Source organism: Glycine soja, chromosome 19 (assembly GCF_004193775.1).
Source record: "Glycine soja cultivar W05 chromosome 19, ASM419377v2, whole genome shotgun sequence".
NCBI classification, from domain to species: domain Eukaryota; kingdom Viridiplantae; phylum Streptophyta; class Magnoliopsida; order Fabales; family Fabaceae; genus Glycine; species Glycine soja.
In genome coordinates, this window is record NC_041020.1 from 38013082 (window position 1) to 38065314 (window position 52233).

General features: G+C 31.8%; 4 protein-coding genes across 7 annotated transcripts; 2 read left to right on the forward strand and 2 right to left on the reverse strand.

Moving 5' to 3' along the window:
- Positions 1-419: 419 nt before the first annotated feature.
- LOC114400216 (UBP1-associated protein 2A-like) lies at positions 420-6648 on the reverse strand. 3 transcript variants are annotated; one of them, XM_028362552.1, is made up of 2 exons: positions 5095-6647; positions 420-3441 (listed from the first exon to the last, which is right to left on the reverse strand). In XM_028362552.1, exon 1 carries the CDS (start codon positions 6532-6534, stop codon positions 5095-5097), a length of 1440 nt encoding a protein of 479 aa, XP_028218353.1. In that variant the 5' UTR covers positions 6535-6647; the 3' UTR covers positions 420-3441. The 3 variants fall into 3 exon arrangements, with proteins under 3 accessions (XP_028218353.1, XP_028218356.1, XP_028218355.1); XM_028362555.1 differs by lacking the exon at positions 420-3441 and adding an exon at positions 3543-3997 and having other exon boundaries at positions 5095-6648; XM_028362554.1 differs by lacking the exon at positions 420-3441 and adding an exon at positions 3543-4002 and having other exon boundaries at positions 5095-6648.
- A 7759-nt stretch (positions 6649-14407) lies between these two features.
- On the forward strand, positions 14408-18831 carry LOC114399115 (adenylylsulfatase HINT1-like). 2 transcript variants are annotated; one of them, XM_028361227.1, is made up of 5 exons: positions 14408-14548; positions 15164-15221; positions 15883-15972; positions 18132-18249; positions 18368-18831. In XM_028361227.1, the coding sequence occupies exons 1-5, from the start codon at positions 14493-14495 to the stop codon at positions 18433-18435; spliced, it is 390 nt and encodes a 129-aa protein (XP_028217028.1). In that variant the 5' UTR covers positions 14408-14492; the 3' UTR covers positions 18436-18831. The 2 variants fall into 2 exon arrangements, with proteins under 2 accessions (XP_028217028.1, XP_028217027.1); XM_028361226.1 differs by lacking the exon at positions 14408-14548 and adding an exon at positions 14666-14878.
- A 10776-nt stretch (positions 18832-29607) lies between these two features.
- Positions 29608-31597, reverse strand: LOC114399464 (protein PHYTOCHROME KINASE SUBSTRATE 4). The gene has a single exon (XM_028361661.1). It carries the CDS (start codon positions 31196-31198, stop codon positions 29738-29740), a length of 1461 nt encoding a protein of 486 aa, XP_028217462.1. The 5' UTR covers positions 31199-31597; the 3' UTR covers positions 29608-29737.
- A 7158-nt stretch (positions 31598-38755) lies between these two features.
- LOC114399112 lies at positions 38756-40726 on the forward strand. The gene is made up of 3 exons (XM_028361221.1): positions 38756-39214; positions 39867-40014; positions 40117-40726. Exons 1-3 carry the CDS (start codon positions 38840-38842, stop codon positions 40341-40343), a joined length of 750 nt encoding a protein of 249 aa, XP_028217022.1. The 5' UTR covers positions 38756-38839; the 3' UTR covers positions 40344-40726.
- Positions 40727-52233: the final 11507 nt, after the last annotated feature.

Sequence of the window (52233 nt, forward strand, 5' to 3'; positions counted from 1 at the left end):
GTTTGTCACACTAACAATCATGAATGTTTAAAAATATTACAATAATCTGTATATATTACACTAATACCCCTATAAGAAAGGTTGAATAGTAATTAAAAGTATAGAATAATTGTGTAATTTGGTGGGCGGGACTGGCAACGTACATTTAAGTCTAAAGAGAACTTTGATGTGAAACATTTTTAAGAAAATGCACAGGATCTTAAACAAGAACCCGACAGGTAACAAATACTAGTAAAATAACTTCGTTTTTTATTTTCCAATCTTCTACTATATGGAGGATCAGTCCCATCCATTTGTCTCCTCTCTGATAATCTTGACAAGGAAATACCAACAATTTGTCGTGCTTCTTTTTGTTTTTTACAAACTGAATAGAAGAATTGTAAAAAAAAAAAAAAAAGAAGGAAAATCAAGACATGTTATGTGATGTCCCGAACAAATATGACTACAACAAAGAAACAGATATATGGCTATAGAGGTCAATCTATGCATGTGTAAAAATACAAAAGATGGCTATTACATTTGAACCCCTCAACAGGGACAACGGCGTACACCAAAACAAACTTAGATTATTCGGTGATTCCATTCTTGAAGATCAGCCTCACGATCACCATTCCTCAAGCCAACAACAATATCGTTTCTTTATGGATTCTGAATTCTATTTCCAAGGAAACGTCTGCAAGTTTAATCTACTCATTCACTATTACCCACATGGACGGGCATTAAATATTATAAATTAAATTTATTTTTACATAACAGATAAAATACTTTATTACTACAAAATTAATTTTGATAACCAATACAGAAATTTGTTTTCCATTTCTGTTATGCCCACTCAGGTGGCGTATGACTAGTACCGCCATTAAATGCTTTTACATAGTTTTGATTCAGTGATTCTATAAAATAATTTGAATATATAGAATATAAAAGTCATTAAAATTTTATTTATAACTCTAAATAGCTCAGGAAGCAAATGACTATAAATTTAAATACCAATTTTATGCTTTAAATATTTAGAATGTAAAAAATTACCAATTTAGAATATAAAATAATAATTAAAAAAACCTACAATATTGTACCCATGCAAGACTCGTGCATATATCCCCTTATTATAATAATTATATTTTTTAAAATATAATAAATATAGATAAAATAATACTTGCAAAATGATGAAATAGATTATAAATAACAAAAAAACTATTCTGCCATTATTTTAATAATTTTATTTCCTTCGGCGGAGGACATCATAATCTTATAACATATAATAAAATATAATAAGGTAGGGCGGGGACACTTTCCCTCTTACCAGATTTTATAGGTCATCATAAATAGATTCGAAGATTATTCATGAAAGACTAAAACAAGGAGCATCATCTAACTTGAACTGGCAAAAGCCCAGAACGATCAAAAAGCAGCAATGCAATATTTCATGTTACTAATAAATATCACGGATTCACAATGAATAAAATCATAGAAACATCTCAGAAAAACCACAGGCCATGTATAACAAACCTAGTTCTATTCAACACATTGAATGCAACATGAAAAGTAAAACAGTTGTTTCAAGCAATCGAAGTATCGATATATTCAGATTGAAATTATGTTTTCTATGCCTTTGTTTCAGAAAAGGCAAGCATGCATAATTTATTAGTTTTTCAGAGGGAGGGAAGACGCAAGAACTGATGACTATCTACCAAAGAAGCAAAAGATTGAGAAACCGAGCAACAGCCCTCTTTAAATCCCAAGTTAAATACACAAGGTTTAAGGCTGCAAATTTCTCTAGTAAAAAGCCAGAGAGAGACAACACACTTGCCATTCAACTAAAACAAAGAATAAGCAATTAGACATAATGCACTGCAGCATACCTTCCAGTCCATCAAAGCCACCTATTCATTAGACGATAAGCAGAGCTACAGACAAACCCATTATCACTATCACTGAGTCAACTTCATCTCTAACTTCAGAAGCAGGATTTTATGTTGAAAATTAAACATCCATAAAACACAATTTCAATGACAAAATTTGGTTTCTTCTATAATATAAACATGCAACATTTTGCAAGTTTGAAAGAAAGTTTGAAAGAATTCAGACCAACCAACATGAAGCCTATCTTGCCAGAAACAATACTCTGCTTCGGCAATAACAAAAATGAAAAAGTTTGAGTGATGATGATCAAAAGCATGATACAACCATTCAAGGTGGAATTCAGTACATGCAAAACTTCTAATATTTGGTAGAAGAAGAAAAATTATTTTCTGAACATAAGAAATTTTTGGGAATAATTTGAATAGGTAGAAATAAAAATCTTCCACCTTGAAGATAAGAAAATTGACAATAAAATTTCACTGTAGGTATATTTTTCTGAACATAACTGAATACATTTTATATTCCTGGGAATATCATCATCCCCAAACATGAATCGATTCTGTGTATCAAATGCCACATAAGGATAAAGATTGTTTCAAATCAGTCCTTTGAGAAAAGAAAAACTAGAGAAACAAAAGAAAGAAAAAAGAAATTGCACAACTTTGACATACTTCAAAAAGACAATTTTAAATAAGCATTATGACAAAAGATTCAAAATTTTATGTTAAAAGAGAAGATTGAGCCCCAAAAAAACAAGTGCACTCTTTGTGGTTTTCTGTTGGAAGGAGGTAAAAATCTACATCACATACCTAGTTAAGGAACTCTACTACATAAAAAGATTTCTCAAAATGTGCGAACTTTACAAGCAGATCAAAATCAAACTTAAATGAAAAGCATTTGTTTTATTTCCTTTTTAATTTAAACTGGTTATATTATTGGTGTGTGACTATATATAAGTATGGACGTCAAACCTGCAAAATAACTGCAAAGATTAAGTACACAAACTATTTTAACAAAAGAAAAATGATAAGTTAGCTTCATTCCATTTTATCTTTTCAAGGGGAAGATGGTATTGATAACCAAAAGCACTTGGCATATTATGCAATTTCATTTCAATGATTACATGTCAAAGAAGAATGAAAAAGTAAGAAATAAATAAAGCAATAAAAAACATAGGGAAACTGTATCAAACTACTATATAAAAACTATCGAGAATACAAGAATACCAAGTTGCAGCACATTTGTCCACACAAACATAAATATTTAAAAATATAATTTGTACAGCATCCCAAACTCCTCATAAATGCTGATAAAACTTCAATTTGCAGTACAAAAACAGTTCCACAGGAATTTTTTTGAAGATAAACTAAAAATCAAAATACTACAATATTTTGAAATGGAAGAAAATAAGAAAAAGTAGGTCGCGAAAACAGAACTCCATTTGGTAATTAAAATATTCTGATCATTGTAGTAAGTAACATTTCATTATAAACACGCCAATTGCATCAGCTCCTTAAACTTCAGAACTCAGAAGAATCACCGGGCCAGTAATAAAATACTGATGCACTTATGTGGAATCTGCAAAATGAATAAAAAAACATGAAAACAATTTAATTGGGAAAAAAAGGGCCCAAAAACCAAGCTTTAGCAAAATTGGCTGAGAACTATTGAAACTCAAATAACAAGCTCAAAATAATTTGATTTTTCAAGGTGCTTGGAATATCACATTTGGAAAGGTTTAAAAAACTGTTGCAAACATTCAACATTATTAGAAAACCACGAGCCAACAAAAAACCAAGAAAAATTGTTTTCCACAAGTATAAACACAACCAAGTAGTCTGTACAAAAGACTAGGAATTTCATGCTGCCTTTGGATTTTATCCTCATAGAAGAACATTTTCCGGTGAGATAGCTGGGGATACTTGAAACTGGTATCATTAATATTCCACAAATGGGCACCCGTGACAATAACATTTGATCCGAGTGACTCAACTTCAATCCAATACCAAGGTGTGTGGCCTAAAATGAATGAGCTCACCACCCTATCTTAACTGAATCCTCTCTTGGTAGTTGGTCGATTATCTTGTCAATCTCTTTTCTTCTTTGTTGTCTGTCACACTGGCAGTCCAAGCCTCTGTTCTTCAGTGAGCAATGTTGCAAAACTCAAGCATTGTTCAAGAATGAAAGAGGATTAAAAGATCATAACTTGAGGATGTAACATGGATTGTAAGATCCTTTCTATAATGCAAATGAGCCCAAACATTAAGGGCCCATTTGTTAGAGCCCTTTTCAAATAAAAGTGCCTTTAAAACTAAAAGGTCTGCTTAAAAATTTTTATAATAATAATGTGAGTTTCCAGAAGCTAAAGTAGCTTCTGAAAAGGAAAAAAAAAAAACTCTATTAGGTATGTTTTGGTTTAAAAACTCCAAATATTTTTGTCCAACATACTAATTATGAAATCTACTGATTAACTAGAGCTGCCCAACCATGAAGGGGTACATTCTTAATCCAACAGAGAAATCAAAGAAAAGAACTACTGCTTGTCCTATTGAAAAGATAAAATCAAAAAAGCAACACATAAAACAAGAATGTTTGTGAATGAAAACCTATATAAATTATCTCTGTCCAACAATGCACGTCTGACATATTCCAGGCCACTATCATTCTTTATTCTCGGTTAGTTACTTCCAAAATTCCTTATGTACCTTATCTATTTAGCTTTCTAAAACATTTGCATAGAATACCGAGAATAAAGAATGAGTTGTTTTGGACCAGGATATCACACATTCCTCATCCAAACTCTCAAGACCTCCATTTTCATTGTCTAACATAAATCGTTTCATCCTCATGTCCAGTGACATAGATGGAAACACCAATACTCCTATCAACGAATATGAATGAACATATATAATTATGTTCCAGACAAACAAATATATAAAGCACAACAAGAAGAGGCAACCAGGCATGGCAAAAGCCAAAAAGAATGACCAATTTGGGATCATGCTAAGCAATAAATATATCCTATTTGACACCTTTGGCACTAAAAACCCTAAGAATGTACCCAAACAAGAAAAACCACTACTTTGCTTTAGCTCCCCGCAAAATCTATCCTATTCCCTGCTACAGTTAAAAAAAAGTTCCCAGCAGATAAAAAATAAAGCCAAACAGGAAAAGACACCAAATTATCAAACACACAAAAATGATCACACATATACACCACCAACATCATACCTAGTGCCCCATGTAGGGCGCAGATCCACCACCATATTGCCCTCTTCCGGACCCACCCTGCCCTATCTGCTGATTCTGATTCTGATTCGGATACGCCACCTGCAACCCCACCTGATTCCCATATCCTCCAACAACACCGGGACTTATATTCGGTTGAGCACTGTAACCACCCTGCACCGCAGCCCCTGCAGAAGGCACACCAGGGTTAACTGCAGCACTCGTTCCAATACTCCCCAACAAATTCGTCAGCCCCAACGTCCCCTGCGATGCCAGCAGCGCGGTCAACGCCTGCGCCATTGCCGGATTCAGTGCGGCCTGCGCAGCAGCAGCAGACTGATTAAACCCAATCCCCGGCCCAGCCGGGGCCATCAAGTGCCCGGGCTGCAACGCCGCACCACCACCATACCCAGCAGCAGCATTAGTACCAACACTACCATTCCTCTGAAACTGGGCCCGCTGCGCCTGGGCATTCACATTCCCGTGCTGCTGCAACTTCCCGGCCTTGGGCCCATCAATCGCCTTCTGGCAATGCAAAATGTGCCCTTCAAAATCCTTATGAGGCTCCTCCAATGCTCTCCTTGCACTCTCTGGACTCCTGTAAACAAACAAACAAAACCCCTTAGGTTTTCCGGTAGCCTTGTCAAGCCCCAACGGCCCTTCCTCAATCTCCCCGAACCGCGAGAAAAACGCGAGAAGCTTCTGCGGATCCAGATCCGCACCGACGTTGCTCACGTAGATCTTCTTCTGTGTGTACTCCGAAACCGACGACGACGGAGCCGCCACCGCCGGCGGTGCCGTCTGCGGCGGGTTGCTAACCGGACCGATGGATGCCAGCTGGCACGCCGTCATGCGGTTGCCGATCTTCTTTTGCGGCTCCTTGAGGGCGTTGCGCGCGCCGCGGCGGGTCTTGAAGAGAATGAAGCCGTAGCCCTTGGACTTGCCGGAGACCTTGTCGGTGACGGCCTTGCAGTCCTCGATCTCGCCGTACTGGCGGAACGAGCTGATTAGGGTTCCGGCGGTTGTGTCCCAGCCCAATCCGTGGACAAATATCTTCCGGTGCACCGGATCCTCGTCGGCCGCCCTTCGGATCCTCTCAGCCACGTCTTGGTGCTTGGCCGCCGCCTCGCAGAGAAGGATGAGGAGCTGGTCCTTGCTCAACGGTTCCAGAAGCTTGGAGATCGGGTCGTCGTCTTCGTCTTGCTGTTGTTGTTGGTGCTGGTATTGGTCTTTTTGGTCTTCTTCTTCTTCTTCCTCGTCCTCTTCGTCCTCCTCTTCTTCTTCTTCCTCTTCGACCTCTTCCTCTACCTCTTCTTCCTCAACTTCCTCTTCGACCTCTTCTTCGTATTCCTGAGCGGCATTTTCGGGTTTTGGTTGGTGTTGCTTCAGCGGGGGCTCGGCGGATACAGAAGATTTCGGTGCTACCTTTCGCTTCCTCCCCATCGCTAGTATCTGATTGATTGGAGTGGAGTGGAGTGCGGCGCCTCCAACTACGATTTTTTTTCTGATTAGGTTTTCGGCATCCACCACACTCACTATAATACTTTATACTAGCAGAAACCCTCGCCCTGTGTGTCTGCATAAATTTATACCATTTATTGAATTATAGTATAAAAATCTAAATATTAGATCAATTATTTTTTTATTCCTTAATTTAATTTTTTTATTTTTAATAGATTTGATTGGATTTCTTATTATTTAAGATAAATTAAATTTGATTTCTTTATTTTTAAAAGTTTGAATAGGAGACCAAATTAAAAAATTTAAAAATAAACAAACAAAATCTAATTTATCTAAGAAATCTAATTAAATTTATCAAAAATAAAAGATCAGATTAACTATAGTAAACAGATCTTTTGTTTCCTTCTTGAAGATTTATTCACAGCCTATTTTATGTTAAATTACTTGATATTTTTTAATTATTTTCACGGAATATATAAAAAAAAGTTTTATTTTTTAAATTTTTAAGGATGAATGATATAACCAATTATTATTTAAAAACTGTCCTATTTTTAATTTAAAAATTCAAATTAACTCGTTATTTTATTCTTGTTTTTTTAAATTAATTATTATTATTTAAAAAAATGGTTGTTTAATTTTATTTTTAAAACTCCAAATGCTATTATAAAAAAAGAAAACTGGTAGATCAATGCGAATAAAAAGTGTAGATCAAATGGGTAGTGTATATTATATACTATTTTTATAATCTGTCTTTACAACTATATTATTAAGAAATTATTTAATGATGGGTTTGTACACTGTTATATACACATAGTGTATAATTGTTGCATGATTGATTGCATATTTTATGCAAACACCTACTTTCTTGCTTGCCTAGAATTGACGATCTGATTTTATTTTAATCTCTTTTTAGGATAATTTATTTTTACCCTTTTTTATGTATGTTTACAATTTTCCAGTCAATAGTTACCTTATGTTATAGAGGCAAACAAAGTTAAAAAAAATGCATATGTATAAACATGTATTTAGAAAAAAATATATTAAACCAAAATGTGAATGCATAATAAAAGAAAATGTTACAGTATATCAAATATCACAAAAAAAGAATTAACGTAATAGAAATGTAGGTATACATATGCTTCTTCTGTAAGTATATCATAATGTTCAAACCACCACCATTAAAGAAAAATTATAATTATAATAAATTGTACTCGTACTCAATTACATGACACTTATAATTAAAAATATCATTTGACTTATTTTCTATCTTTGCACCTCACAACTTGAGCCATGAAACTGCAAAAAGCAAAAAAAATTAAGCATGTGATATAAAAAATATAAGAGTCTCATGTGATATAAGAAACACATTACTATTCATATCTCAAATCACACAGGCGAAAAAGATCAAAATAAAAAAAAAGATGGTAAAAAGAAAAAAAAAATAGCATTCATTCTTATTTTAAAAAACCGAAAAATTCCAATAACCACATTATCATATTTCTAAACACACAGGAACATTTTTTTAAATAGTAAAAAATAAAAAAATAAATAAGAATAGTTGAGAACTTAATTATAAATTGGTAAATTTTATAGTTAAATAAATGGAATGTTTAATTAAAAAATTAATAGATTATATAATTTAAATTAAAAAAAAATAGACAATTTTCAAATTAAATGAAAATTGGTTACTTGTTAAAAAAGAACTGAAAAAAAGATTTAACATCAATAAGAGATTAGGACGCTTTCAAAATTGAAATTAGTTATTTTTGTTGCTCTTCATTATTTGTTTATTTTTTGTAAAGGGAGACAATATAATTAAAGAAATTTCTTTAAAAAACCGAAAAGTTTCGGTCATTATAAGAGTGTTTCACTGAAAAACAAACTAAAAAAAAACATAGCAGTTGAAAAATTGATTATTTTTGAAGAGATAAAAAGAAAATTTAAAATTAGTATGATAGTTTAGAAATTTAAAATTAAAAAAAATAGGAGTTTTAAATAACAGCAATTTTAGACCTTGATAATTAAAAAAAAAACTGCCTATTTTTAAATAATAGTGGGGTTAGATTATTGATCCTTAATGGCTGAAAATAACAAATTAATTTACTATTCTAACATTTTTTTTTCTAATATTTTTTATCGCCAATAAGTGTGAGATTTTAAAATTTAAAAAACTGAGTAGTTTAAAAAATGCCAGGAAGAAAGCAATGGTTTGGTTTTTAATTTAAAAATTTAAAAATGGAAATTATGTATCAATTTTTGTGGTAATTTTTAAATTACAAATGGTTCTAAAAAAATTTATGGCAACTTAAGCTCAAACTGTATAAAGGAAAGAAAAATTAAACATTCTGATATAAGAAATATAGGAGTCTCACATTTAAGAGCCTAAATTAAATAAAAGTTTACTTAGAAAAGTAGATTTTTGTCTCTATTACATGATACTTAATTCAATGACATTGTTTCGTGAAAATATGAAAACAAAGACCGTGATGGTACATGATCGGAATGTATCCAACATTGAAGAAGAAAAACACATGGCTAGAGCAAGCTTAAGCCGTTTGACACCCAATCCCAATCATGATCCGCCATGGTCCATTCTGCCTTGCAAAATCTAAATTTGATCTTATGTGACAAAATCTAAACTTGGTTAACCAAACATGTCGAATGTGGTGATCACTGAGATAAACTTTATCATGTCACAATAAATTATGTTAGGGCTTTTAATTTGAAACACAAAATTGATTGTTTCATTCTAGAAATATCATTCTTCAATAACAAAAATGGATATATGCAATGTGTGTTATTAAACCATTAAAAAAATCAAACTTTACTAAAGGTCACTACAGTCAAATGATATTCCAAAATTCTATGGATTACACATATTATTCAATTGATGCGACATTTTTGTGTTCATTAAATTGTTAAAAAATACCAACATCAGTGTATTAGCTCATGATTTTTGTGAATGTGAAACAAAAAACTGATACTTTCAACCTATAAATTTTAATTTTTTGTCTAAAAATAATAGGTGGATGTAGTGTCTTTATCTGGAAGCAATGTGAAAAATATCTTGCAATGACAAACATAAAATTTTATGTGTGTATCCTGTTATTATGCTTTGGTGTCATAACAGTTTGACATGAGATCATATTTTGTGTGCATAACAGGTTCACACTTTATATTACACATGGCTTCAACATTTTCATCTTTATGTATGCTTGACCATTCTACGTGTATATCCTTTATTTATGCTGGAATTTAGGAATGATGGATGAGGATCAGAAGTGTTGGAAAGACATGGCTAAACTAATGATGAAAATTAGCAAAAAAGAAACTCATATGTTCAACACAGTACACATTGAGGATTAGGTTACAATTTAAACACTATCCTCAAATATTCAAGACTTACATAACTTTTCAGTATTGTTTAAATTAGTATATTTTATATGTAGTCTTATGGTGAGATTAGTACGAGTTTTGTTGTCAAATGGAAAGATGAATTAGATGATACTTGGCATCTTCTAGGCAAAGATGACAACGTATACTCTGTTAAATACAACAAAAATCTTCAGAGCCCAACTATAGTGGCTGGTTAGACTTAGCTCAGAGATTTTTATGGATCAACAAACAATAATCAATTAAGTATGACCTATTATGGATCATTAGTTTTCCTGCTGACTGTCTTCAAAAGCAACTCTCAACCACGAGCTTTTCCAAAATGACATTCGTTCTATAAGCAAAATCCTAACCTAATCACGTTCAAAGTCCTATTAAATCAGTATAAAGCAACGTGCAACAGTTTGGTAAGTGATTCGAGACTTTTTGAAATTTAGAAACAATCCTGGATTGAATACTGTATATTTAATATATCTCACATCAACTTAATCTTAATTTCAGGACGTGCCAAGTTCCATGCATTCATTCATGAAAAATGCAAATTTCACGCATGTCAATTTGGAAGGGATTGTAGAATGCAACATTGTCTAGAATCATTGGAGGAAGACTCCAAAAATAGGCTTTGGATGGAGGTATTTTGTAGTTGAAAAAAATTTGGAAGCTAGACAAGAAGTTATTTTTGAGTTTCCAAATCCAAAAGACAACTTTGCTCTATTCTGGATTAATATTTTAAAAAAATTTGTACGAATTTATGTTAGCTATTATATATAACTCTTGGTGGTTTACGATACCACAAATAATGCTTTAGATTATAATTCTATAATTTTGTAAAGTTATTAGCTATCTAAACATCTTTATTATAACAAACATGTATATATTTCCAATTTTATTACATTTGACTTTCATGTACTTCTTTCCATATTATTCCTTGGAAATTGCATGCTTGGGATACTTTCAATTTATGTGGTTGTGTTAGAGGTAATTAATTTTTGGTATCATTTGCATGTTGTTATTGGTACATTTGTTTTATTTAAATTCAAAAATTGAGACTTCCATGATGTATATAAGTGCGGATACCAAAATGACTTCTAATTACAATATCTACTCCTAATTCTACAAATTTATAAATAATGGATACAAAACATAATGATTTGCAGAAAACATAGAATACAACTAAAAAATTGAAAGCTTAATCAGTTTGCCCGTGTATTGCACGGGCTCTTATACTCATACAAATTTAAGATAGAATTACATAAGGTTATTCAAAAAATTGGAGAAAAATTCAATAAATAGAAACCAACAATATAAAAGAAAGTAAAAAAAAAATTGCACTGATTGAGTTAGGAAAATAGTCATAACTCCATAATCATATAACAATTTGACAATGAAGGGACTATAAAGTTGTGAGGATTTTACCTTGGGAGAAGTTGTTATTAGATCAAGGTTGAGGAAGTTACAAGAGGACAATAATATGAAAATGATCTCGTTTATGGAGAAGGTGAGTTAAAGATCATAAATTTGAGCCAACCTTTAGATTAGGATTGCTTGTTGTTTTTGAATCTTTATCATTGGACTTTTTGTGGACTTAAGTGTTTCCTTTTATTAAAAAATTTCTAATGTGAATCAAATTTCTGCATCATCAATTTGAGATTTTCTTTTACAATAAGAAAAAAAGGATGGATTTAGATAATAAAAAAAATGAGAGAGTAACTTGCCACAATTTGGATGAAATGACGAGTCAAGGTTGATTTACCACAAGAAATGAAATTCATTGATAAGAACCCAAGGGTTTCAAGGAAGAATCAAAGAGAAACACTCCCACTGACAAGCTAAAAAAAATTTCATTGATAAAAAAATGTCTCTACATGTGTCATAAGAACCTATTATATTAACACTAATGAGAAGACCTATGTAACTAAAAAAGGCCCAACATAACATAATAAGCCTTAATAAAAGAAAACATTTAAGTTCACAAAAAACCCAACAAGTCTAATTACAAATATCCAAAAATAATAAGCAATCTCAATCTAGAAGTTGACTCAAAATTATGATCTTCAACTCACTTCCATCATCCTTTTCCACAAATAAAATCATCTTCCTATTAATGTCTCCTTGTAACTCCCTCAATTTTGATCTAGTAACAACTCCCAAGTTATGATCTTCACCCTTTTGTAGTCTTTCATCACTAAATCCCTTATACATCTATTAAAAAAAGTCACCTATAGTTGATTATTACAAAGAATACACACAAATTTAAAATATTTATTTAACCCCTTTTATTTACATAATTATGGAAATGATGGTTTAATATTTTTTTGTTGGGAGTAAGAAAATATCTTTGAGAAGTTTATTTGTTTGTTTTTACCTAAAAATGAGAAAATTTTTGAAAATTTATCCCAACTTCAACATTGATAATTCCTACTTATTAGGGTTTGTTTGGAAGTAGTGAAAATGGAAGAAAAGAAATTTAAGAGAAAAGAAAACACATATAATGACGTTTTTTCTTTTGTTTGGTTAAAGAGAAAATGAAAGGAAAATAAGAAGAAGAGTTGACTACAAGAACCAAAATTTTAAGAGGGATGTATTGGACTAGGATTTTGACGGATTTTAAAATATTTTTTTTATAAAAATAAGTCTTAAGATATTCAATTAAGATTTTTTAAATAACATAAATAAATATTGTGATATTCAATTAATATTTTTTATAACTTAAAAAGTCCCCTCCTTTGGTATTAAAAAATATAAAGATTCCAGGGGATTCTTTTCTAGTATGAATATTGATGGATTTTATGTGACTTTTCAATAGAAAATATATATCAAACAATCCGAGAAAAAATCTTCAAATTTTCCTAGGTTCTTTCTTCTCATTTTCTCATTACTCATAATTCATTCTTTCGTGAAGACAATATAAATATTCATGTATAACACTTCATAACCTTCAATACCTTGATAATTTTCAATGATTGCATGTTCATTTATCAGTATCATGTACAAACTACTTCTCTTTTCTTTTGCTTTTCCGTAACAACTTTACATTATTAAGATATAAATACAATCATTTATTATGTAGTATGGACACGTTGATATTTTGGTTCACGAGAACTCTATCTTTTTGTATTTGTGGGGGTTTTTTTATGACACTCCTGGTGACTTATTTATACAAATACACTCATTATGAGTTAGCTTTATACTTAAACGAGAATTTGCTTCAACATTAGAAATACTAACAAACTTGAATATATTTTCTGACATGAAACATGTTGGAAAATTTGGTTGATGAAAAACAATATCATTTGTATCAATGAATTTAATTTACTAGCTTCAATTTATTATCCAATAAAATTTACTATTAATGATTTATAGTAGATCACCTTGGCATATGATCCATCAAACCAATGTCCTAAAATGATTTGTGTGTCAATTAACTTAAAAAAGGTATTTAAATTGTATGAAAATAATTTGACTTTTATCGAATGGGTGATCAATATTTGAGACTACTTGACAATACAGTCAAAGTGCTTATAACAAACTATAATTAATAATTTTATCTTGCAATCAAGACTACTAAATAATGAAACGCCAACTTACTATGCTCACTGGTGCTTCTACGGTGAACTTATTGGCAAATGGTCCACGGTGAAGAAGTTTAAATAGTTTGATTTTAATAATAAGAATCACAAGCAGTAATAATAACTATAATGATTATAGTGCCTCCTATTAAAAATAGTTTGTTTGGACAGTATTTTAGAAGTTTCTGATATGTATATTTACTTTTGAGAGGAATTTCGAATTAATCAAAATATGATGAATTAGAGGATTAAGATAATTTGTCTTTTCAAAATAATTAAAAGCTGGATAAAACATAAAAGATTCATTTGTTACAATTTTTTAAAGGGTCACTTGTTTTAAAAAAATTACTTTTAAAAAATTTCATTCATTTATTTCAGCCTTTAAAATAATAAAAAAGTAAAAATAAAATTCTACAGAATCAAAAGTTATTTCTTTTAAAACCAGTATTTCTTTTTTAAAAACAATTTTTATAATTGTAATGAAACATAAATTAGTTTTTTTCAATTTTTTTTTTTGCAATACGGGAAAGGTTTTTTTTTTTAAGTTTTGAAAAATCATTAGATCATTATATTAGAATTAGTTTTCATTTAATCTGTAATAAATTGGTCTATTATATAATTAAAATTAAAATTTATTTTGAATAATTAGCCTATATTTTTAAAAATTTATGAAAAATAATCATTAAATTATTTTATATCAAAATCATTCTTTTAAATTTATAACAAGTCACCCATTTTTTTTTTTTAAAACTACATAAACATAAAATATAACTTATAGACACACAAAAGTTTATACCAATTTCTTATAAATTCTACCCATAACAAATACAGCGGATTTTTTTTTTTTTGACAGAAACAAATACAAAGAATATATGTAAGTAAAAGTGTGTTTTGTTATCATTTCTCAGTAACAGCGACATAAATCCAGAAACAAAAAGCATTGTTTTGGTAACCTGGTAATATATTTTGTTGCACTCTATGGCCTCAGAGACAGAAGCTGCTCTTGCTGCCACTCCCTCTGATGGTCCCACCGTGTGAGTTTTTTTTTTTTTTTTTTTTTTTTCATTTCTCCGCTTTCTTCTCTATCCTCTGCACGTTTTCATCCTCCATTCTTCTCTCTCTGTTTAGTATTTGCCTGTCTTGCAAAATTCCTTTGTGGTTTGTCTGTTATATGTTCTGTTTTCCTCTGTCATTGTGCAAAAACCCTAAAAAGTTTACTTTTTTATGTTGTTAGGCTTAGAGGGTAGTAAAATTTTATTAGCTTGCTTTCGGCATAGTGGAAATGCGATATCACATGGCCACAGAAATCGGCGAGTTTCTTTGTGGGTATCATTTGCTGGTGATTCTGTGAAGATATATGCCCGGTTGAGTTTCAAAGTTACCTATTTCTATAATGGGTTAATTACTTTTTTTTGTGTTGGCGTGTTGGCATATGATAGGATTTCGCGTATTTTGTGGGGATAAATGTGCATCGTTATTTCCTCTTTTTTTGAACAATCAAAGGTCTGGCCTTTTTAATGATTGAGGCAGGAACAGGACATGATACCATGTTTCTTTTTATGATTGTTTATTTATTTAGTTATTTATTAATCTATTTATTTATAGTTCATAGTGTTCACATACTTTCTCTTGTATTCTGTGATGGACAGATTTGACAAGATCATCAATAAGGAAATTCCTTCTACTGTGGTCTATGAGGATGATAAGGTGCTGTTTTATGCTTTCTTGAGTCTTTTTTTTTTTTTAATGTTTGAAGATGTGACTAAATTACAGATAGAGAGGATATTAAATAAATCTTCAAATGCCACACCAACAAGAGATGATAGCGTAGAGAAATTTGCTATCCAAAGCAAAAGTTTTCCTATAGTTCTCATTTGTTTTTTCAGTTTAAATGAAACTTCAGGCTCTTCCTTGTTGTTTCTGAAGTCTTCTTGTTAACGTTTCATTATGCTTTAGAGTCTATACTTTGATCAGGAAAACATGTAAAATAGTTCAAAGGGTGTTCCATGTTAAAGGAAACTAAGCATTGTGATGTGATATTTGAATTGACTGCCTTAAAAAGAAACTAGTTTTAGTTTTCTTGCTGGGTTGCACATCCTTATCCTTACACATGGCCCAAGTTCGGAGTTGAAAAAGGTTAATGATCAATTTATGCCAGTACTTAATTTTTTGCTTATTATTGTATGTATATGGATATTCCAAACTCTCAGTAATCTCCCTATGTTAGTTTTCTACTGCTCTTATATTCTTGTTTTGTTTAATGCCTTGACAACATTCGTTTAAATAAGTAAAACGAGACTCTGAAACTAGCTAAAATATTATTTAAAGATGTATTATAACCTTTTATCTTTTATTTTCTGTTTGACAGGTCCTTGCCTTTAGGGACATAGATCCACAAGCTCCTACCCATATTCTAATCATTCCTAAAGTTAGGGATGGGTTAACTGGTCTGTCCAAGGTATTTGTTAATGACTTTTCTGCGTCTGTAGGCATATTATGTTGTCTCAGACGTTCATTTGAAGATCATTTATATACATGTGCTCAGTATGCTCAATAACATTATTTATTAATTATTATATGAAGTAAAATATATTTTTAAATTCATGTAAAAATAACATATGATATAGGAAAATTCACAATAGTGATAGATTTCCTTCAGTATCAGCATACTGGTAGCGGGAAAGGCTTAATTTTTCTGATGAAAAAGATTGTGCAGCTTGTACACTCATCTAATAATACTGCTTTGAAGTTGTTATTTGAGGACTCTATGGCTTGGGAAAAATTACTTAACTGAATCCCTGAAAGTTTTTCCTCACGTGCCAGCTAACATTGCTACTGTCCATTACATTGTAGTTATGAAGTGTGATGTGCGATTTTGGATCCAAATTAAGCTGTGTAGATATGCAGAGTTTAGGAGTGTTGCTGTCTGTTACATTGCTTTGTAAACTATGTGTATTCTTCTTCTTTAAATCATTTATACTGATGCCAAATCTTTATTAGGACATAGTCTAGTGCTTTTCTAAGTACTATGATTTATTCTGCTATGAAATTGGTTCTTGATAATTATGTAAGGTTTTTATTCATAGAAACTCATTTTAAAATCTGGTTTGGCTTCTATTTGAAGGAACTTTCTTAACTTCTTTTTATGGTGAATCTAGTTTGTCGTTCTTTACCTTGCACAGTTGCATTGCACTGAAGCCCAGATGTCTTAGTCTTGCATTTCTGAAATCCAAGCTGTAGGCAAGCTTTATACCTCTGAAATCATGATTTTTTTGAGGGAGGGGCTCTTGAGCACTTCTGTATGCTGTCTAGCTTGCCTTTATAATTGTTTCTTTGTCATTGCTATCCCAACATATTGTTAGCAAGATGTATTATATCCTGAAAATACCATCGAGAATTATTACTGTTAGGATTCTTCTTCAATAAATCTCCTAACTCAACTCAATGATGAGTTCTGTAACCAATTAGAACAGAAAAGAGGAACTGAAGAAAGGATTCAGTTTATTGAATCACTCTTCTCTCACAAGGGCACTCCCTTGTCTAACAATACAATTCTCAAAACCCACCCTTTCCTCTCCAAGAGAAGTGGCTATTTATCCCCCCTTTTCTGACTAACTCCCCTAACAGAATAACTGTTTCAACAGCTAACTATCCTAACTGTATTTCTGTTACTACTCATTGCCCTTTGTTTCTTCTCTTATATACTAACAAAGGCCTTGGTTCAGTGTAATATTGACCCTGAGACTCCTTCCTAACAATTACTTAGTAATACTCTGCTATTTTTGTGGTAGGTACTTGATGTTAGTTACTTTCTTGTATAAGGTTATGTTACCTGTTCTATATTATAATGGGATTACTGTCACTATTTTTCTAAGCAGTGGAATAACATAATTAACTGCATTGCTTGATCCCTTCTAGTAAATCACCTGTTATTTGATGATTATCAAAGTAAGTTAATATTTGTGAACAAATTGAGCTAAGTTAGAGTCTCTATGATCTAGTTTTTATAAGAGTTGGTCCTTGACCACCATTAATCACTGAAACAGATCTTGTCAGCTGATCTCACCAAGATTCACCATTTGTTCCTTAATCTATTTGAATCATTTTATAATTTTTGCAATGTTACCATTTCCTGCTCAGTTGATATATTAGTTTGTTTGTTGATGAGTTAATAGACACAATGAGGCAGCGTTTATTAGATGTGTTAGAACGGGATGGAATATAACACATGGCACATCTTGGAAATATAACAGAACATAGCAAGTTAAAAAGTGAAACATTTTAGTTATACTAAATCGACAGAACCAAGGAGAACAAAACCATTCCATTCCATTCTACTATCTTAATATATTTGTCTTGTGTGGTGTCTATACATTTTCATGCCCATGGTTAAGCTTCTCTTGAGGAGAGAAAAAGGAAAACAAACTGTATGTGCATGTATCTGGGGATGGCAGTCATTATGCACAATTATTCTTAAGAAACTTCTTTTTATTTATTTATTTAAATTGGCAAATCAAACTGAATGTTGAACCTTTCTATGCCTTGGATCACCACCTACAACTGTTTTACATTTTGTCTTGATTATTTATTTATTATGGTATTGTTTCCACTTTCCAGGCTGAGGAGAGGCACTGTGAGATTCTAGGTCGACTTTTGTGCACTGCTAAGCTGGTTGCAAAGCAAGAAGGTCTTGATGATGGCTTCAGGATTGTAATTAATGATGGACGAGACGGGGGTAAGCATTCTTCTCCATGTCATTGCAGTAACATTGGTCAATCAGATTTTATTTGATTTATAGGTTCTTGCGGTGTTTGTTCTGTATTTTTATTGAGGTGAGGATTGGTTTTTGGCAGGCCAATCAGTTTACCACATTCATGTACACCTCATTGGGGGACGACAGATGGGCTGGCCCCCTTTCTAAAATGTGAAAAGATTCGTAGTGTCACGGTATGCCTTTGTGCAGACCTGCAGTTATACTCTGCTTATGCAATCTATAAATAATGGTTTTAATTTTTAAATGACTAAGTAGTGTCTTCATGTTACACCAAGAAACTATGATGTTGTGTTAGATGGTCTATACTAATTATGTTTAAACTAGTGTGTCAAATTTATGCTAAAACCATATTCCAAAGTCGTTTATGGATTATGGTTGTTGATGGCGTTTCAGTTTTTCCTATGCTATGTTATAATTCCTGCACCAACATTAGCAGAATCATGTTTGTGGATAATGAGATACTGCTGGGCACATTTTTTTGCATGTGTGGTTTTGTTTTGTTTTTGAATTGAATTGAGAGGTGTGGGGGTGAGTTTGAGTTTATTACTGGTTTTCATCTTGTTACAAACTTGAAATTATTGATAATAAATCTCAATTTAGTTTGGGTGTTTTTGTGAAATTTTTTAAGACAAGAAACCACGTAATTCATTTTTTCCCCTCAATTGACACACAATTTAGTCTCAAAACCAAATCCATGAGATCAAACAATGCTTTCCAGAGTTTTCCTTGCTATCTTTCGTGGGTGGAGAGACTCCAATAAAACAGGGTAGTTGAATGCACACACCGATGTATTCTCAACATACTCTTGGTGTCAAAATAAAATTTGATTTCAGGGCCAGAAAAAACATGATTGTTAGAGAACTATGTTGATTAATAAATCTCTGCTTTAGAATCCATTGGATGCAAATGAATCTTCAAAATTAAACATTGTGCTGATGAATATTGAGCAATATAAAACTTGATTGGTTGCCAAGGCCCTAAGGTTTATACCCAACATGGAGTTGTTGACTATTTTGAGACTTTTTCTCCTGCTGTTATAAAGCTTACCATCATGCGTTTAGTGCTTGCTTTTAGCTGTAACCAAGGGTTGGTTCCTACATTTACTTGATGCAAACAATCATTCTTACATGGGGATCTTAATGAAAAGTACACGAATGTGCAAACGAGTTTTCAGTCCATTCATTCTATTCAAGTCTGCTAACTTATTAAGTTCTTACTTCTTATATGGTCTCAAGTAGGCCAACAAACAAGAGTCATGCATTGTGCTGATGAAAATTGAGCAATATAAAGTTTGACTGTTTCCTACTTTTCCTCCTATTATAAAGCTTACCATCATGCATTTAGTGCTTGATTTAGCGGTAACCAAGGGTTGGTTCCTACTTTTTCTTCAATTATTCTTACATCATTCCTATATGATACCTTCGTTTGAGACTTCAGAATATGCTTAATTGTTATGGAGTTTGTCTGTTTTTGCTAATAAATTTATCAATAACTCATCTAATCTTTTAAGTTTCGTAATCACCAAAATTTTAGGCCCTCTTTACGTTAGATATCCTTTGTTCCAACAAGATATTTGATTAGGACTACTATATATTTCAAAAAATTCATGTTATTTGTGTTAAATATATATTTTTTCCTTGATTTATATATTATTTTAGCATAACATATTTTATTGGATTTATTTAATATATGTTGTTACTTAAATTTTTATATGGTTTTAATAATTCTACTCCTAGACAATAGGGTAAATGCATATTTACAAAAATATTTTGATGCCCAAGATATCGGAGTAATTACAGATTTGAGAAAGAAAATTAGAATGTTTTTCTACTCATTGTCCCCCATTAAATAGAATGGAGTTCTAAAATATCATAGGTCAAGATCTTCAAAATGGAAAAAGTTATTTCTCAATAACATAACGAAAATAGGATAATATGTAGAATCTTATGATCGTTTCCGTTTAATTATCAGTAAAATCTCTTTACATTACAGCTCACAGCCATACGTAGTATTATTGTTAATAAATGTTTATTGGTTTGAATAAGACATATTATTTTCATTAAAATGGCTAATATATTAATTAATTAAAAATAAAATACTATTACGCAACAATGAACGTAAAAGCATATTGATTAATAACATTAAAGGATCTTCAAATGATGGCATTGTTAGAGAAAGGTGTTTATCAATAACATTAGATTATTGATGGCTCAAGGCTGGCAAGTCCGATCCAAGCTTCTCATATTTTCCGAAAGCAAACAGAAGTACTCCGAGGCATATTCCTTAGTTTTTTTTTTTGGGGGGGGTATAAATTCCTTCCTAGTCTTGTTTTGACAATTTTTTTTTTTTGTGTAACCAGGTATAACCAATTTTTTTATTTGACATTCGATTAATTTTCTTCAATATTACAGCTTATTTTGAGATAAAATAATACATTTATGAGACTTCATATCCAAATAAGAGAATAAATCTCAAATCTTAATTAAAAAATTAAAATATCAAATCACTTATACTAACAATTTTTTTTTGTTTGTTTTTAACATTTGCCCTTTAATTCATTAGAAAACAAAATATTGATTAATTAGAATATTATTTGGCTTAATATATGTATTTTTTTACATCAATATATGTACCGCTAAGTTATATTAATACTCAGAATAATAAATATGAATTGCAAAAACAATATATTTTAATTAAGTTATACAATATATTTCAATGTAAATAATATTATTAATTAAGACAATACCATTTATATTATTTATTATAAATAATATTTTATCACTCATAAATTTATAAAAAAATATGTATTGTTAAATTATATTTTTGGGTTGGAAGAGATCATGAATTCAATCCAGACTGGTGCGTACAGAAAAATATTTATTAGAAGAAATAAACCCTTAAATGAATCTTAATATTTGAGAAATTATTCGTTAACTTTGATCAATAAATACTTGGTTTAGATCAAAATTACATCTCCCAGGAACTAAATTCACTTGGTTTGTTTTCTAGGACACTAGGGAATTGTCATGTAACACAATATACATTTAAGGGATGTCATTGATTTATAAGAAAAAGGGGGGGATGTCATTAATTTACATGATTCCGTGCAAGGTGTCAAGTCAATATTTTTTGATAAATAACATTAAAAAATGCATATAAGTATGGATATGGTTGAAAGGGTGGTCATCTTCTTTTACCGGTACGCCTATGACACCCCATAATTAGCCCAAAAAAACAGATGTTGAAAAAGATTACCCAGAAAAGCAACAACCCCCAACCAACTTTTGTAGCTCCATTTCCAAACGTAATTCTGTAGTAGTACTAGTAATAAAAAATCGAACGTTGCATAATAAATTCTTGTTCAGTAATCAACAACACGTGATGTCTCTACTTATATAAACAACAAATGCTTGCACAGTGCTTAGTTGCTTGTTGGGTTAAATTAAAGTAAAAAAAGCTTGGGTTTTGATTCTCCATGCCATGGCTTCTCTTGTACTTCTTCTCTCTCTATTTGTGCGTCCCAAGATTAGAAGCCAAGTTTCCACTGTTGCTGCTTCCTCCTCAGATATTAAAGAAGATACTTCAACTTGGCATGTGAAATGGGAAAAGCAAAGAGAAAACAATGATCGAGATAATGGGTTGGAGGATATCATGGGAGAGAAGATTCTGCAAGAGCCAAGAGTTTGTATTCATTTGATTTAGTCAAAGAGATATCTATTGGTCATGAATCATCGTTTTGTGATAAATTATGATTGTCATCCTTGCAAAATGAACGAGTACAATGTTCAATTTATCACTTTTAGTCATTTTTCTTTAAAACTATCAACTCTGCTTGTGCCCTGTTTCTATTTGTAAGCTGAGATATAATGCATAAAGAAAGCATATTGGAGGATTACCAAATTATTCTGCTAGCTCCCTTGATGCTTTACGTAGGAAACCTAGATAATCATAATGAACTCACAATTCCATGGTTTGAGAGTGCAGGCACGATGTTTATGGCTTGGTTGTTCAAGCTTTTAAAAAATTGATTTGAAGAAGGTATAAAAAAAGTAATTTATTTTTTAGATGTTTTATAAAAGGCAAAAGCTTGTTTTTTAAAAATCTCAATAATCAGAAATCTTATTTATTTTAAAGTTAAACAAATTAACTAAACTAACTTTTTTGTTTAACACTAGGAAGAATATTCGAGATGAATTTCTGAAATTGAAATGATCCGTTGTAAGCCAAGCTTATATGGGGTATTTATGAGCCAATTTGTTTAAAACTAAAATAAATGCTTTTTAAAAAAAAGTGTTTATTTAATAAATAGAAAATGATTTTCTAAAGTAAAAACAGTTTAGACAAACACACTAAAAAAATAAAAATAAATTATTTTATTTAAATAAGTATTTTTTCAATAAATAAGTTTAGATACCCTAGCCCCTCAAACAATAAAGTTAGTGGTCGGAAAAGAAAACCAAAATGTATTGTTGGAGAGTTGTTTAGTTTAGGCTTGTTAGACGGCTCTTTTGCTAAATACACCAGATTTGCTAAGTACACCTCATCTCTTTGTTTTCTTTTTTTATCATCAATTATACCCTTTTAACCCCCCCCCCCCTTCCCCCTTTTTTTTTCTTCAACCTCTCTCTTCCTTCACACATGCTCCATTGCATCCACTTTTCGAAAAACATATTCTGCAACCCTCACCATGTAAATTTGATGAAACCATTGTAGAATAAAGGAGGGAATGAATGATACTACCATCATTGTCAAATAAAGAGAGGTCAAAGTTGCTTGGGGGTTGTAGGAAATCAAGATCCTGACATTTGCTCGCTAATACACAAGACGATTGGAAATTGGTTTGCAGGAAAGGCATGAATTGGTTGATTTTGGCAAAGGAGGAAGTGGAAGCAATGGTTTGCATTTGTTGTATCTAGTGCGGTGATGCCATTACTCCAATCCAATGGGTTGGAAAGCATGAAAAATTGGAAAGTATGTGCATGACTTTCGATCCATTAACATAATGGGTGCATGACAGTATGTGTTTTTTCTTGTAGTGGTTATAATTTGTTAGTTGTATTTACATAAAAATATGAACTATAAATTTAAATAGATATTCTATATTGGGAAGCAAAGAGTGAGAGTATAGAAAAGCTAGAGGTGAATTGGGTATGCTTGGTGGTTTCATTGATAGCAGTGGCTAGTTCTTAAGAGTCTAGGTTGTAGATGTTTCCTAAATAGTGGGTGCGGATGAAGAGGGTTTAAGATATGGGAGGCAGGGGGGGTGTAAAAATAGGGTTTAAAAGGCTATAACTGATAATAAAAATAGAGAGAATGGAGGGATTTACTTAGTAAACTATGAGATGTATTAGGAAAAGCCTTATTAGACTTACTTTAAGGGCCCAATCAAGATGGCCCAAGCTCTTTATTCAAGTATATAGTATATACCTATGTATTCAATGATGTTCATACTTATTAAGCCTCAATTAAGGTTTCTCAAGCACTCTGTTCAAATGAATTTCCAGAATATTTATCCGTTCCAAAAATAAATTTCAAAACTTCATTTCACGATTGAACATATTTTTAGAAAATATTTTTTTTTAAAAAAAATATATGGGGAGTGTATAAGTAAAATGAGGATGCATTTAGCAATGTAATATGCTAATTTAATGACATTTGTCCTTATCCAGCATTAAGGTGGCCCAAGTCCTTTATTCAAATACGGATGCTGCTATTCTCATTCTCACCCTCATTTCTGCTCTTGCACCTCCATTTTCCCCAAAAACAGGCAAAGACAATTCTACCCTCCCATAATTTTCCCGTATCCCCTTCCCCCACCCTTATCGAAAGCCATCCTGCAGCGCAGCTCACTCAATGTTCCTCCATTTTTCATTCTTTTCCTCCTTAACCCCATTTTGGGTCGCTTGTAACCCCATTTCATGGAACACTTCAGGCCTCATTTTCTTTCGTGGTTATCGTTGGTTGGTCTTTGTTTTCGTTTGAAGTTTGAAGGTTTTTTTTTTTTTTTTTGCATTTAGGTCTAATGAAATCACGATTTCATTTTTTCAAGGGATGAAACAAAATTCTGATTCTAATATATGTATGGGTAAAATCATAACGAAATTTTTATATTATATATTTAAATTTAACTCATTCTTACAAAATCAATTTATAATTTAATAATTGTGATCTTTAATATATCTTCTCATGTTGAGGATTAAACATCTCAAATGTAAAATTTACGGGATTAAATATTTGTGAGTCATCCAATGACTACTCGATATTAGATAACATGATTGGTCCAACAACAAATACTATTTTAAAATATAAATTTTAGATCTAATTCAACTTTAAAAAAAATAACTTGTAAAGTAAAAGTTACTCCATTTATATATATTACTTTGTTCCTATTATTAATCTAGGTGAAATGTCCAAGGTTGAATTCATAAAATAGAATAAAAAACGTGAAATCTCCAACATTCAATTCATAAAATAGAATAAAAAAAGAGACTTAAACCTATCCTCAATCCAACCGACGACACCTCTTTATATAGCTGTTGTTGTTGGGAATCAATTTACATTAATTAAAATCAAGATATTAAATACTTGTTCTCATTATGAGCCTCCACGTGATTAAAATGTATAAAAAAAATTCACACATTTAATACAATTACCAATAGGCTCTGGCAGTGACAGTGTCAAGAATGCCCTTTAAAATGATTCTGTTTTCTTTTTGTGACGATCTAAATGGACCCAGGTAAGTCTCTCACGTCCCTTTCACTTCAAATTCAAAGTGGTGAATAGTTCTCATGCATTATTATGCCCATTACATGTCAACCAATAGTGCATTGAGTTAGATTTTGCTCAACTAATGATGCTGCCGCATAATCCACTCCTCACGTCTAGTCCTAAATCCACGAGCTGTAAATGTGGCCACAAATCACTTTCCCACATTTAATTTTAAATAATGCATGATTCACACACTCACTTACACATATCAATTTGTATTTATATTATTTTTTATTATCATTAACCACTCCAATATCTCCACAGTGCTTAAATTTTTGATAATTATTGATGATCGAACACTTTAACATCTAGATGGTATCTGAAAGAGAAAGCTAAGGAAGAAAAGCTGGAAAGTGATGAATCAACATTTGAATCATTGATGGAAGGGATATTTAGATTTAGGTCTTTTCGTTTGAGTTGAAACAAAATAAAAAATAAGAAAAAATGAAACGTAAAAATAAGATGAGATTTACATTTTTACATTCTAATTCAATTCAAATATTTCATCTTAATTTATTTTTATTTCATTTCTTTTCATTTTACGTACATATCCTTGATATCCACTGTGTCTCGAATAGAATTATTATAAAAACCCGAACAGATAGAATTTAATGAGTATCCATCATCATTAGTTACCATTTTATATTATCAATTTGTTAGAAATTATGTTTGACATGATAGTATAGAAATATGTTGCATTGTCACAACGTATTTATTTTTTCAAAAAAAGATTTAATATCATAGAAAAAAGGTAATAAATATTTATCGAGTGTTTTATCCATTAACTTGATGCAAGATACCTGTATGCTGTTTCTTCCCTTTAAAACGACGTCGTTTTAAATTTTGAGAGTTGTGTTAATATTATTCTCAAAACAGTATTTTGAAGAAATAGTATGAAAATAACTTAAGAAGGAACAACAGATAAGTCAATTTTTTTATACAAGATGCATGTATGTATGCCTTGGTAATTAGGAGCATCGCTCTAGTTTGAAGAATTCTGAGCCCCATGCACAGAGCAAAGTTAAAGGATGCCCTGTTAAGCCATGTGAGATAACATTATTTGGTTTTGATTGATTTCGATACTGATTTTAGCTGTAACAGTACACGTGTTAAAAAATGTATATAGTGTTGCACCTATTTTTGTCTTAAAAGTAATAAAATTCTTGTTAGAAACTAAAACGAAAGACATATACAATTAGATCATTCATTCTCTCTGTTTGTTTTGAAGATGCATGGTGCCTGAAAAATTAGCTTCTTCTATAACAAAAGCTGAAATATAACTTCCTATATTGAACCTATTACTATTTTGTTGATATACGTAACATTATTCCATGGTGTCTTAATAATTAGTAAGTTAGTTTTTATATATAAGATTCAAATTCGAACTTCTGTTCATTACTTTTTATAAGAACTACTTCATAATATTAAAAAATATTTAGAAGAGAGAAAAAAACATTAATAACACTAATAGTTTTAAAATATATATATAAATTTAAGATAAATTTATTGCTTATTAAATGAATTAATATTTTTTTTAATTAGAATGAATTAAATAATTGAGTTATAAATAAAAATAAAATTACTCCAACTAATCACGTCAACTTTAATTAATTGATTATGGGAAAGAATCCATTAAGGAAACTCTAACATATTCATTTCTCATTTGCTTCTTTCTCAATGAGAGGTATTTTTTTAATCATTTGGGAGATTGTTTTTTCAAAATTACCAAATGAAAATACTTTTTGAATTAATTTTTATTTAAAGATAAGTCATAAATCTTTATACAACTTCAGTTTTAAAAGATATAACCTTATAATTAGATTTCGTATAAAAATTTATTACTTCTATTAAGTCGTGACTACTTTTATACTTTATTCCTACATGAGAATTAATTCAAAAACTACTCTCATTTAGTGATTTTCAAAAAAAGTTACCCTTGGGTTAAAAAGCCAACTTTGAGAGCTCATGGCTCCTAATAAATGGAATATCATTGTACTAAAAGTTCTTAAAAATATGTTATATAAGTTCAGCTAATTAATATATATATATATATATATATATATATATATATATATATATTTAGTTAGTTAGTTAGTTCAGCTTATATTTATAAATCGTGTAACATTATATTTTAATATATACTTTAAATTTTATATAAATATATATTTTAAATAGTACAAATTAAATCATACTCTTTTTTTTACTGCATTAAGTATTTTTTTTATCACTAATAATGAAAATTTCAAAGTTTATCAATAACAACATTAATTATTATCACGATTGGTATGTCAATATCTATCTCCATACGTACGGCTCCTACTATCAAGGAAGTCATTTTACTTAATTCCCACGATTAGAAAGCAAACCACAAACAACCATATAAAATCAATAAAATAATAATAAAAATCTATTTAATATATAGAGAGATTAATAACCAACGTGTAAATCAATTAGCCTGAAATTGTTTCACCTTAAATAATAGTCTCAAGTTGGAGTATTCTAGGTATATATAATTACGTTAAATATTTAAAGAAATTACTTAATTGATAATGGATAAACTTTAGGGGTATAACGATATTAATGCTAGTATCTAGAGGTTTTTTAATCAACAACAAAGAAAATTTGATTAAGAGAGATGATAATTAAAGGCCATAAGGAATACCCAATTTTTTTTTTAGGAGAATTCACTCTTACAACTATGTAAGACATACCTAAAATACTAATAATTAACCACAATAGGTAAGCTCTAAGGATCTAACAGTCGTCTAATTAGTAAGTACGTTTTTTTTCTTAACTGGTTTTGTTTTCTTACATTTTTTATTTATTTTGTATAGACAAATAATTTTAAATATTACAAATTAGGTCATATTCAGTTCTCAGCACTAATAATGAAACTTTCGAAGTTTATCAATAACACCAATAATTATCATCACGAGAGATATGTCAATATCTATCTCCTACGTACGGCTCCTACTATGTATCAAGAGAAGTCATTTTAATTGATTCCTTATGATCAGAAAGCACACCAAACATTCAATCAATAAAATAATCGAGATTTATTATATATATTGATAATATTATTCTTAGATTTGTTTTCTTTTCATTTTTAAACAGAGATGAAGAAATTCATATTTTCTTTTTCATGAAAAGTAAATGTAAAATAAAAATAAATAAAAATTCAACTATAGAATAACATTTTGAATTTCAACTAGCAAATGAATTGTCTAGCTTTTCTTTTTCATGTGCATATGAGTTGTCGGGTGATTGTACACCATATAATTCCTACACACATAAAGAATTTTTTGCGTTCCATTAATTAATACATATAGAATTCAAATGTACTAACCAATGCCACGTGATTTTGTATTAGATCTAATATTAATAGGACCCACACTCAATTCTACATGTCGTTATTACGTATGCTAGACATATATACCATTTAATTTACGTGGTCCACATATAAGCATCATATGTTTTTCTTCCAAGCACACTCTTTTAGATACACTTTTTATTTTACAAAATTTATTAAAAAAATACAAAATGTGGTAGGCTTGCTTCTTATTTAATGAGTTCCACTTATAATTATATAATTTTATTAATAATAAAAATTCACCCAAAAAATACATAAAAAATATGCTCCTAACACTCTCCTTATATATGTTTAATTATTTATTATTTTCAAATCTTTATGAAGGTCGGTAATTTGCATACATTGCTTTGTGCTATTGTATAATAATGATTGATAAGCATCTTCCATTCTGTAAATTTGAGTGAGTCATTAACAATTTTTTTATCACATCATATTATTTATCTATTTTATTTATACTTTTGTCCCTTCTCTTTTTTTATGGTGTCAAATAACTTTCAGATGTCTATCATTCAATTTTTTAACATGAAAAATACTATAAACATTCTCTTTTAAATATATTTTATCTTATTGATTAAAATTTTTAAAAAATTACAAAAGTTTATAAGTCTGATTTCTTATTCAATGAATATATCTTGATTTTGTAATATTTAATATTTTGTGTTATTTAGTGATTTAAATTAGTAGCGTAAATTTATACTTATTTAATAACTTATCTTTGTAATGTTGTTTATTTATGACTTAAGGTTAAATGAATTAATGTTATATTTGTTTATTTTTAATATTATGTTAGATTATTTAAGAGTAAATTTTTGGTTTATTTGTAGTGATTTTTTTAATTAATATTTTATTATTATTTAAAAGTGCAGGTCACAAGTCAGATGTTACAAATATGAGTATGGATATATAAGTATAAGTGAATGTGAGGATGTGGATTAAAGTTGCAACTTGATATATATATGGAGCACATGGAGACGGGTAGTATTGTTATTGTATACGACTAGGGAAAATTTATGCAGTTAAGTTCAAATTCCACTGTGTAGGTTTTCTTTCTTTTTTAATGGGTGCATGCCACAGATTTGAATGCTAAAACAAATAGTCCTTCAATGGTAGCAATTTGTTGTGGTGTTAATGAAGGAAATAATTGTATGCAACATAAGAAAATTAAAGCATCATATCTCGGATAATAAAAGAACGTGAGCCCAACGGATATATATAAATGGAACAGGGAAACAAAAGGCGACAGAATAATTTAAAACGGAGGAAGAAACAAACAAAACGGAAAAAAGCGCGCGCGGAAGAGAAGGTGCATGGCTATGTCGCCAAAGCAAGCGACACGCGAGGTGCGTTGCGGTGACCCCGTGGTGGCTTGTTTATACTCCCAATCACGTTCACATCTGATGCTGACGTGGCGTTTCTCTGTCCCTCTGATCCACATTTCACCGGCTGCGGCCCCACGCTAACCGCCTTCTCGCACCGACAGCTCACCAACAAACCGTTTCCACCTTTCCGCTTCCACTTTTCTTCCACGGCCACGCCATTGGAAATGGCCTCGTCGTGTCCCTCCGCGGTGGTCACGCTCCACTCGATGCTCGCCTCGCTCGGTTCGTACCATTCGGTTATCGTTTGAGTTGTTGAACCTTCTTCCATGCTTCTTCGGCCGTAGAAGAATCCTGTCGCGGTGGCGGTGCTGGAGGCGGCGGCGGCGGCTTCGTCGAACGAGTCTCTGCTGTTGCGGCGGTACGCGGCGGGGTAGGTTGACTGTGTCGCGGTGGAGAAGCTCTCGATCTCGAAGAGATCGGAGCTCGCGTCGCTCGCGGCGTCGTCTTCCACGACGACTCGCGCCTTCGCCGGTAATGGATAGTTGAGTTGCTTCGGCGACGGATTTGGAGACGGCTCGTCCGGCGGACGGAAAACCTCCAGGGATTCACGCGGTGGATCTTCCTCGACGATGCCGTTTACGTTCGCGAGCTTTAGTTTCGTGATTGGATTGTTAGGGTTTAGCACAGGGAAAGTGAATCCGTCCGTGAACGGAACTCTCACGGAGCTAACAACTCTGTGAGAGTTGGAATTATGAAATCGTTGCGATTTTGCAGCGATAATTGTTGCTGTTGCCGGTGCTGGTGCCAGTGCTGGTGTTTGATTCAGAATCCAATTATTCGGTGTGATGTGATTACGAACGTTGTTGTTGTTGTGATGTTCGGTATCTCTTTCTTGTTGTGATATCTGAGTTTTTGATTCTTGTGTTGATTCTTTGACTCGAACTGATTTTTTCCCCGTGCATGGGCATTTTCGCCTCAGGAGCCAAATTGATTTGGAGAGTTTGGGGTTTTGGAGGTTTTTAGGGTTTTGAGGGTTTTGCATTGAGACAGGGATTGCACCTGGAGGGTGAGATAGCAACCCTGTTTGGCTGTTCCAGCTGGCTTCTGAGGAAGCCGTTGGGGTTACCACGTGGAAGGAACGCCCTCTGTAGTTTCTAATGTGGGCGTAGCTGTCCACAGAAGATGAAGCAGAGGAGTATCTGGTGGCTTCTGTGATGGTGACATCACCCCTCTCTGGAATTCTCTCCATGGGAGAGACTCTGCTGATGCTAACCTTTTGAATGTTGTTATTGTTGTCATTGTCGTCGTCATCGTTGAAGTATTTGCGAGCATCGAAGATGCTAAGCTCAGTGGTGGCATCTTCAAGAGGAGCAGCAGTAATTGTTGTTGCCTTGTTACCTGGCCTGAGATAGGATGAGAAAGAAGCATCTCTATCTCTCACCGTCTTCATCATTATCGCTCTTTCCAATAAAATATGTTTTTGCAACTGAAAAAACTGAGCTGTTGTTGCATTTGGAATTCCTTGTGCTTGATATATATGTGCTGAGGTCTCTGTTCTCACTTGTGCTGACACTGATCAATTATGAGGCTGTAAAAACTAGAAACATCGTATGCCCTTCTCTTCCTTTTTTTAATTTTTTATTTTTCTTGCCTCTGTAATGAAACAAATTCCCCCCAACCTATGATCTGACTCACTCACTTTCTCGGTGTATTAGGAGTAAACAACAAAAGTCTGAATTTTTAAAGCGGAATGTCATGACTAGATTATGATATCTGTGTAGATAGAGTGATGGAATGGCCAATTATGTGTGATACTTCATCATTTGGATGCATCATGGCCATCTGTTAGTAGCTATCTCTGTCTACAGAGTTAATCATTGAGAAAAAGTTCGATGCCTTTCGATTTGTAGGCTAAAGTTAACAGTAGTTTGGACTGACATAGAGCAGTTAAAAAAAGGGTACAACAAGAAAAGTATTTACTTTTTCTACACAATTTTAGGAGTTATATTATTCATAGTTTCATGCAACACATTTTTTTACAACACTTCCACCAAGTTACTTTTCTCCATTACATCATGCATCTTATCACATACAAAACTCTTGTATGAAATGTTGTACGGAGTTGAAGTATAATTAACATTTCTCCAATTTAATAGGTTGATGATTCTCCATGCTTGTAAAATTTCTATCAGGTACAGTTTATTGAAATAGAGATGTACTAGATCTTGACAACGCTTCTTGGATTCTTAGTTGTAGTGTATCAGATAGTTATGAATGTGTGCAACAAACTGGATGCTACACCTCAAATTCCATTGGTAGGTAGAGCTATTATACATATAATACAGTAAGCTATTGTCAAAATATAACTAATGTTGCTTTAGGACTTTATGTTGATATATGATACAGACATTTTAAGCACTTTGAATTAATTATTGACCTCTTTTATTGCTATAACTCATCTTGGAATGACAGAAGAAAGTTAGGTCCATGCTGTATGGCTCTTTAAGAGCTTCAATAAGACTCCAGAGTCCAGGACAATTAAGTTTACTATTTGAGAGACATAAAAATTGCTTGAATCACTTTTTTCCTTGATGGATTGTTTCCCAACTCAAGATCTGTGACTGTTTCTCCCGTTCTTTTCCTTATTTTCTAAGTTTCCTCTTGGATGAGGCCGCCTGATAAGTTTGGTGGTGCTGATTGAATAAAGTAGGCAAAGAAGCACGTCCTATCTGACATCAAACATCAGCCAGGTAGCAACGTGAATGAGTGAGGGTCCATTGCATTTGACATTTAGGGATGAAGGTATGTCTGAACTCTTGGGAGACCATAAAGAACTGTCTTTATGGGTACCCAATCAATTATCAGAGGTGGATTGGTTTTGGAAGCAGTGCATGGTGGGCCACCATTAACCTTCTAGGTAACATGGACTGCTTTACTGCCTGCCTTTAGACAAGTTATGCATGGCTCTTGAGCAGGTGGTGGTCCTCATTTTGCCTTAGGAACAAGATTTTGGTCACATTCTTTCTATCAGATAACATAATATAATGTTTTCACTCGACAAATCTCTAACTCGTTATCAATCTCTTTTCCTTTACAAAATTTAGCTTGGTTGATATTGCTGAATAATACAAATTGATGTTACTGTCCCTTTAGTGAAAAGGATGCTGTCTTTTGCACATGATGCAGAGCACTACTAATTTCTTGTGGTGTTACTGTTTTTTATCTTCTTTTTTGGTTTCTTCTTTCTTCTTGGTAATCCTGTTAGGTGGGGGAATAAGATTCTCTCACAGGATCATCTTAGTATGTACATTGTGTGTGTGAAAATAACATAGAAGCTTGAGGAGACTTTCCAAAACCTGTTCTTGTTGAAGCTTTAAAGCCTAACATTTTACATTTATAATTATAATAGGGGGATAATGTGGCATATGTAATATTCCAATTCTTGAATATTATTTTATTGCATTGATGTTTGTATTTCTCTCTTTTGTTCCATCCCTAACTGCCTTTTTATAATGGAGAATAATTATTTCATACAGAAACAGGAAAGGGGGATGGATAAATATTATCAGGTAACATGATAAAAAAGAAAAGGAAAGAAAAGAAAGAGACAGAATTAAAATATTAGGAGGGTATGAAGAGGTTGCAAACAATCTAGGTGAGCAAAAGCCAGAACCCTTACTACAATATGCCATGTCCTTAATGGTTGGTTAGGGAAAAATTAGTCTCTAGTCTCTACACATACCTGACTTCTTTAAGAATTTCCCATTGATGTTACAGTTAACGGTTTCTATAGTTGTCATAAGCATGGTATTTTCCATTAATTGATCCTCATCAACCCCAACAAGAAACTGAACATCATAATTTTTTCATGTTCACATTTGTATTTTCTTGTCTCACATGATAATCAATTTTTCCCAGTTAACTCCTACAAGCTTTTGTGTTTTAAGAGATTAACTCCTACATACTGGTGATAGTAGTAATTTGATTTTTACACACAAATTCTAAAAGATTCTACAAAAAGATCTGTTTTGTGAGAGAAGCTATTAGTGCTGAGGGCTATATATTTTATGAATGAAAACTAAATATTCTAAACAAAGATCTATTTTGTGTAAGAATGATGTCATATTGTATGAACTTGACACTGATCGTAGATCGATGCTTATGATGGTAAACCACACGTGAGTGTGGAATACAAAATTCATACTGTATAAAATTGACACCGATCGTAGATGCTTATGATGATGGTGAACCACACGTGAGTGTGGAATACAATATTCATACTGTATGAACTTGGCACAGATCGTGGATGCTTATGATGGTGAACCACTCGTGAGTGTGGAATACAATATTACAATGTTCCACATTATAATGGTGATAAGATGATGAACTAAGAATTTTATATAAGGAGTGGAACTGAGATGAGTTGAGTCGAGCCAGACATTTTTAGGCTCAACCGACAGGAATAAGCGCGGTTCATTAATAAAATAAGTTCATTTCTTGATGTTTTTAAAAAACTACAGCTCATTTGGTGGTTGAACTGTTGCAGTATTCCTTGCCCAAATGGCAAAATGCTAACTCCAAACAATTACTGAATTACACACTCATTCAAGCTCAAACATTCCCTCAAAGTCCAAAAACTCGCTCAAAGCCTAAACCCATGTTTGAGTCTAAATTAACAAGATAGAGATAGGATAAAAATATTATAAAAGCAAGATTTTTTTTTTTTTTTTGTGTATCTTACTTATTGAAAATTTCCCCTCTAAAGTGTCATGAAATTGGGGAAATGTGTGCTGCATTTTTTAAATTAAACAATTTTTTCTAACATAAAAATAATAAATAATTTGATGTTATAAAAAGTTTAAGTTTACTTTAGTTTAATTTTTTATTGGTATAGTTTTTATTTTAATAATCAATCAATTTTTTCCTACTCTTTCACAATTAGAGATTTTATGATTTGATTTTCTTATACTTATTTTAATTCATCCAAACAATATTTATTGTCCTATTTCTCTTTTATTATATATTCTTTTCCTTTTTATTTATTTCTTCTCTATTTCATTTCTAACCTAAATAAAGCACTATAAAGGAAAAGCTAGGGAGAGGGAATGTGTCAGACACATTTATTATTTTTATTATTATTTATTCCCATTTTGGGTAATATTTTGTATAAAAATATTTTTTTCACGTTCTTAACAAATATACATGCATCTTATGAGAGGAGAGACAATTAAAAGTTATATTCATTCAATAAATTTATATAATACTGTATTATTTTTTTCATCAGATCAACTATCTTATCTTACACACTTTATTCTCTTTCTCTCTATATATTTACTACAAAATTTACACATGAATACAATTTTGATAAATAAATTGCTAAGTGATAAAAGGATTTTTTTTTGAGAAGAGGGTATAAATCTTGGATTATAAAAAAATGTACTTGGTATTACATACTAATGTCAATTGCAAATTAATTTTTTTTAACTAGAAAAAAAAAATCTTTCATAGGTCATTGAATTGATGGATGATAATTCATTGTCGTATAGTATGCTTATGAAGTTGACTAAGTATTGTTCATTGAAAGACCTTGCAGGTTAATTTTAATCTCAGTAGTGCTAGCAATATATGTTCTAACACATTTTAATTTCCAAACATTGAAAACAACAAAATCACAATAGGGTTAGTATCATTCATCACATTTTTACAGTCTCGGCCTATTAAAAATGTTGGGTTTTGCTTCCTACACCTTCTTTGTTCTTCTTGCACCTCCAAAAATATCCAAACAGACAAAATTATCCCTGTAGTCAACCACCTAACACCACCATGCCCCATCTCTACCCAACCACCCTATATCATTGTTACACACCAACACCACCGTTGGCAACTCTAATAGTGTGTTTGGATGAAGTAATTTAGTACGAAAATTTATTTTTTCAAGGAATTTAAAATGATTCATAATAAAATAGTTTGTTTGGATAGAGTATTTGAAAGAAGATTTATTTTTTAGTATTTTTATGAATCATTTTGATTGACTAAAATAGTAAGATTTCAAATTCTCTCAAAAAATATAAAATTTGAAATTCTTTTTTCGGAGATGCTTACTCTAACTCACGTTCTTGCTCGTGACTCTTTCTCGCTCAACACTCACAACTACGGGTGATTAAAGTTTTTACAGTAGATATCGGCATAAATTATTTTTCACTAACATTGGCCGATATTTTTTCAGTCAGAATTTTTTTGTATGATGTCAACCAAAGCTATTTTTTGCCAATATCGACTAAGATTTTTTTTAGATAATGTTAGTTAGGGTTATTTTTTCACTAACATCAGTCATGGGGAATTTTTGCTAATGTCGGCCAAAGATTTTTTTGGCCGTTGTCATCCAGGTTTTTTCAGTTGATGTTGACCAATGATTTTTTTGATCAACGTTGGCTAGATTTTTTCTACTGACATCGGTCATGACTAACTTTTGAGTAAACACCTGTTAGGGTTTTTCAGCCAACGTCAGTTAGGTTTTTCCAGGCAACATCGGCCAAAGCTATTTTTTAGCCAATATTGGCTAAGGTTATTTTTTAGCCGATGTCAACTAGATTTTCTTAGCCGACGTCGGTTATGATTTTTTTTTTACATCGACTAGGATTTTCTGCCTGACATTAGTCAAAGTTATTTCTTAACCACATTAGCTAGGTTTTTTGGTTGATGTTGGCTAGGGTTTTTTCTGCTAATATCAACTAAGTATTTTTGACCGACATCGAACATGACTATTTTTAGTCGACATTGACTAGATTCTTATAGTCGACATCCACTAGAGTTTTTTCCGTCGACATCGGTTAGAGCTATTTTTTTAACCAACATCAGCCAATGCTATTTTTATAGCCGATGTTGGGTAGGATTTTTTGTCCGACATTAGTCAGAGTTATTTTTTTAGTCAAATTCGACTAGGAATTTTTTGGCCAACGTTGACCAATGATGCTTTTCGGTCGATATCGGGTAGGTTCTATTGGTCGGCATCGACCAAGCTATTTTTAGCCGATATTGGGTAGATTTTTTTGTCAACGCCTATTAGGATTTTTTAGGCCGACGTTGGCTAAAAATAACCTTTGTCAATGTTGTTCGAAAAGACCCTAGCTGGTGTTGTCCAAACAAATCCTAGCCGACGTTGGTAAAAAAAATCTAGCCAATATTGGCTGAAAAATAGACTCAACCAACGTTAGCAAAAAAATAGTCCCGATTGACGTCAGCTGACAAATATTCCTGGCATACTTTGACAAAAAAAACCCTATTTAATGTCGACCAAAAAATAACCTTGATTGATGTCGGTTTTAAAAACATCACTAGTTGTGGTCAGACAAAACAACTCTAGTTAAAATTATCAATATTTTATATTTATAAATTATTAAAAATTGAAAATATTTTTTAATTAATATTTTAAAATTAGATTGTGTTTATTTTCTATAAAGTTTAATACTAAAATTTCATCTATTTAAAATATAAAATTGAAATTTTGCATATGGAGGAAATTGAATTGCTCTATCCAAACAAAGAATTTAAAATGGAAGAAATTTGAATTGATTTATCCAAACAAAATATTTAAAAAATGAAGCCAATTATCAAAGCAATTCAAATTCTAGGCCTTTTAAATTCCTTAAAATTTTGAAATTTCTTATCCAAACACAAGATAATGTGGGGAAGAAGGTGTAGACGAAATTAAAGACGAAAAAGAGTGTAGAATGCGATCTATTTTAGGAAAACTTGTTTGGAAGTCACTAATCTTTTTAATATTTTGAGAAAGACCTTTCAAAAATTATGTAATCATACTTCCGGAAAGGCTTTTTCCAGAAGTGCAAAAGAAAAATTAGTGTCTTTAAGTGCTACATGTTCTATAAAGTGGTGAATCAAAGTTGAAGTTCTCAAAGAGAGAGATGCCTACATTTACAATTGTTTCTTAAGAAGAAGATATGTGAAAATTAATAATAAAAAACCCAACTCTTAACCACAATTCTAATAATTATTTGCTTGTATTAATTTTACAAAGATTCACCATTTTTAATAAACTCAATTTCTATTTGTTAAAAATGTCTCTTTTTAAAAAGAAATTTATTTAAATGTTTTGATATTTCATAGTATTATTACACAATTTGGAGAAAAAAAAAACCATCTCATATGGGTGTGTGTGGCTTTCAATATTTGAATTTATTTCTAATAACATATCATCTTAAAAATTAGGACAATAATTTTAAAAAATAGAGTATAAAAATGATGAAGAGTTGATGATTTTGCTTAATCTTTCCCAAGTATGACAACCTAAGTTTGTAAAAAAAAAAAGTATGACAATCTAAGATAAAAGCAGTTCCTAAAATTAAAAGAGTAAAAATAAATTTAAAGTAAATTAGTAAAGATAAAAATAGGACAAAGAAATAGCAATGACCTTATATACTATAAGTTAGAAGTGATTACAATAAGCTTATGTACTAAATAAACTATTTTTTTTATCAAACTAGTTTATAAGCTCTTAAAGTGATTTGTCAGACATATTGATTGAATTATTTTTATTAAAAATAATATTAATCAGTAATATTTAATGGGGTACATCTGAGTCACGTTTTTTTCCACATTTTTTTACACGTACTTACTTTATAGCATCAACTAAAAGACTTTTACTTATACATAATAAAGGGTAATTAATAAATGAGAAATATTTAAATGTAAAAAGTAGTGTAATTAAAAATAGTAGTGGAATGATATATTTATTACTACGTTTTATATCTTTTTTTACTAAAAAGAAAAATAAATAAATTCCCATATCTTCATCTCATAAAAGGTAAAAATAGATTAAAACTTGCTAAAATAAATAAGAACATCATTATTAAAAAATATATCTAATAAATTGATTTGACAAATCCAACCGTTCAAACAAATATCTAGTCAACTAGAAAGTAAAGTACCACATATACACATAAATCTTCAAGGGTGCAAGAATTCTTGTTTTCTTAGTTGCCACGACACGAGCTTTCACCACCACCACACAAAAACCACTGAAAGCAAATATGGCTAAGCCTGAGAAAGTGAAACCTTTCCATGCCATTCATCATCTATGGCTTTTCTTCCTTCTTCTCTCAGAACCCTTTTCCACATCTCATCTCAACGTTCTCTTCCTAATTCCTTTCACAACTCCATCACTCTTGCATCATCTTTCAATCCACTGACTCATTCAAAGCAGCACCTGAACCACAGAGGCTGCAACTCCAAGCTCTTGGCTATTTCTTACAGGTATTTCATTGAAGAAGAAGAAGAAGATGATGATGAAAACAACAACTTTGATGAAGCAGTGGCTCTCTTCAATGGAGGAGAGTACTACAAATGCCATGACTATCTTGAAGCCCTTTGGCTCAATGCTGAAGAGCCCACCAGAACTCTCATTCATGGAATACTGCAATGTGCCGTGGGTTTCCACCACCTCTTCAACCAGGTTTTTATACATTTAGGCATAATTACAATTTATTCCATTGAGATTATTGCTAATTTTCTCATTTTATATATTATTTTTTGCATATTTACGCATATTAAAAAAATACCTTCATTATTTTTACATATGAATCATACATAAAATAATCTTAACACACCGAAGTCAGCCTAACTGCCTAAGGGTAAAGGGATTTGAGTAGTACTAGAATGTGTCAGAATTTAATTAAGTTCAATCCTTAATGTCATCATTATATACATAAAAATAATCTTAAAAATAACAAAAATGAAGTACAATATAATTAACAAAAAATATATTTTCTAAGATATATAAGTACAATTATCATAAGAATAAATTACACCAATATTTTCTAAGATTTTTCAAGGAAGATAATATAATTATTTCTTTTAAGAGAGTATTAGGAACATATTTTTTAGCATATTCCTTTAAATATATTTTTCTAATTGATTAAAATTTATTGAAAAATATAAGAGAATCATTAAATATGATGTAAGACCCACTAAATTTTATCATTTTCATAAATTTCGTCTAATAAGAAAGTGAGATTAAAAAAGTGTGTTTGTATCATTTTAATTATGGTATGGTTTTGCTTGAACATGAGTTATTGTCTTTAAAAAATTGTTCATGGGTTGACTAGAACCACAGAGGAGCCATGATGCAATTGGGGGAAGGACTATGTAAACTGAGAAAGATGGAATTCTCAAATGGGCCGTTTCAAAAGTTTGAGAAAGACATTTCAGCTGTTCTAGATTTTATCTACCAGACTCAGATAGAATTAGCTGCATGTGAGTTACTCCAACCTTGAAATGCCATGCAATTAATTTAGTTTGGTTAATTATGAAGAAATTACTTACATGCAATTTGTGTTTCCCCTTGAATTTGAGCAGGTAGTGAGGATATGTGTGTTGCAATGGATCGATCAGAAAGGTCTTACCAACTTCTAGGGGAATATGCTTCAGGGCAGCGTGTGTATGATCTAGAACTTTGTAGTGATGCATCAGTGTACATTGTGTTCTGCCCTCAAGGCTCTAATAATGGTGGTGCCACCGAAGCCCCAAGGGTGAAGCTTCCAACGCTTAAGGCTACCACAGAACATCTTGTGGCCTATGAATAAAAGTGAACATCATTTAAGGCCAAAGACCAATGCTATAGATAAAACCACATGCAAAATTTGTTCTTGTGCAGTTGTCACATAATAGAACCCTAATTAAATTAAAAGCAGTAACAAATCACAATATGTCAAACCTTATGTTTTGCAATGATTTCATAAAGGATTTTTGTCAACACGAGTGAAGATACTCAACACCCTAGACTGCACAAAATGTGTATTTGTGTATTTATGCAGTCTGGAAACAGACTGAAGAGGGGAGTTTAGGGTGGGTTTGGGATAACTGTAAAATTTAATTATTTCAATAATCAATTATATATTTATAATTTATTATTGTTATAATTGGTTATAATCATAACATTTTCGGGAATTTCTGCCCATTTTTCTTATAATTTAGCATACCTCTTTCTTCCCATTCTAGGTTTAGACAACCTTTGTAAGAACTAAAAACATCTGTATATATTACATTACAGTTTACTCTCATGACTTAGTTAATTTTCAATTTTTCACTTTATATGATAAATAAGATTTGAATATGTTTTTTATCCCTGTAAATTAGTGTCTTTTTATTTTTGGTCCCTATAAATTTATTTTTTAATTTTAGTCTATGTAAGTTAACATTTTTTCAATCTTTGTTTTTGTAATTTTTTATTCATTTTTAGTTTTTATAAGTTTACATTTTTCAATATAATTTCCTTTAAGATTTTAAATTTTTATTTATTTATAATCTCAATAAGTTTACACTTGTAAGAACCAAAATTAAAAAATCATAAACTTATTAGAATTAAAAATAAGAAAAATATCTTGGGTCCGAAATTTTAAAAACACAAACTTGCATATACTAAAAACAAACCAAAAAATTTACAGGAACCAAAATTGAAAAAATAAAAACTTACATGAACCAAAAACATATTTGAGCCGATAAACAAAGTATTAAGTATATTTAATTCGATTTATTATGAGTTTTTCCTGTTTTAAAAGAAAATTCAGGGTCAAATATAAATAAAATATATTTTTAAGAGGAAAGTATTTAAAAAAATTTCTATAAGCACATTTTTTTTTAAAAAAAAAATCTTCCTTCTACAAATAGTTTTTTATTTAAGGGAAAAGAAAAAGCTTGGGTATATTTCCATAAGTAATTTTATTGTTGTTTTTCAATTAAAATTCAACTTTCACTTCAATAACCTGCGTTGACCTTCAACGCTGACTTTTATTGTACAAATTATTAAGGTAAAATTTTAATTTTAATTAGGCAACATCACCAAAAACATTTATGATACTGCAACTAGACGGGAACTGTAATTAAGCATGAGACTGAGTGAAGACTGGATAATGTTGACCAGACTATAAAGAAAAGCTCGACATTCACCAAATGTTGGTAAAAAAACACACTTAAATATAGGAGCAAAGTTCATAAATAAAACATTTTTCATAATTTCCGTTGGTCATCTATTGATTTAGGTAACCAAAACAAAACGCAAAATTCTGAATTCCGATTGAAATGGTTCTAATAATGTCTGGCCGAAATTCTCAGGACTAACAAACACCAAACAGGAAAGGAATTCAAAATTGTTGGCCTATCAAATAAACAGAATCACTTTCTTTTCCTTTTCTGGTCACCAGGCCAATGATTGTACCAATTCAGCTTCGTGCTCACGTTTCTAGGTCAACTTGGTGGAGATTGCAAGACTGCAATGAACATCTATATCATCTTTTTGAAATAATCAAACTCTGATATGAAGCTGTAAAAAATCACAAAAACACTTATGGTCAGAAATTAAAATTAACCACGGAAGATAACATTTTTAAAATCTTTGTTTCATCTTCTAAAGTAGCTAAGTTAATAATAAGGCACCATTGGTGATGCTAATATTTTCAAGAAAGAAAATTTGTCATTGAAAGGCTCATTCATATTAAAATAGATTGAAGTGTTATAATCTCTAAGGAAAGCAAGGTGTAATTTTTTTCAAAATAAAGAGGACGACAATATAATTTAAGTATTTCTTAGAAATAATTTACCCATATTTTTATCATGCTAATGCATGAGTGACACTTATGTTGAATAAAATAAAATGCAAACATTAATTATCTAGGTGAACATTTTATCCACCCCGGAATTAGAAATATTCCAAGTCTCCCACAAGCTCACAAAAGGAATGCCCTTTTCTCACTTTCAGATTAACTTGATCCCAATTCCATAGATAGACAATGTAGTACAATTTTGTTGTGTACTTTGATGCATACTATTTCACTGAAGCCAAATTTTCCATTTATATTGATATTTTTTTGTTTATTATCTTTCAACTTATTCTATAGAAATACATAAAGAAATTACATATACAGATTAAACAATGATTCAAGCTTAAACATAGGGTGGGTTTGATAACTAATCAATATCAACCATCGATGACACATTGCCCAAACTGTGCATATTCATGCTGTCCAGCAAGTGATGAAGACAAACAGAAATTCCTTTACTTTTTCTGATTTATGACTTCATCCTTGATTTTTTTTTTCTTTTTGATATCTGAAATTCCTATACTTTTTGTCATTTCCTTGCTAAAACACAATTAACCTTATTTCATTACATACCTACCTCCCAAATAATACAGCACATTTCCAATGACACTTCTTCACAATCAAAGTTCAAGAAGAATACAAATTTGATCCAGTTGTAAACTATCCTAAAAGAATTCCATGTTTCAAGCTCTATCTTGTTTTTCCAATTTAGATTAGTCCTTTTCTTTCTTGTTTTTCTACATAACAATATTAGTACCATACCACATTAAATATTTAAAATTATTAGCACCTTCTCTTTTTCTTTAGTTTATTTGAACCATTATTTGGCAGTCGGCCAGCCTCTACCCCAGTCCACATCCAAAATAAAGTGATAATTGAAGAGATTAGAAATCCAAATACACAGTGTGCACAAACAGATACCAAATGGAGCACATGCATGCTTGCTCACATACACACAGAGTCAGAGAGTGAGAGATACCTGAAAATCCTTGTTTCTTCCTCAATACGCAACAATTGATGTTTGTAATTGCTCTACAGGGCTTGGGAGGTCCAACAGCGAAAATATATAAACTGCATTAAAATCTAAAGAAGATATTAAGGTAGACAAAAATTTTCTGCCTGCAAACTCATGGCTCAATATGAATCTCATGTCCACAGATGGCCTTCCATTTTACCTTAAATTCTTTAAAAATTAAATACTAGGGTATAATAAGTATTTTTTTAAGATTTAAATTGGTCCTTAACTCTTGTGTGCTTAGATTGTTTCCTTAGTATCTATAACCTGAATTCTTACTAATTCAAATGAAAAGGGTGGAAATATACATTCTGGTCTAAGAGGCGTTGGATAATCCATATACATAACTTAAGGTTATCTTTGTTATCCTACATATATAACTTTGACCACCAAGAATCCATTTCTCTCTAACAAGAATAATTTGGTAGAGATAAATATATAAAAAAAGGATACAAAAAAATCGAGAAGGACACATCCCCCAGCATCTACTAGCCATGGCAAATTCGGTCTGATTTTTGACCAATCCAGGCTGATCACAACTATACTGCATAACAAAAAAAACTAAATGTTCATTGAATATATAGTGATAATTTCATACCCTCACTATTTTCAGTTGGCAAAAGTCACTTTGGTGCTGAGAGCTGAGACTTAAAATAGAGAAGATAATATAAACTGGCAGGATACCTCGCTACATAAGTGGCATTCCCAATTACAGCAAACAGGAACATCAAAGGATTGAGTCCCTACAAATAGTAAAAACCAACTATAACTCCGTCCTGTGAGATAACTGACGCTGCTTCAAACAACTAGAAACATATTTCTTTTACTGCTCTCATAAGAGTTATATGGTGAAGGGAGGAGACTTATCTTCCGTACTCCTATCCCAAATTTTTCAGTTGCTAAATGATAAACAAAACAAAATGCATAAAGGATCACAGCTTTAATAGTTAGAGTCCCTAACCTCAACATGAACTCTTCTGATCTGCAAAATTGATGAGAATTATGTATCAATATAAACAATCAGCTTAACAAGATGAATCAATCCATCTTAAAGTGAATGATCTAATAGAAATTATAGATAATTTTGAAATTTCTAAATATATTACAGATCAGTTTCTCAAGGAAAATACCAAAATTGTTACTGTGTATTATATTCATATATGTGGAGTATTCTGTATTCATCCATTATTCTCTATAGCATACTTTTCCAAGTTTACCATCTATAAGCAGCCTATACAAGTGATGGAATGAATGACTGCAGTCCCTTATCAGTAAAACAATAAAAAATCTTATCTCATACAACACAATTTTTATCTGTTGAATTCCAACCTAAGCTACAGGAATATAATTGTATAACTCACATTTAAACAAATTTGAGACAGTCTTCCACTCAAATATATAAATGTCCATTGCCCAACCAAAGAAGGTTCCAACGCTACTGCTTCCAGAAACATCTGTTTTTGGCAACTGATCATCACTAACCTGCAATTTCTGTAAGAGTTGATGACAAATGGGGAAAAGAAAATTTCATCCTTTTGTTTTTCCTTTTAACATACACAAAAATTTAGAATCAATAATACCTTAAACACTACTTAAACTCAATCTTTAGTCATTAAGAAATATTGTTAATCTCCCTCACCCATATATATCAGCAATGACCTAACAATGGTTAGCAATAACCAAAAAGTTTCAAATCATGAAAATAACACAAATTAAATTTTATTTGATGTTCAGGTTATTCCTATTCTTATAGGATACACTAACTATATCATAAACAGTCAGGTAGATATTGAAACAGGGGTTATCAAATAGTTAACAAAGTTGCGACTTGAATTACCTGAAAAAGCTTTCATCCAACATAAATCACAAGTTGTTGTCGTGGGTTTGAGGTCATAGAATTAATTCTTTCATCTAGTGGTTGAAGTAGATTGATAACACCAAGAAAATTTAATGTTGAAACCTGAACAAAGACTAGATGCATTTAGATTTCAATGATGGCACTCCCAAAATTATGTACAAGACTACTAGTAGAATTAGAATGTTTACCAAACAAAGAGTATTCTTCATCTTTAAAGCTGGTGCAGATTGTGTTACAATGGTTGAACCAAGCAAGCTCTCTTGTATAGAATCTAAAGTAGGAGGTTTCTGTGCTAAGATGGATCCCGCTGTTGGAGTATGACTCTTTGACAAATATCTTGCTGACCTAATGAATTCAAAGTAGAAAGAGTATACTAAATTACAAATTAGAACTTTCTTTGCTTGAGAAAGAAAAGCCAACTAGAACTCTCTGACCAAAATTGTGCTTATTCTCCTAATATTAACATGAAAGAAATCATGCATATACAGCAAGCCCAAGAGAAAGAAGACAAATATTAGTGAATCTTCAGCATTTTGTTCATGAAAGTTTTCAAAACGAAAGATAATAAAACATCCAATGAAAAGAAATTTTGAGCTCATAGTAGTTTACTAATATGTTGGAACCAGACATTTGAATTTTAAACCTACAACTCTTTGATGAAATGTCTTGAGCTTTTCAATCATATACAGCCCAAGATTAAGGAAATCAGATATACTTCTTTAAACTGATCACATCAGGAGATCAAGGTTGACAAAGAAACTAGAGCACCAGAGTGCATTTTGAACACATTTTTACAAGAAAGATTAATTACTGGTAGAATAATTCTCTTCCAGTAGAAATTCTTTGAGGACGTGCTGGAAGAGGAATAGGAGAACTCAGACCGGTACCTCTATTTGAACCGTCAACTTGAATACTCTGTTCAGCATCACTGGCCTTTTCCAATTGTCCAACTTTTGTGAATGTCTCAACCTGTTGAGCTTGGAAGGTTAGAATACAAATCAAAATGATTAAGTATCAAAACTTGTCTATAGTTTCTCACTAACTTTTAGAAAATAATTGTAATTATGATATAAAGTACTTTGTACCTTTTCTCTACCACCTAATATGAGCATACTGCATATAGTCCCAAAAGACCAAGAAAAAAGCGTGCAAAACTCTTGGCAAGTATATAAACCATCTTTCTAATAGATTTAGATTTTAACACGATAAAACTTTTTTCTTTGTGTGTGATTTAATCAATAATCATTTAAATGAAATGGATTATCTGCAGTATACAAATAATTTCCAAGATAATAAAACGAATCACTTAGTATAGCCTTACTAATTTAAGTATCAACAATTATGTATTGGCATTGGATCCACAACAAGTTCAACACAAATATCATTTAGAAAATGAGAAAACAAATGCTGATGATGCTCCCAACAAAAGGATAAATTATTAATGTCCAACCATTCCAGTAATTGTTGCCTTAACTCAGCATCATTGCCCACTACTAACTTTCCTTTCTTCCTCAAAAGTTGACCATCCCAAGTGTAGTGTCCCAAATTACCTCCCTTCCAAGTTAAATGAGACATTAAGGCATGCAAATCTGCATCTTGCTCCCAAATCTTCTCAATTTTCTGTAGAAATTCTGAGGACGAAGTATCAAGTACCATGTGCATTATTTGCTGACGTGGCAGCCTAGGAAGTGCATCAGCCACATAATTATCATTGCCCTTCTTATACTGAATCTCGTAATCATACCCGGCTAGCTTTGCCAACCAAAACATCTGAAATTAAGTCTTTAACTTCTGACCCAACAAATACCTTAAGCTTTGTTGACCTATTCGAATTATAAACCTCCACCTCTCTAGATATTGATGCCAATGCTCCACTACTAAGACCACAACCATCAATTCTTTCTTATATGGAAAAGGATTGATGCCTCGGTGCTAGTGCCTTGCTGAAAAATGCCAAAGGCTGCCATTGCAACATAAGTACAACACCAATTCCATCTCCACAAGCGTTCGTTTCCACCTCAAAACCCATTGAACAATCTTTGAGTGCTAAAACTTGTTCTGAAACAAGTACATTTTTTAGTATTTGAAAGGCTTGAGATGATGACTTAGAACAATTAAACCAATTTTTCTAGAGTAAACTGGTCAATGGTTTGGCCAAAGCTCCAATTCTTGATGAAGCACCAAAAATAACCAGCTGGTCCGAGGAATTCTCTCAGCTACTTCATATTTGTAGGTTTTGGCCAATCACTTATTGCTTGAATCTGCTTAGGGTTTGTAGAAACCCTTTTATTGCTAATAATGTGCCCCAAATACTCCAACTTGTTGGCTACAAATGTCCACACACTTTTCTTCACAAAATAATGGTTTTCTCTCAAGATTAGCAACATCATCCTCAAATCAACGGTAAAATCTTCACGCTGCATTTTCCATTTAAAATTCTTCCACATACCATACACCTTCAATCTTTTTACTCCAACTAACTCGACTGCAGATAATTCAGCCCATTCTCCTTCCAACACAACCTCTTGGCCAAATCATAGTCCAAGAAATCATGGGTGCTGCCATTGTCAATGAGGATTTGAAGTGTTCTCCATCCCACATGCCCTTTTATTCTCATAGAGGTTGTTCCTTCCACACCTTCAATTGCATGCAAGGAAATGTTAGGATTATTTTCATTATCACATTCAGCTTCTTCTACAACAGTAACTTCTTCTTCATCAAGCTCAATGAGCTGCAATCGCATCCTTCTGCACTGAGGGCAATTACAGTCCTTGGTGAACTTATCAGGACAGTAAACAATGATTCAAGCTCTATGGTCAACTTCTTCTGCAGTTAAAGCTTTCAACATTCTTGATAAATTCTTGGGGGCAAAAGGGTCATTATTTAATGCCCCTGATACTGACATCTGTTTTGGATGGGACCCACTTCCGACCAATGTGTTCTTGCTGGACTTCCAGTTATCTTAGATACTGTCAGGAGCCATGTATCTCATGTTCTTAATAGCTATTTTCTTCTCATCATGCTGTTGAAGCTTTATTTGTAGTAGACGTGCCAAGCAGCGAGCTTCTCCCATGGTTCTTGGCTTGAATAAAAGGACAGGGTCAGCATATTCCTCTTGCAGACCAACTAAAGACGCATCAACAAGATAGTCTTCTGATAAGCGAAGTTTACAAGAAATCACATCAATAAATTCTGCCAAGCTGCCTTGCTGTGGCAGATTCATCAAATCTTGAAAGTGATCTTGGTGGCATGTACGGTGCTGCCTTTCTCTGTAGCCAAGTCCAAGATTTGATGGAGGCATAATCCCATTTGCACGTTAGCTGATGCAGCTGATTAGAAATACCCTTCACCATGTCTGAAAGCGCATCAACCGTTGCAAGCTTTTGCTCCATTTGAAAAAATCTTTCTTCCATTTCAGGCATCATCGTCTATGATCTTGTTTTTGTGCCCATGGGTGAAAAGATTCTGGTCTAGTGGCTGTGGACAGCCAGCTCTGAATACCACTGTTATAGAATTTAGGTGGCAAAGAGAAAGAAACGACAGAGAAAGAAACAGAATAGAGAGGATAGAAGGAAAGAGAAGAGAAACAGAGACGTCAAGGAAATGTGCACTGCACTCTGTGACTATCATTCAGTCTGTCTAAAATACAACAGACCTGCCTTATTTCTAGACAGCTACCTAACAGCCATAAAATAACAGTAGCTGACTAAAACTAACAAACTGACATCCTTTTCTTTTTATATTTACATATCATACACATTGTCCTCTAAACCATAACATGTAGATAGCATACCTATTCATACCATTGGATTGAATTTAAAATATCAGATAGTAAAATTTATATCAAATCTGAACTGTTGAAAGTATCACTCTCAAAGAGCATAGGAACTTTCCCAACTAAAAAGCCTTCTGAGAGAACAAAATGAAAATAGTTTTCTTTTGCAAACTAATTATTTAAGAACAAAATGGGTTAATTGGATAATACATTTTCCAACTCCAACCCTTGCATTTTCCCTTGGTTGTTGTTCAACAGGAGTGTGGTTTTTTTATATTATGTTATATTATATATTTCTTTTATGAAAATGTGTCATGGGGGTTGATAATGGGATAATGTAATAGCAAACTTTAATGATTGCTCCGAAAAGACCGGCAACATAAATCTTTAAGACACAAGTAAAGACTCACAGTTGCAGGTTCCAGCATGCATCCAAAGAGGTTGAATAAATCTCTGTAGTATAAAATAAATTGTATAAAAAAATTGACATATATAGAACAAGAATTTCAATCATATATAATGCCATCAGAAAAATAGGGATGTAATGAAAAAAAAAGGAATACTTGAATGAATAGTGCTAAGTTAGACATGCACATGAATCTCACTCGTGTAGGCATACATGAGTCTCATCACAAGCATGTGTGTGTATTCACTCGAGTATCCGGGATAGGCAGACTCATGCTCCTACTTGGAACTATTAAAAATCTGCTATGGATCACTCCTCAAAATAATAGAAATTTAAATTTGTGTTATGACAATCACCATAACTAATGATGTTTTCTTCCTTTTCCCTCTTGATTCTTCTAATGAACAACAGCTTGCACTCAAACTAATCAAGAACCTGCAACCTCACCTTCCTAGTTGTTACTTCTTAGGTTCAGGTAAGGGCCCCTTAAAAATGAGTAGAGAGTTCAGATATGAGGTTATATGAAAAATTTTATAAAAAAACTCTTCCTGAAATTCTCACTTCACTTTTGAGGGGATACCAAACAGATTCTTAGAACATAATCTTCCCTTCATCCATATTCCTAGAATGAGTTCAAACATTGAGTGAATAAGCTAGTTGTACATATCACATTTAGTAATGAGATCTCAGATCTTGAAACATAATCTTCCCTTCATCCATATTCCTAGAATGAGTTCAAACATTGAGTGAATAAGCTAGTTGTACATATCACATTTAGTAATGAGATCTCAGATCTTGAAACATAATCTTCCCTTCATCCATATTCCTAGAATGAGTTCAAACATTGAGTGAATAAGCTAGTTGTACATATCACATTTAGTAATGAGATCTCAGATCTTGAAACATAATCTTCCCTTCATCCATATTCCTAGAATGAGTTCAAACAATGAGTGAATAAGCTAGTTGCACATATCACAGACTCTACTCAAGGTTGAATAAATTGTACTGGGTACCAAAACATGCCAGACATTCAAATAGCAGAAAAACTAAAAACAACAACTGAGAACGTAACTAGATTGAATTAGATAATAAAAATGCAAGCAGCCCTTGGGAAATTTCAATGAAAAACCAAGTTACCCAATTATCCATGTGACCAAGAAAGTGACAGAGAGACCCTCAGCAGACTTTGTTCTATAGTTTGGAATTATTTGAGGTATCTCAGCAACAACCCAAACAATGACACTGATTAAACCCAACAAGAAAGAAGGTGTCTCCCTCACACTTCCCATATGCTCTTTGGCCAATTGCGAGCAGTGCTGATTGCTTTGACACCACAGAGAGAGTGTGGAGTTCTCAAACACTCCCATTGCACCAAAGGAACTGAGACCGACAATCCTGAAATGAAGTAACAAAGAATCAGTAACAGTCTAACAGAGTCTCTCACCTCAACAAACATACTCTACCACTCCAAAATGATATAAGAGATTCAGAATGTTGCAGAAGAAGCCTAGTTAGTTATTAATAACATAGGATATTACACCATGGCAATAACTAAATAGAAGAAACAATACAAATATTGGGTTTTGTTCATAAAGATGAAATCTTTCAAATTGCCATGGATATGTTTTCACTTAATGAGTTGCTTTGGTGTTAGGTTATGATAGGATGAACATTTAGCCTTTAGGGGTGAATCAAGAATAAAAATTGAATATTCAGAATGCAAGAATAATGCTAGAAAGAGAGAGAGCTCAGGATTCAATGTAACAACATCAAATGGGGTTATAAATAAGGACAAAACTATATTCTCCAATCATAATTGAAGCTTCATCAAACTATAAAGCTATACTAACTTTTTTAATGTTAAATATTTGCTATTGTACAAATTATTGATGTAAAGCTAGAATTTTAATTGGATAATAATAGTACTAAGAATCATCTAAGTGACTACATCGAAATCCAATTCACGTTCTTTAATGGGAAACGAACAATGGCCAATCATGTTACTTATGGGCATGGGAAAGTGACAGAAAGAAAGAGAAAGAGAAAGAGAAAGATTCGTTGAATAAAGTGGAGAACAACACAGCACAACACATGCAAAGGAAAGTGAATTACCCTGAAAGGCGAGGACCGAGATTTCGAGCTGCTTCTCCTAGTCACAAAGTTTCATGCATATAATATACGAAGGGAAACCTTCGCCATTCCAACCACAATAATAGTTTTTTGCGGCTTCTGTTTTTTAATTAAATGATTCAGAAGATTATGAAATAAATCATGTTGAGTGTAACACTCTCTCTACTTGACGTACTCATTTCTATTCATAATTTATAGATTTCACCTAGCTACTTGTAAAATATTATTAAGTTCCCAACATTCCTTAAGAAAAATATTATGCTAAAATTATTAAGCTCAATCTCAAGTCATGCAGAGTAGTGTTCTTGAAACCTGATAATCGATCTAGTGTCAGAGTCACTCATGAGTCACTTATTGACTTGATATATTAAAAATTAAAATATATATCATAAAATATAATCAATTTATATTTTTATATTTCAAAATTAAATTCATTGTCATGATCAAACTATAAATATTATATAATCATTTATTACTATAAACTATTTTGTGGGTATTATCATTAAATAATTAAGGAAATTCTTATTTTTCAAGATTAAATATAAAAATTATCGGATAATCATAAATAAGTTTGGTGAAAATTAAAAAAATATTATAGGAGCATATTATATGTCATTCAATAATTAGTTATTAACAACTTAACATAAGAAACGAAAAAAAAGAACTTATCCACCGGATCAACTCGGTTTGGGT

Bases quoted from the DNA above. Each gene is read 5' to 3' on its own strand.
- LOC114399464 (XM_028361661.1), bottom strand. From the start codon at position 31,198: ATGATGAAGACGGTGAGAGATAGAGATGCTTCTTTCTCATCCTATCTC.
- LOC114400216 (XM_028362552.1), bottom strand. From the start codon at position 6,534: ATGGGGAGGAAGCGAAAGGTAGCACCGAAATCTTCTGTATCCGCCGAG.
- LOC114399115 (XM_028361226.1), top strand. From the start codon at position 14,739: ATGTTGTTAGGCTTAGAGGGTAGTAAAATTTTATTAGCTTGCTTTCGG. The intron at 15,973-18,131 runs GTATTTGTTAAT...TCCACTTTCCAG, and splicing joins GGTTAACTGGTCTGTCCAAG to GCTGAGGAGAGGCACTGTGA. The intron at 18,250-18,367 runs GTAAGCATTCTT...GGTTTTTGGCAG, and splicing joins TAATGATGGACGAGACGGGG to GCCAATCAGTTTACCACATT.
- LOC114399112 (XM_028361221.1), top strand. From the start codon at position 38,840: ATGGCTTTTCTTCCTTCTTCTCTCAGAACCCTTTTCCACATCTCATCT. The intron at 39,215-39,866 runs GTTTTTATACAT...TGGGTTGACTAG, and splicing joins TCCACCACCTCTTCAACCAG to AACCACAGAGGAGCCATGAT. The intron at 40,015-40,116 runs GTGAGTTACTCC...GAATTTGAGCAG, and splicing joins TCAGATAGAATTAGCTGCAT to GTAGTGAGGATATGTGTGTT.